The following is a 59,573-nucleotide window of genomic DNA, read 5'->3' on the forward strand; positions in this document are numbered from 1 at the left end:
TAGTATAACATATTTTAGCAGTATTTGATGTTTAGAATTACAAAGAAATAGTAAATTTACATTTGGTTCTTTCATTATTTCATACTGATATTTTCTGAAGTATCTAATAATGCAATCTAATGAACAAATGGACAGGTAACTATGCAGTTCAAAATCAAAACATGAATTTTTTTCTATCACAGTAAATAAACCAAGTACACACTATTGCATGAAAAGAATACAGATACACAAATTGAACAGATACACAACACTGAACAATTTTAGTTAAGTTTATTTTTAGAATGTATATGCACGGAATGAGACTGTACAGTAGACCAAAGGTTAACCAGAGACCAACAGAGTCATATAAAAATAATTTAAGGGAAATTTTATTGATTTATTTTAAATAAGGCAAGTGAAATGTGGGCTCAGAATTAAACAAGATTTTCAAGTAACTTTTGATCATTGTATAAAGGGAGAATATGAACATCAAATTTTTGGTTATTACTGTACAAAATGGAAAACAAATGCGTTCCAAATTGCAGTAAAATTAACTCCTCTAACACAAATACCACTAAGTCTACAAAGTCACTGACAAGTTATTTAAATCCCAGAATATTTTCTCAGTGTAAATTTTGGAACATTCTGAATACTTTTATAAACCCTCCTTCCTGTCATTGGGAAAACACTGAAATTCCAAGAAATTTCTGTTACTTTAATTATAAGAGGTCAAAACAACAAGCCAAATGTATCTTTCTAGGTTAATGTGATTCAGGTACAGTGGCACTAAAGGACAACACATAATTTTAATAAAACCAAATCTATTATAGAAAAGGCAAGTCATAAAGCTAAACAAAAATAGAAAACTACTATTAGCATCAGTTGCATAGGTTTAGTGTAAGAGTACTTATTTAAAAATTTTTACTGGAAAAAACCTTAAAGCCCACTCTTTCTCTTTCCTGGAGTTTAAGTAGTAGATCATGTTCTAAATACTCAACAATTACTAACATGGTGATTTGGTTAATTTTTATACCTGCCAATGTGTTCACGGGCTATAATAATCCTTTGAATTTGTGCTGTACCTTCATAAATCTGCAAAAAATAAGAAAATACATGTAGGTTAAATATCTTCCGTATGTAAACACCCAGTATTTTGGACAGTACCCTAAACTCCACTGCAATACCAAACTGAATCAAACCATATATAAGGTCTGAAGTCTACAGTGATTCTGAAACTTGATTTTCTGAACCCCATGAAAATACATAAATTCTCTAAAGATTACTTAAAATTGTTATAAAAACTCATTTACCAAAATTTTGGAGGACAGTCTTAAAACATCAAAAAAAAGGATATTAACATTTCAAAAAGTGTTTGGGAAATCTAAGTTCAATGTTGCTAAAATATTTTAACCAACTTTTTTGAACTGTTTTTAGCTAGTTGTCGCCTTCAGTCATTCTGTTCTTACTCTTAAACCTGATTTCTATCTCTTGTTGCCTAAGGAACACAGTTGCTAAAGAAAAAGATGCTGGAAGGATTTGTTTTTGTTCATTTAGGTAGCCCTAGTAGCCAGCCCTCACTTCCAGTTTAAACTTCTAACCATTTATTAGTTCAGATGGCAGAGAAAAGCTAAAACGTAATAATTACAAGCTCCAGGGAAGGGAGAGTATTACCAGATAAACCCGTAACTTTGGATAAGGCACAAATTCTGGTTCTCAGTTTTTTCAAGTCTAAATTGAGGGGCTGCACTGTCTAAATTTCTTTCTCTAACAGTCTATGATTCTACCTCTGGATTTCAAATGACTGGATTTGTCAAATAATTTGCTGGGGGTTGAGGAAAGCAAGGGAAGAGATATTGAGAATCATGGCTTATAATTACTTAAACTACATGTGGACATGAGCATTTATATCTTATTCACTAAATTACTCCTATCTCTAAGTTTTTCTAACCATCAATTTAATTTATAAGACAGAGTCATCTATATCACTTTCTCCTCATGTTGTTTTTTTTATCTCCCAAATATGACTTCAAGAGTTGTCAGGTAAGATTCAAAATAAAATAACTTAAATAATTTAAATGATACACATACTTTTAGGAGAGCAAAGAGTGAGTTACAATTAGCTAGGATGTTAAGAATCAAAGAAGGCTGATCCAGACATCCTGTACATGTCTGCACCATTTACTCTGTTAGCCTGTTCTCTCTCAAGGAATACATTTCAATGTAACATTCTTCCTTGTGTTAATTAGTTCCAAAAATTTAGGCTCACAGCCGTTTATTATAATGATTTATTATTACCTGTGACATAAAAATCTATAAACAATCAGAAATCTACTATGTCATTTATGAATATTATGTTCCTTAAAAATAAATAAAAATCATGTTTAACATTACCTGATAGATCTTGGCATCCCTCATTAGTTTTTCTACAGGATATTCTGTATTATATCCGTTGCCTCCGAAAATCTGAACAGCATCAGTAGCTACCTGATTTGCAATATCTCCAGCATATGCCTTTGCAATAGAGGCAAAATAGGTATTTCGGCGACCAGAATCAACCTCCCAAGCTGCTCTCTGGTAACTCAATCTAGCTAGTTCAACTTTCATTGCCATGTCAGCCAGCAAAAATGATATTCCTTGGTGCTAGAATTAAACAGAAAAAAGTTTAAGGATATTTATTGACTAAAAGTTTTTTCCCTGGAACTTTTTTTTAACTTTTAAAACTAATTTTAGACTTAAAAAGTTACATTCTGCTTCCTCCAGTGGTAACATATTACAAAACCATAGTATAATAAACATTGGTAAAATGTTGTCAGCTAAACTATATACTTTATTCAAATTTGGCCAAGTTTTCCACCAATGTCCTTTTTCTGTTGAAAGATCCCATCCAGGATTCCAACTGAATTAAACTGCTATTTCTTCCTAGTCTTTCCTTCTCTTTCATGACCATGGTGCACTTTTGAATAATACTGATTGGTTATTTTTTTGTAGAATGTCCCTCAATTTGGGTTTGCCTGATGTTTTCTCAGGAGTGGAATGAGGTTATAATTTTTGACAAAAATACCACAAAAATTATATGGATCCTTCAGAGTATCTCCTGGGACTTTTTAAAGAAAATTGCCATAGATAGTGAAAAATAATGTGGCACTGTATCAGGTGCTGATGGGAAAGTGACAAAGACAAATAAAAGATGTTTCTTATCCTCTACAGGTTCATAATTAAATAGGAGACTTAGACAAATACTTTCAAGAGGAGACAGTAAGTTTTCTATGAGTTATATGGCCAAGATATGTTATAAGATGGAAATATGTTCACCATACCTTGATATGTGAAAATTTCAAATATGTAGTATGCTTACAGCTTTGGAAAAATATATTCATGACCCCAAAAGAGCAGAACACACATTCTGTTAAAGAGCACATGGAACATTCTGCAGGATAGATAACATGTTAGGCCACAAAAAAAAGTCTCAATAAATGTAACAGGGTTGAAATCATGTCAAACATCTTTTTTGACCACAACGGTAGAGACTATAAATCAACTACAAAAACAAAAAAATCCTGCAAAAAACACAAACATGTGGAATCTAAACAACATGCTACTAAAAAAACCCAATGGTTCACTGAAGAAATCAAAGAGGAAATTTAAAAATACCTGGAGACAAATGAAAATGGAAGCACAATGTTCTAAAATCTATGGGACATAACAAAGGCAGTTCTAAGAAGTTTATAGCAATACAGGCCTTCCTCAAGAAACAAGAAAAATCTCAAATAGACAATTAACCTTACACATAAAGAAACTTAAAAAGAAAAATAAGTCCAAAGTTAATAGAACAAAGGAAATAATACAGCTCAGAGTGGAAATAAATGAAATCAAGACAAAAAAATACAAAAGAGATCAATGAAACTAAGAGCTGATTCTTTGAAAAGATTAAAAAAAATTGATAAATCTTTAGCCAGACTCATAAAAAAAAGACAGGACCCAAACAAATAAAATCAGAAACAAAAGAGGACAAGATGCAACCAATATCAGACACACAAAATATCATGAGAGATTACTACAAAAATTACATGCCAACAAATTAGACAACCTAGAAGAAATGGGTAAATTCATTTAGACATATAACCTAAGAAGACTAAATAAGGAAGAAAAAGAAATTTGAACAGACCAATTACTAGTAGTGAAATTGAATCAGTAATGAAAAACTCCCAAGAAACGAAAGTCCAGGACCAGACAGCTTCACAGGTGAATTCTACCAGACATTTAACAAAGGCTTAACACCTATCCTTCTCAAACTATTCCAAAAAATTGAGAAAGGAATGCTCCCAAACTCACTCTACAAAGACAGCATTACTCTGATACCAAAACCAAATCACTACCAAAAACAAAAAGTAAAAATACATAAAAATTACAGGCCAATATCCCAGATGAACATAGATGCTAAAATCCTCAACAAATAATAGCAAACCAAATTCATTAATATCTTAAAAAGATCATATACCATGAGATCAAAAGGGATTTATCCCAGGGATGCAAGGATGGTTAAATAGCCGCAAGTCAGTCAACGTGATAAACCACATTAACGAAATGAAGGATAAAAACCATATAAACATTTCAATAGATGCAGAAAAAGCTTTTGACAAAATTCAACACCCATTTATGATAAAAACACTCAACTAAGTGTGTGCAGAGGGAACATACCTCAACATAATTAAGGACATAAATGACAAAAACCACAGCTAACATCATACTCAATGGCAAAAAGCTGAAAGCATTTCCTCAAAGATCAGGAACAAGATAAGGATGCCCACTCCCACCACTTTTATTCAACATAGAATTGGGAGTCCTATCCACAACAATCAGACAAGAAAAAGAGGTAAAAAGCATCCACACTAGAAAGGAAGAAGTAAAACTGTCACTGTTTGTAGATGATGATATAGAAAACCCTATAGACTCCACAAAAAAGCTATCAGAATGCTGTAGCGTTTTCATACACTAATAATGATCTGTCAGAGAAAAGAAAACGATCCCATTTACAACTGCATCAAAAAGAACACCTAGGAATAAAAGTAATCAAGGAGGTAAAAGACCTGTACTCTGAAAACTGTGAGACACTGATGAAAAAAACAAAAGATGATACAAATAGAGAGTCCATGCTAATGGATTGGAAGAATTAATATTGTTAAAATACCCATACTATCCAAAGCAATCTACAGATTCATAACAATATGAATATCAAAATACCAACAGAATTTTTCACAGAACTAGAACAAATAATCCTATAATTTGTATGGAACCAAAAAGACGCTGAATAACCAAAGAAATCTTGAGAAAGAACAAAGCTGGAGGTATCATGCTTCCTGATTTCAAATTATACTACAAAGCCATAGGAATCAAAACAGTATGATACTGGCACAAAAATAGACATATAGATCAATAGAACAGAATAGAAAGCCCAGAAATAAATGCACACTTATACGATCAATTAATCTTCAACAAAGAAGGTAAGAATATACAATGGGGAAAAGACAGCCAGTTTAAAAAAAAGACAAAACACAAAACTGGACCATTTCTTTACACCATATACAAAAATAAACTCAAAATGGATTAAAGAATTAAAAGTAAGACCAAAAACCATAGAACTCCTAGAAGGAAACAGAGGCAGTATGCTTTTTTACATTGGTCTTATCAATATTTTTTGGACCTGTCTCCTCAGGCAAGGGCAACAAAAGCAAAAATAAACAAATGGGAGTAGATAAAAGTAAAAACTAAAAAGCTTTTGCACAGTGAAGGAAATCATCAACAAAATGAAAATGTAAATGATATATTTGATAAGGGTTAATATCCAAATTACATTAAAAAATGCAACTTATCAAAAAAAGAAATCCAATAAAAAATGGGCAGAGGACTTGATTAGATATTTTTCCAAAAACACAAAGATGGCCAGTAGACACACGAAAAGACCCTCAAAGTCACTAATCATCAGGAAAATGCAAATCAAAACCACAATGAAATATTGCCTCACACCTGTCAGAAAGGCTGTTATCAAAAAGACAACCAATAACAAGTGTTGGCAACAATGTGGAGAAAATGAAACCCTCGTGTACTGCTGGTGGGAATGTAAATTGGTGTGGCCACTATGGAAAACAGTATATAGGTTCCTCAAAAAATTAAAAATAGTACTATCATATGATCCAGCAATTCCACTTCTGGGTTTACCTGAAGAAAAGAAAAACACTAATTCAAAAAGATATATGCACTCCCATGTTATATAAATAAATAAGTCATAGGGATGTTATATACAGCATAAGGAATATAGTCAATAATACTACAGTAATTTAGTATGTTGAAAGATGGTTACTAGACTTATAGTGGTGATCATTTTTTTTTTCTTTTGCGGTACGCGGGCCTCTCACTGTTGCGGCCTCTCCCGCAGCGGAGCACAGGCTCTGGTCGTGCAGGCCCAGTGGCCATGGCTCACGGGCCCAGCCGCTCCGTGGCATGTGGGATCCTCCCGGACCGGGACACGAACCTGTGTCCCCTGAATCGGCAGGCGGACTCTCAACCACTGCGCCACCAGGGAAGCCCAGATGATCATTTCTTAATGTGTTTGCCTGTCAATCACTATGTTGTACACCTGAAACCACTATATTATATGTCAACTATACATCAATTAAAAAAACACAGACACATGCACTATATATACATATATATATATTTTTTTTTTGGATAAAGGGCATATAGAGCAAAATGAAAAAAATCACAGTAATTTTCTCTGGACAATGGGATTATGAATAACTTTTTTTACTTAATTTTACTTATATTGTATCACATAAATTATTCTACAATGGACGTGGAATGGAACATATCCTTTAATATACATTCAAAGAAGTCATAAAGACATTCAGAAACAAGAATACTAAGATTATTAGAAAGGTGCTTTGTGTAGTATGCAACACCAAAATGGGTTTTGAAGACTGATTGGTTATAACAAAGACCCCACACATTCTATGACTGTGTACAAACTAATAGGAACTAAAGGTCACAAAAAATAAAAGAAAAAACTGAGGTGTTCAGTTTCATATATTTACTCTATTTAGTACTTTAGAACGTGACAAGTTGCTTGAGACTGGTGTGGTAATTAAGTCTTAGAGGAGGCATTATTAACCAATGTGAATAATTCCTATGTAGGTTAAAGAAAGTAATATCTTCCCTTATTACTATCTGCCTGAATTGTGTCCATTCTTCTAAGTCAATGATTCTTTCAGTTTTTTGTTTTTGGTTTCATTTTTGAATAGGTAATACAACTACCAGTTCAAAGTTCAAATTTTCTTCCTACTTGTATCATCCCTGCCCTTCCCCACCCCATTTAATTCCCCCTCCTGGAGGTAATCAGGTTAACAGTTTGTTTTTCATTCTCTCAGAGATATTATATACCCACATAAGCAAATACATCTATTGTCTATCCGTCATTTTTTTCCCACCCCCCCATTGTCTCTCCCTTTTTTACACATATGGTAGCCTACCATGTTGATGGGCTTTCATTTTGCTTTTCTTACTTATCAATAAATCTAAGCACTGTATATATCAATACATAGAGAACTTCTTTATTCTTTTTTAGAACTGCAGGATATTCCACTGTATTGATGATCAAAATCTTGGCTGTTTCTAGTATTAGGCTGTTTCCATACAATGCTGAAATAAACAACCTATAAATATGTCATGCTGCACATAATGGGAATATATCTGAAAGATAAATATTATATAAAATATAGCTGAAGGATAACCATTGCAATGTGGGCCCAAAGGTAGGTACTTTAGATATATATTGCCAAAATGTGGTTCATAAAAGTTATACCAATTTATATTCCCATTGGCATTAGGCAAAATCACTTATTTCAATACAGCCTCAGCAACCTGGTATAACATGCCCATGCTTCTCTTGAAAGATTTTGATTTAAAAATCTAGGGTGGTACCCAGTTTACGTTTTTAATTAATACTCCCAAAGAGTCTCATGCACTTCCATTTCAGCCCATGCTTTGAGAAACTCTGTTGTAAATCCAGCTCAGATTCCCTGTAATGCATCTAGCCCAAGACAGTCTCTCTCCTTTTGGTTCTGTAACCCTGTCTGTAGCTCTCATTTTGGGACTTAATGTTATACTGCTCTATATTATTTCTTAATATTTCTTTTCTGATATGTATCTTATCTCCAAAGTCAAAGGCTCCTGAGGGCAGAGGCTATATCAAACTTCTTTTATATCTCTGGAAATAGCACATGTAGAATGTGCAAAGAGGACAGACTCTTTAATAAGTGACTACTTGGGTTCATATCTTTTTTTCTTTTCTTAAACATCATTATTGGAATATAATTGCTTCACAATGGTGTGTTAGTTTCTGCTTTATAACAAAGTGAACCAGTTACACATATGTCCCCATATCTCCTCCCTCTTGCATCTCCCTCCCACCCCCCACCCCTCTAGGGGGTCAAAAAGCAACAAGCTGATCTCCCTGTGCTATGCGGCTGCTTCCCACTAGCTATCTATTTTACATTTGGTAGTATATATTAGTGATGCCACTCTCTCACTTCCTCCCAGCTTACCCTTCCCCCTACCCTGTGTCCTCAAGTCCATTCTCTACACCTGCGTCTTTATTTCTGTCCTGCCCCTAGATTCTTCAGAACCATTAATTTTATATATTCCATATATATGTGTTAGCATACGGTATTTGTTTTTCTTTCTGACTTACTTCACTCTGTATGACAGACTCTAGGTCCATCCACCTCACTACGAATAACTCAAGTTTGTTTCTTCTTATGGATGAGTAATATTCCACTGTATATATGCGCCACATCTTCTTTATCCATTCATCTGTCAATGGACATTTAGGTTGCTTCCATGTCCTGCCTATTGTACATAAAGCTCCAATGAACATTGTGGTACATGACTCTTTTTGAATTATGGTTTTCTCAGTGTATATGCCCAGTAGTGACATTGCTGGGTTGTATGGTAGTTCTATTTTTACATTTTTAAGGAACCTCCATACTGTTCTCCATAGTGGTTATATCAATTTACATTCCCACCAACAGTGCAAGAGGGTTTCCTTTTCGCCAAACCCTCTCCAGCATTTATTGTTTGTAGATTTTTTGATGAGGGCCATTCTGACTGGTGTGAGGTGACACCTCATTGTAGTTTTGATATGCATTTCTCTAATGATTAGTGATGTTGAGCAACCTTTTAGGTGCTTGTTGGCAAACTGTATATTTTCTTTGAAGAAATGTCTATTTAGGTCTTCTGCCCATTTATGGATTGTGTTGTTTGCTTTTTTGATATTGAGCTGAATGAGCTCCTTGTATATTTTGGAGATTAATCCTTCGTCAGTTGCTCCAATTGCAAATATTTTCTCCCATTCTGAGGGTTTTCTTTTCATCTTTTTTATGGTTTCCTTTGTTGTGCAAACACATTTAAGTTCCATTAGGTCCATTTGTTTATTTTTGTTTTTATTTCCATTTCTCTAGGAGGTGGGTCAAAAAGGATCTTGCTGTGATTTATGTCATAGAGTGTACTGCCTATGTTTTCCTCTAAGAGTTTTATAGTGTCTGGATTTACATTTAGGTCTTTAATACATTTTGAGTTTATTGTTGTGTATGGTGTTAGGCAGTGTTCTAATTTCATTCTTTTACATGTAGCTGTACAGTTCTCCCAGCACCATGTATTCAAGAGGCTGTCTTTTCTCCATTGTATATTCTTGCATCCTTTATCAAAGATAAAGTGACCATATGTGTGTGGGTTTATCTCTGGGCATTCTATCCTGTTCCACTGATCTATATTTCCCTTTTTGTGCCAGTACCATAGTGTCTTGATTACTGTAGCTTTGTAGTAGACTCTGAAGTCAGTGAGCCTGATTCGTCCAACTTTGTTTGTCTTTCTCGAGATTGCTTTGGCTATTCGGGGTCTTTTGTGTCTCCATACGAATTTTAAGATGTTTTGTTCTAGTTCTGTAAAAAATTCCACTGGTAATTTGTTAGGGATTGCACTGAATTTGTAGATTGCTTTGGGTAGTAGAGTCATTTTCACAATGTTGATTCTTCCAATCCAATAACATGGTATATCTCTCCATCTGTTTGTATCATCTTTAATTTCTTTCATCAGTGTCTTATAGTTTTCTGCATACAGGTCTTTCGTCTCCTTAGGTAGGTTTATTCGTAGGTATTTTATTCCTTTTGTTGCAATGGTAAATGGGAGTGTTTCCTTAATTTCTCTTTCAGATTTTACATCATTAGTGCATAGGAATACAAGAGATTTCTGTGTATTAATTTGTATCCTGCTACTTTACCAAATTCATTGATTAGCTCTAGTAGTTTTCTGGTAGCATCTTTAGGATTCTCTGTGTATAGTATCATGTCATCTGCAAACAGTGACAGCTTTACTTCTTTTCTGATTTGTATTCCTTTTATTTCTTTTTCTTCTCTGATTGCTGTGGCTAAAACTTCCAAAACTATGTTGAATAAGAGTGGTGAGAGTGGGCAACCTTGTCTTGTTCCTGATCTTAGTGGAAATGGCTTCAGTTTTTCACCATTAAGGATGATGTTGGCTATGGGTTTGTCATATATGGCCTTTATTATGTTGAGGTAAGTTCCCTCTATGCCTACTTTCTGGAGGGTTTTTAAGATAAATGGGTATTGAATTTTGTCGAAAGCTTTTTCTGCATCTGTTGAGATGATCATATGGTTTTTCTCCTTCAATTTGTTAATATGGTGTATCACATTGATTGATTTGCATATACTGAAGAATCCTTGCATTCCTGGGATAAACCCCACTTGATCATGGTGTATGATCCTTTTAATTTGCTGTTGGATTCTGTTTACTAGTATTTTGTTGAGGATTTTTGCACCTATGTTCATCAGTGATATTGGCCTGTAGTTTTCTTTCTTTGTGACATCTTTGTCTGGTTTTGGTATCAGGGTGATGGTGGTCTCGTAGAATGAGTTTCGGAGTGTTCCTCCCTCTGCTATATTTTGGAAGAGTTTGAGAAGGACAGGTGTTAGCTCTTCTCTAAATGTTTGACAGAATTTGCCTGTGAATCTGTCTGGTCCTGGGCTTTGGTTGTTGGAAGGTTTTTAATCACAATTTCAATTTTAGTGCTTGTGATTGGTCTGTTTATATTTTCTATTTCTTCCTGGTTCAGTCTCAGAAGGTTGTGCTTTTCTAAGAATTTGTCCATTTCTTCCAGGTTGTCCATTTTATTGTAATACAGCTGCTTGTAGCAATCTCTCATGATCCTTTGTATTTCTGCAGTGTCAGTAGTTACTTCTCCTTTTTCATTTCTTATTCTATTGATGACTCTTTCTCCTTTTTTTCTTGATGAGTCTGGCTAATGGCTTATCAATTTTGTTTATCTTCTCCAAGAACCAGCTTTTAGTTTTACTGATCTTTGCTACTATTTCATTCATTTATTTTTCATTTATTTCTGAACTGATCTTTATGAGTTCTTTCCTTCTATTAACTTTGGGGGTTTTTTATTCTTCTTTCTCTAATTGCTTTAGGTGTAAGGTTAGGTTGTTTATTTGACATGTTTCTTGAGGTAGGAGTGTATTGCTATAAACTTCCCTCTTAGAACTGCTTTTGCTGCATCCCATAGGTTTTGGGTAGTTGTGTTTTCATTGTCATTTGTCTCTAGGTATTTTTTGATTTCTTATCTGATTTCTTCAGTGATCTCTTGGTTATTAAGTAGTGTATTGTTTAGCCTCCATGTATTTGTATTTTTTACAGATTTTTTCCCATGATTCATATCTAATCTCATAGCATTGTGGCAGGAAAAGATACCTGATATGATTTCAATTTTCTTAAATTTACCAAGGCTTGATTTGTGACCCAAGATATGATCTATCCTGGAGAATGTTCCATGAGTACGTGAGAAGAAAGTATATTCTGTTGTTTTTGGATGGAATGTTTTATAAATATCAGTTAAGTCCATCTTTAAATGTATCATTTAAAGCTTGTGTTTTCTTATTTATTTTCATTTTGGATGATCTGTCCATTGGTTAAAGTGGCGTGTTCAATTCCCCTACTATTATTGTGTTACTGTCAATTTCCCCTTTTATGGTTGTTAGCATTTGTGTTATGTATTGAGATGCTTCTAGGTTGGGTGCATAAATATTTACAATTGTTAAATTTTATTCTTGGATTGGTCCCTTGATCATTATGTAGTGTCTTTGTCTCTTGTAATAGTCTTTATTTTAAAGTCTATTTCGTCTGATATGAGAATTGCTACTGCAGCTTTCTTTTGATTTCCATTTGCATGGAATATCTTTTTCCATCCCCTCACTTTCAGTCCATATGTATCCCTAGGTCTGAAGTGGGTCTCTTGTATACAGCATATTTTAATGGGTCTTGTTTTTGTATCCATTCAGCCAGTCTATGTCTTTTGCTTGGAGCATTTAATCCATTTACATTTAAGGTAATTATCGATATGTTCCTATTACCATTTTCTTAATTGTTTTGGGTTTGTTAGTGTAGCTCTTTTCCTTCTCTTGTGTCTCCTGCCTAGAGAAGTTCCTTTAGCATTTGTTGTAAAGCTGGTTTGGTGGTGCTGAACTCTCTTAGCTCTTGCTTGTCTATAAATGTTTTAATTTCTCTGTCGAATCTGAATGAGATCCTTCCTGGGTAGAGTAATCTTGGTTTTAGGTTTTTCCCTTTCATCACTTTAAATATGTCCTGCCACTCCCTTCTGGCTTGCAGAGTTTCTGCTGAAAGATCAGCTGTTAACCTTATGAGGATTCCCTTGTATTTTATTTGTTGCTTTTCCCTTGTGGCTTTTAATATTTTTTCTTTGTATTTGATTTTTTTTTTTCTCGGTACACGGGCCTCTCACTGCTGTGGCCTCTCCTGTTGCGGAGCACAGGCTCCGGACGCGCAGGCTCAGCGGTCATGGCTCACGGGCCCAGCCGCTCCGCGGCATGTGGGATCTTCCTGGACTGGGCCACGAACCTGTGACCCCTGCATTGGCAGGCGGACTCCCAACCACTGCGCCACCAGGGAAGCCGTTTGTATTTGATTTTTGATAGTTTGATTAATATGTGTCTTGGTGTGTTTCTTCTTGGATTTTCCTGTATGGGACTCTCTGTGCTTTCTGGGCTTGATTAACTATTTCCTTTCCCATATTAGGGAAGTTTTCAACTATAATCTCTTCAAATATTTTCCCAGTCCCGTTCTTTTTCTCTTCTTCTTCTGGGACCCCTATAATTCAAATGTTGGTGCATTTAATGTTGTCCCAGAGGTCTCTAAGACTATCCTAAATTCTTTTCATTCTTTTCTCTTTATTCTGCTCTGCAGTAGGTATTTCCACTATTTTATCTTCCAGGTCACTTATCCGTTCTTCTGCCTCAGTTATTCTGCTCTTGATTCCTTCTAGAGAAATTTTAATTTCATTTATTGTGTTGTTCATCACTGTTTGTTTGCTCTTTAGTTCTTCTAGGTCCTTGTTAAACGTTTCTTGTTTTCTCTCCATTCTATTTCCAAGATTTTGGATCATCTTTACTATTATTACTCTGAATTCTTTTTCAGGTAGACTGCCTATTTCCTCATTTGTTTGGTCTGGTGGGTTTTTGCCTTGCTCTTTCATCTGCTGTGTGTTTCTCTGTCTTCTCATTTTGCTTAACTTACTGTGTTTGGGGTCTCCTTTTCACAGGCTGTAGGTTCGTAGTTCCTGTTGTTTGTGGTGTCTGCCCCCAGTGGCTAAGTCTGGTTCAGTGGGTTGTGTAGGCTTCCTTGTGGAGGGGACTGGTGCCTGTGTTCTGGAGGATGAGGCTGGATCTTGTCTTTCTGGTAGGCAGGACCGCATCCGGTGTGTGTTTTGGGGTGTCTGTGACCTTATTATGATTTTAGGCAGCATCTCTGCTAATGGGTGGGGTTGTGTTCCTGTCTCACTAGTTGTTTGGCATAGGGTGTCCAGCACTGCAGCTTGCTGGTTGTTAAGTGGAGCTGGGCCTTAGCGTTGAGATGGAGATCTCTGGGAGAGCTTTCGCCATTTAATATTACATGGAGCCGAGAGACCTCTGGTGGACCAATGTCCTGAACTCGGCTCTCCCACCTCAGAGGCACAGGCGTGACACCCAGCCAGAGCACCAAGACCCTGTCAGCCACACGGCTCAGAAGAAAAGGGAGAAAAAAAGAAAGAAAGAAAGAAAGAAAAAATAAAATAAAATAAAGTTATTAAAATAAAAAATTAAAATTATTAAAAATTAAAAAGTGATAAGAAACAAAGAAAGAAGAGAGCAACCAAACCAAAAAACAAATCCACTAATGATAACAGGCACTAAAAACTATACTAAAAAAAATAAATAAATAAATAAACCAGACGGACAGAACCCTAGGATAAATGGTAAAAGCGAAGTTATACAGACAAAAGCACACAAAGAAGCATACACATGCACACTCACAAAAAGAGAAAAAGTAAAAAAATATATATCGTTGCTCCCAAAGTCTACCTCCTCAATTTTGGGATTATTCATTGTCGGTTCAGGTATTCCACAGATGCAGGGTACATCAAGTTGATTGTGGAGATTTAATCCACTGCTCCAGAGGCTACTGGGAGAGATTTCCCTTTCTCTTCTTTGTTCACACAGCTCCTGGGGTTCAGCTTTGGATTTGGCCCCGCCTCCACATGTAGGTCACCTGAGAGCGTCTGTTCTTCGCTCAGACAGGAGGGGGTTAAAGTAGCAGCTGATTGGGGGCTCTGGCTCACTCAGGCCGGGGGGAGGGAGGGGTACGGAATGAGGGGCGAGCCTGCATTGGCAGAGGCCGGCATGACATTGCAACAGCGTGAGGTTTGTCATGTGTTCTCCCAGGGAAGGTGTCCCTGGATCACGGGACCCTGGCAGTGGTGGGCTGCACAGGCTCCCGGGAGGGGAGGTGTGGATAGTGACCTGTGCTTGCACACAGGCTTCTTGGTGGCGACAGCAGCAGCCTTAGCGTCTCATGCCCGTCTTGGTGTCCGCACTAATAGCCACGGCTCGTGCCCATCTCTGTAGCTCATTTAGGCAGTGCTCTGAATCTCCTCTCCTCACGCACCCCAGAATAATGGTCTCTTACCTCTTAGGCAGGTCCAGACTTTTTCCTGGACTCCCTCTCGGCTAGCTGTGGCGCACTAGCCCCCTTCAGGCTGTGTTCACTCAGCCGACCCCAATCCTCTCCCTGGGATCCGACCGAAGCCCGAGCCTCAGCTCTCAGCCTCCGCCCACGCCAGCAGGTGAGCAAACAAGCCTCTCAGGCTGGTGGGTGCTGGTCGGCACTGATGCTCTGTGCAGGAATCTCTCCGCTTTGTCCTCTGCACCCATTGCTGCACTCTCCTCCATGGCTCCGAAGCTTCCCCCGCCCGCCATGCCCTGTCTCCACCAGTGAAGGGGCTTCCTAGTGTATGGAAACCTTTCCTCCTTCACAGCTCCCTCCCAGAGGTGCAGGTCCCATCCCTATTCTTTTGTCTCTGTTTTTTCTTTTTTCTTTTGCCCCACCCAGGTACGTGGGGAGTTTCTTGCCTTTTGGAAAGTCTGAGGTCTTCTGCAAGCATTCAGGAGGTGTTCTGTAGGAGTTGTTCCACAAGTAGATGTATTTCTGATGTATTTGTGGGGAGGAAGGCAATCTCCACGTCTCACTCCTCCACCATCTTGAAGTTCCTCCCCGGGTTCAAATCTTGATTTCATCATTAACTGATGTTCTTACATACAATAAGTAAGACTACCAGTACTTACTCTATAGTATTGTGTGGATTAAATTAATTAATACACATAGAGCACTTAGGATAGTGCCTAGAACAAAGAAAGCAGCTACTTATTAATATTTTAATATAGTAGTAGTTCAATTACTACTATTTGTTGAGAAGTTCACACTACTAAATATATCATAAGTGCTAGAAATCTAAAGTTTTCCAACACAGAAATTTACTACTTTTATGGATATTACATTCTAGTGAGACAGTAAAGAAAGACAATAAACAAACACATACATGGTATAATGTTGGGCAGTGCTAAGATGAAGAAAAGAAGTGGGAATACTATATAGAATGTTGGAGGTGTTTTTTTACACAGGGTAATCAAGGGTACATTCTTTAGTGAAATGAATGAGCAAGTGGATATGTAGCGGGAAGAGTAAAGTTAAAAACAAGAACAAAAGGTCACTGTGGATGACAGATGACCATTTTAAGGACTCTGGATTTTAATCTGAGTGTGATGAGAAGATATGAAAGAATTCTGAGCATAAAATGGTTAAGTAACAGGGAGATATAAGTATATTTCTTTCTAAGTACATCTTATTTCAGTCTTAAGTCCCAAATAACATTTTCCCTCATCCATTCTCCCCTCAAGAAAAGTTACTGCTAACTAGCAATAATAATCAATACAAATGGGAGTTATTCTCAACAGATTTTTTTCATATCATACCAAACCACTCCAACTTCACCTGGATGGAGGGTTTTGACTAGACAAAGGAGTAGGCAGTTATTGCCATTAAGAGATTCTACCATCCCGTAATTTGTTATCAATGTTCCTAGTTCTACTCATTGGTTAAAAAAAGTACCATTCTCTGTTTTTGGCAGCTTTCTTTAACCACATCAAGTTAAGCACTGTGAGGGTAAGTAGTGACATAGTGTTCTCTTAAAGAGAGAAGTGATAATAACAACAATAATAAACATGGTAATGAATAGGAGAGCTGTGATTAGAGTACTACACTCTATAATGTCTCTTAAAACAAAACAAAAAAAACTATTCTTTCTTTTTGGAAATAACAGACCAAAGCTATATATAAATCAGCCCTTTAGTGTTACCTTTGTTTAGCCTAGAAAAGTAGTAAGCAAAAACAAAGATTTTTCTACACTTAACAGTAAGAGCCATGAGGAAAAAATATCAACTTCAGAGTCTGTAAGAAGTGGAACATAAAAGATTCCATATTGAGTTGAAAATAGCCAGAAGAGTTATCATCAGATACTTGGTGGGGAGGACCTGGAAATTATGTTATCTGTTTACAATTAAACTAAACTAATATTTAATAATAAATATACATTCCACTAATCTGTATACATATAGTTCTGGCAACATAAATGAGCTAATGTAGAGTCTCTTTTTGGTGACAAACACAAAGAAATACTTGATTTAAAAACAGCTCTTAGAATGCTGAAACCTCTGGACTACCTGATAAAAGTACAAAAACCAATTCCCCTGGATGCTTCCACAATGCATTGAAGGAAAATAATACCTGCTGCAGATAAACTTACAAGCAAAAATTAAGAGAGGAAATAACTGGTCATGACAGAGAGAACACATGCAACAGACCAAAAAAATAATCACCCTAATAACTTGAGATAACAGAAAAATATCAGAAAGTGACTATAACTTAAGTATTATATAATTAAGGAGATAAAAGGAGAATAAGAAGTTATGTTAAAAAAACAGGCTACCATAAAAGAAAGGGTGGAGATGAAAAAGAACCAAACATAAATTCTAGAAATGAAAAAAGTCATTAAATGGATTAAGTAGCAGATTAGACACAGGGTAAGAAAAACTGAAAAGCAAATCTGAGAAAATTATCTAGAATACAGCAAAGATAAATTACGAAATTGAGGTTAAGAGATACAGAGCAGTACTAATCCAAGTTTGATCTGTGGATCACTGCCAGTCCACAAATTGTTACTGGCCTAGTTCATGATACAGAAAGTGAGAGTAAGCATTTGCAACAATTTGATATTATTGTGACATTCTTATATTTTACAAGAATAATGGTTCACAATTGATTGGAAATTAAAAACAATCTTTCACCACAGATAGTTTGAGAACCACTGACACACAGAGGTAGAAATAGGGAGTGTTCACTGTACAACCTATAGTTAACAGGAGTTATAGGAGAGAATACAGACAATGGGGGAGCATCAACATTTGAAAAGATAAGATTAAAAATTTCCTGGGAATTACCTGACGGTCCAGTGGTTAGGACTCTGAGCTTTCACTGCCCCAAGGGCCCGGGTTCAATCCCTGGTTGGGGAACTAAGATCCTATAGGCCGTGTGGTGCAGCCAAAAAATAATAATAATAATAAAATAATAAATAGTACTAAAATTATTTGATACTCAAGAAGACATGAGAAGTAACATGAATTAAGAGCATGAAATGGAATCCTGGACCTATGACTTCTAAATTGTGTGTCCTTGGACAAGTTATTCTCTCTGAGTTGCTGTTTCCTGATCTTTAATAGAAATTATAGTACTACCAAAACAAGAGTGTAATGGGGGAAATGCACAATATATTTTAAATGTGTAGCACAGTGTCAGGTACACCACAGGCACTCAAATATTAGCTGTTCTTTTTCTTCTTAATTAACACAATCCCCAAAGTGGACAATAGTTAGTAGCAGAGTCTAAAGAAAATCTATTCTTAAAACCCACCCTGGGGATTTCCCTGGTGGCACAGTGGTTAACACTCCATGCTCCCAATACAGGGGGCCTGGGTTGGATCCCTGGTCTGGGAACTAGATCCCACATGCATGCCGCAACTAAGAGTTCGCATGCCACAGCTAAGGAGCCCACCTGCCGCAACTAAGGAGCCCGCCTGCCAGAATGAAGACCCGGCGCAACCAAATAAATAAATAAATATTTTAAATAAATAAACAAATAAATAAATTAAAACCCACCCTGACAGTTCACATTATCTTCTTGCTACCAAAGCAGAAATAAATTATTTTGTACTTAAAAGATAATTTTCAAATATTTAGATGAAAATGAATGTCTTTACATTTGAACAAAGCAAGTACAGTATTAAAATTACCTCTACAAGCAGCTTTCCAAAAGTTTTCCTCTCCAGGGCATACTTAGTAGCTTCATCCAAAGCTCTTTGTGCTAGTCCCACAGCACCAGCTGCTACCTAGTATTTTAACATTTTACAAAGCAAAAGTTCATGTTGTCTTTAAAACACACGTATAATGTCTATTTGCCTAAAATCTAAGTTAAGGATTATACAAAGAGAAGCTGACCTATACCTTAAGGCAATAAAGGGTGGGGGAGATAACAAGCATTTAAATTTATATTATTTATGAATTAAAGGTTAATGGAAGGCATTTGTAAGGCACAGGACCATAGCCTAGAGACAAGTCATTCTTTCTGTTTAACAAGGGAAAGCTTCTCGGGGGATAAATACTCCAAATGAGTGAGGGAAGAGGAATGAGTACACATCAGCAGGAATGATTAGTGTGAAATGCTTCTTTGTAAATCGAACAGCTATAGTAATTCTGTATTTACTAAAATAACTTCTGTAATAGCAAGAGTGTTGAAGAATTCTAAAACAAACAAAAAACAATATCCCTCCTTCCTTATAAAAGAAGCAGATATTAAAAAATAAATACAGACCAAGAATACAGTGTTAAAATAAAACTACTCAGTGTAATAAATGAAAAATCGTATAAAGGTTATTAAGTCATATTACTTACTAGAGGTCTGGTTTTATCAAAAGCTCCCATTGCAATTTTGAAACCAGCTCCCTCACCAATTAAAACATTTTCCTTAGGTACTCTCACATCTTCAAAGACAATTCCTCTTGTATCTGAACATCGCTGGCCCATATTTAATTCCTAATAAGGAAAACAATATATATTAAGGAACATTTTTTGAGCTAGCACGTATTCTTGCTTTAACCACTGTTTTATGACTTTTCTGCAATTGTCTTAAACAGAGGTGGACAAACTATGGCCTGCAATGCCTGTTTTGTAAAGATAGCTTTATTGGACTACAGTTGTTACTGAGTCCAAGCTCACTCTGCTCGCTGCACGACAGGCCAATGAATCAGAGACGAGGTGTTGGTAGGAATGTAAATTGGTGCAGCCACTATAGAAAACAGTATGGAGGTTCCTCAAAAAACAAAAAATAGGGTTACCATATGATCCAGCAATTCCACTCCTGGGCATATACCCAGACAAAACTATAATTCGAAAAGATACATGCACCCCTATGTTAAGAGCAGCACTATTCACAATAGCCAAGACATGGAAACAACCTAAATGTCCATTGACAGATGAATGGATAAAGGTGTGTGTGTGTGTGTGTGTGTGTGTGTGTGTGTGTATTATATATGTATATATATATATATACACACATATATACATATATAATACACACACACAATGGAATATTTCTCAGCCATAAAAAAGAATGAAATAATACCATTTTCAGTAACATGGATGGACCTAGAGATTAGCATACTAAGTGAAGTAAGTCAGAAACAGAAAGGCAAATATGATATCACTTATATGTGGAATCTAAAATATATGACAAATGAACGTATCTACAAAACAGAAACAGATTCACAGACATAGAGAACAAACCTGTGGTTGCCAAGGAGGGGGTGGAGGTGGGCGAGGGAAGGATTGGGAGTTTGGGATTAACAGATGCAAACTCATATATATATATATATATATATATATATATATATATAAAATGGATAAACAACAAGGTCCTACTGTATAGCACAGGGAACTATATTCAATATCCTGTGATAAAACATAATGGAAAAGAATATATATATGTATAACTGAAAAACCTTTCTGTACAGCAGAAATTAACACATTATAAATCAACTACACTTCAATAAAATATATATATATGAAAAAAGAAATTGCCAAGGTAGCTATATCCCCTCAACATTTCATTTAAAATATTTTCAAACCAACAGAAGAACTGCAAGAGTAGTAAAATGAATACCTCATCTTTACCTAGATTTGCCAATTTTGGCACATTTCCTTTATTTCTGTGTTTTGTGGGTGTGTATAACTATTAGCATTATTTGCTGAATTATTTGAGAGGAAGTTGCAGATACCATGACCCATCTTAACAATTTAATCTCATTTTTCATAAGCAGCGTGAGAAGCAGGGGCAATGGGAACATAGAGCTGTAAATAAATTCTTTAATTTACTTGATTTAATATTAATAATCTGCTTCCAGGCTTGAAAAAATAGTGACAGTAATATATAGTTTGACTGAGAAAAAAACCAACATCTCTTTGTCTTTATAAGTTGATAAACTCTAGTACCTTAGACCCTCACTCAGACATAATGAGAAAACACTGTTTATGAAAACAGTTTTACTCTATCCTGTTTCCCAGACTCATCCCAAACACCAGAACATTTAAAACCAAAATGCTTCCTGGACTCATCTCAAGCCATATAATTTCTAAAACACAAAACATTTTGAAAAACATCAGATTTCACAAATTTGTAAAATTCTGATAATTTCAAAAAAGACTTAAGGAGATTTAAATATATACAATATAACTATCTATCTCTCTCACTAGAAAATTAGATCCTCAAGGGCAGGATCTAATTTTTTTCTGTTTTGATCAATACCTTGAATAATGCCTAGCATATAGTATGAACTCAATAATAAATATTTATTGAATTAGAGATTTTTTTTAAGTTAGAATATGGGAAAAAGGAAAGTGAGACTAGACATAGCAAGATAAAATCAGAAATCCATTTACTATGTAATAAAATATAATCTGTCAGGACCTTTACATTTTCTAGAGACGGCCATAAATTTGGCCCTGAGTTTTCTAGCAACCATCCCTAAAAAGGAAAAACGAATAAAACATGAATAAAAACAAACCAATTGCTTGGAAGAAGCACAACAATTCTTAGTACTTCTATTTTGTTATATACAATAATCTCATTATATATTTGTAAAGTGCAGTCTACCTTTAATATCTATCTTAAAAGAAAGTATAGAATAATACAGTGTAGGAAACTGCACTAGGCAAGTTTCTAGGACACATTAGCACTGATCTCAACTCTGCCTCTTAAGTAAGTAACCTTGAGCAAATCATTTCACTTGGATTTCAGTTTCAGTGTTCAGCAAACAGACCATAAAAAATGTGTAGGATATCTTCCACTTTTAACATTCTACAGCCTAAAAGGGAAAGTACCCCTCTTACATACATTAGCAACATGCTTCCATTTTGAAGAGGCTTTGGTACAAAAGAGAGATTCTCATGGCTTTTAATAAAACATACAAATACATACGATTGGTTTAGAAGTTTGCATAACTTGGTCAACTCAAAGTAGCCTTTCCAGTTCAGGTTATGTCACCCTTAGTCTAATATCTGACAAGATAATCTGAACCTTTACCCATTTGGAAGAAAATTCATGTAACTCTTAATTAACTTCCATAATCCCTCCTTTGCCTTAGATATAGACATCATTTAGTCATTAATAGGCTTTCTTTTTTACAAATTCACTTTGAAAAAAAAGAGTTTTACATTTGTAAAACTGCATCTCCTCTTCCTTTTCTCAGAGTTATAATCTTAAATCATGCTTCCTTAGCTCTCACTAGGACTACTTTAATGACTTCATTTCTTTCCTTCTTTGATTTATTAAATTTTAAACTCTTTTCTCTTTAGTCCACTTTAAATGCTACTGCTTAATTATATCCATGCATTCAGATTACTATGGTTTTGTTTCTTTTTTTTAATATATTATTTTTATTTTGGGCTGTGTTGGGTCTTCATTGCTGCACACAGACTTTCTCCAGTTGTAGTGAGCAGGGGCTACTCTTCGTTGCGGTGCATAGGCTTCTCATTGCGGTGGCTTCTCTTGTTGCGCAGCATGGGCTCTAGGCGCACTGGCTTCAGCAGGTGCAGCACATGGGCTCAGTAGTTGCAGCACGCGGGCCCTAGAGCATGTAGGCTCAGTAGTTCCGGCACGTGGGCTCTAGAGCGCAGGCTCAGTAGTTGTGGCACACGGGCTCAGTAGTTGCTCCGTGGCACGTGGGATCTTCCTGGACCAGGGATCGAACACATGTCTCCTGCATTGGCAGGTGGATTCTTAAGCACTGCGCCACCAGGGAAGTTCCCCATATTACTATCCTTTTCAAATATGTTAAATTACCTTTTCTTGTTCAAATAAAATTTTTCTTGCCTTCTCACATTCAAGGCTCTTTGCCATTTCTACACTTTCTCAGGAACAGATTTTTCTCTTAGTGTTGTATGAACTTGGGTAATCAACTTATGTCACATTGTTTTAATCCATAAAATGGGCATAATGCCACTTATCCTACATGAAAGGTTGCTGTGAGCAAAGAAAAAGAATGGGGAAGTGTTTTGAAATATCTAAAACTCTATTACTGGGCAGGCCATACAAATGATAGTTTGATTTCTGCTTCATTATCCCTCACAGCTGTTATTGGCATTCTCCATAGACTGGCACCAAGAATGGCTACTCTTTCAAATAATTACTTGACACGACTATTCTCAACTTAAAAATCTTTTAGCAAGGACTATTTCACCCAATAATATCAAAAGCAGATTTATTTTCATTGCAACTTAATACAACCAAAATGTTTTCAATAAAGGAAACTGAAATTAGTAATTTTGAAATTTATAGTTAAAATAATATTGGAGGCCTTAATCACTGATAAATACATACTTTACCTTTCTTCCAATCTGTACTCCTGGGGTGTCTGCTTCCACAATAAATCCAGTAAAGGCTTTACTAGCAGGAGCCTTAGGATCCAGATCAGAACAAGCCAATAAAAAATACCTAATACACATATACATACATGATGATAGAGAATGGTATCAGCAGATAGCATATGGTGACTCCCATCTCAGTTAATCCTCCCAACAGTCCCAATTATTATTACCCCCATTTTATAGATGAAGAAATGAAGAATCAGAGAGGTTTAAAAGCTCACCCAGGTCACATACTTACAACATGGCAGAGCTAGTATTTCACCCTACATTTACTTCTTAACTAATCGGTATCTAACTTTTTTGTAGTTTGATTGACAAGTAAAAATTCCTTGTATCAAGAGGACATAAAATAAAGTATGTGTGTGTTGGAACTGTCACTTTTTCTTTCCCAAAACTAGTTTAAGTATTTAAGGGACAAGTTATCTGGAAAAGGAGGGTAAATGGGGCTGCCTGTGAAAAGAAATGAGATAGTGACCCCTATGTTCTGACTACTGTCCTCTTCATGCAGCAAAATCAGAGTTTGTGTTACAGCTGAATTATGAATATCTCCTGGGTTTTCTCTCCAGAAGAATTCTTCCCAGGAAGATTTAAAAATAAAACATGAGGAAAAAAGGCAAAACATCCAAATATCCATGTAACCCATGTTCTAAATAGCCTGGTATAGGAGAATTTTTTTTTAAATTTCTTAAACAACTAATTTATTTTCTATGCTTAAAAGTAATAAACTGGGCTTCCCTGGTGGCACAGTGGTTTACAGTCCGTCTGCCGATGCAGGGGACACAGATTCGTGCCCCGGTCCTGAAGGATCCCACATGCCGCTAAGCGGCTGGGCCTGTGAGCCATGGCGGCTGGGCCTGTGCGTCAGGAGCCTGTGCTCCGCAATCGGAGAGGCCACAACAGTGAGAGGCCCGCGTACCGAAAAAAAAAAAAAACAACTAATAAACTATCATCTACTCTACAGTTTCACTTAATAGTTTAAAAAATAGTAAAAATTGTTTTCTAGTTTCATATATTACCTAATTTGTCTTACTACATGATGCGCTGTACTTAATCAATTCTTAAAATTGTGAAAGCTTCTACTTGCATTGTTGGATTTCCCTCAACTTGTTACATTTTAATCGTTTCTTCACTTTTTTATTACTTGTGAAATTATGATAACTTACTTAAAGATAATGATATAGCACTCCATAATACTGGACACTCATAAAGTGATTGACATATTTAAAATAAACAGTAAACTCACTCTCAGGAATAATGCTTTTCTTGACAAAAAATAGCCGAAGAGCACACATATATAATCAGAATTTTTGCAGACAAGGAAAGATAGCCCATTTTTAGTTCATTATACCAATCACCAGAAGGTCCTTCTTCTATAAGTTTCTATTTATATACTTGTAGTGATGAGTAAATACATTTTTCCCATGACCACTTAACACACACTAGATAGAACTGTTGTTGAAATTCTTGTGTTTATGTTGAGCTATACTTTACATTTTTCTCACTTTCACACATTTATTCTAAACTGACTTTTGGAGCAAACATACAAGCCTACTCTTCCATGTATGAGACATTATTTAAAAAATTTTTTAATTCTTCCTACACAACCAAATCTAATTCCTTTACTCTTCATAGGACATGTTTTCTGTGCTCACCCTAATGAAGGACATTTACTTGCTTCTGAATTTATTTCATTTTGTCAATGCATGTCTTAAAAAGTGTTGCCCAGAAATGTTACCATTTTTTTTCCTGCTTGTTTGATGCTATACTTCTATTACTTCAGCAAGAAATTACATTCGCTTCTTAAAGGCAGATACATCACACTGTTCATTCCTATAGAACCTTTCTTCATCTTTTTTCCACAAATAATGCTATCAAATATGTTTTCCTTCAAAATTTTATATTAATACAAAGGATTTTATGATCCTTTGTTGAACTTCATGTCCTTATTTTTGGACCTATATATTTGGACCTTTTAGATTTTATTAAAGTAAAATTCTGTCCTCTCTAAACTTATTGCTCAGAAGCAGAGAAATGTGCTATACCATTGGCTTTCCTTTTTCCTCAGAATCTTAGGGGAATGGTTCCAAGGATCCTGGTATGGGCTAGGGAGAGTGGGGGTAGTAAGCCAAGTAGAGGGAACTCTAGCTTTCCTAATCAGATTCAACCAGAGCAGGTGTTTTTGTTTTATTTTATTTTACAAATTAAACTTCTGATACAATTTGAAGAAATAGTTCAGGACTTAAGAATAGTTTGTGAAAATCACTGAACTATTTATAATCCTTTATGGACCCTCCAGTTCCATGAATAAAACTTGTCTTAATTGTGGTAGTTTAATAATAAAGGAAGGAGAGAGGGGGAGATTCTGAATATAAAGCATTTAAGAATCAATACAGAGAGGTTTTAAACAACATACCAATTAGCTTTTCCTCCATTGGTTATCCACATCTTCTGACCATTAATAATATACTCATCTCCTTTTTTTTCTGCTTTGGTCTTTATAGCAGCTACATCAGAGCCTGCTCCAGGTTCTGTTACACAGTAGGCCTTGAATATATGGAAATAAGAGAAAATAATTATATGTTAATTATTAAATTATGAACATTTAGAACCAGGAGGTTATTTTATTTTTTAAGTCAGTATTTTAAATACTTTAAAATACTTAACAATAAAATGTTCTTACAGAATCAAACTACTCAAATGTAAAAACATTTAACATGTAATTTAAAACTAGATGTAGGATACCAATAAACCATATCAAAAATTACAATGTTAGGTATTAAATAAATTTCACACGAACTCATTCATCCAAACATTTATTGAGTAGTATCTACCATTTACCAGGTTATGAAGGAGGAGATGGAAGAGCCAGAGATGAAAGACATCCTGTCTTCAAGATTTTTACAATGTAGCAGTGGAGATGACTATTATATTGTAATTATATATCTAAGTATTAAAGTCACACACAATGGGCTTAAGAAACTATCTTAGCTTTAGGGTGTCAGAAAGCTTCCCAGAGGTGATGTTTAAATTAGGTCTCAAAAAGGAAAAGGAATTCTTAGGCGGTAAGGAAAAGGGGGAATGTGTATTCCGGGAAGAAGTAATACATATGCAATGATACCGACATAAGAAGCAGGGTTACTCAGTGTTTGTGATACAAAAGTACCAGATTCTATGCATTCTGTGCATGTAAGGGAATGGTAGAAATTAATCTGGAAAGAAAAGAAGGGAACAGATGACAAAGAATACTTTATATTACACTAAGAAGTTAAAATTTTATCTGATACCATAATAGGGAAGCCTCTTAAGGCTCTTCAACAGATGTGTGACAAGGGAAGGGAAGGGAAAAAGGGAAGCCTCTTAAGGCTCTTCAACAGATGTGTGACAAGATGTAAGCAGAATGGATAAAGGGAGTGGTGGAAGGCAAGCAATGGGTAGCTGAAGTTCATTCAAGTTTACTGAGTGACAGGTACTGGGAATACAAGGCCTAAAGACACAAGTTCCTTACCCTTAAGGTACTTACAGTCCAAAGAGAGAAACCTTAACAGTTAATTTTAATTCAAAGTAGTAAGGGTACATAGGGACATTAGAAATGACTACTTAGACCTGTAGAGGGTGGGAGGTGATGAGTAGTAAGGAAGATGAAAAGAAGAATAATAAGTAATACTCGTTGAAGGAGATAAGTCTTGAAGGACAAATAAGTGAGGCAAGCAGATCTAGGCATGGAAGAATGAAACAGCAGTTGTACAAGGCAAAGTACTAGCAGTTCAGTACTGGAATGTAAAGTATGAAACTGAAAGCCATGAAAACAGGCTAAAAAGGCAGCCAGGGACCTGGTCCTGGAGGCTGAGGTGTATGCCATGCTAAGGAGAGCAGACTTTTATGCACTCAACAAAAGTTTATCAAACACTTGCTATTGTGCCACAGAACCTGGGCTTCAGGGAAATCCAGAGCAGCCTAGTGCGCAAAAGTGAGGAATATACATGCATTTTTCTGAGGATGTCAGATTCTAAAACGGGTTCACAAACTAAAAAAAATATATTAGATACCACTGCTATTGATGAAATGGAAACACAATGTTTTTGTAAATGCAGGAAAGTGACAGATTTACATTTTAGATAGTTTATTATTACAGAAGTATAAAGGACAGATTTAAGGGGAGATAATAATAATAACTTTTTACTATCTTCCAGGTGCTGTTCTAAGTACTTGACTCATTTAAACCTCACAATAATCCTTATGACACAAGTACTAGGTATCTACATTTTATAAATAAGGAAACTGAGACAGTGAGGTTAAGTAATTTTCCCAAGTTCACAGATCTAGTAAGTGGCATAAATACCTACATAAGACTGGAGTTAGGGACACAAATTATGCAAGAAAGAAAGCTTAAACTAAGAAGCAAGATAAGGCAAGAAGATAAGATGAAGTTTAGAATTGTGGTGTGAAATCCACAGGACACAATGACTGAATAGGATGTTGGGGAGCTAAAGAGGATGTTATGATGACTCAATTTTTTAGTTTAGGAAGCTTCCAATTAGGGATAATCTCTAAGAGAAGCAGTACTATAGAGTGGGAAGAAAATAATTTGGTTTGGGACACACTTCGCTTAAGATATTTGAGTCTAGGGCTTCCCTGGTGGCGCAGTGGCTGAGAATCTGCCTGCCAATGCAGGGGACATGGGTTCGAGCCCTGGTCTGGGAAGATCCCACATGCCGCGGAGCAACTAGGGCCGTGAGCCACACTACTGAGCCTGTGCGTCTGGAGCTTGTGCTCCGCAACGAGAGGCCGCGACAGTGAGAGACCCGCACACCGCGATGAAGAGTGGCGCCCACTCACCGCAACTAGAGGAAGCCCTCGCATAGAAACGAAGATCCAACACAGCCAAAAATAAGTAAATAAAATAAATAAATAAATAAAAATACAAGTTGAAAAGAAAACATATTTGAGTCTAGCTAGGAAGAAATGTCTAATAGATAAGTTCATATAGGAGGGTAAAGGTCAGGGGAGAGATAAGGGCTGGAACTGGAGACTTAATAGACTACTCAGTGAATACACCGAAACTTAACACGAGACAGGGAGACTGATTTGCCAATTTAAGTCAAGAGTAAGCTTTATGTAAATCAACAGTGCTACTAATGCTATAAGCTATATTTACAAAAGAATAGTATCTACCTCTTCCTATCTTTGTGCTCTTTACACAATTCTTGGATGACACCTTTGGTCTAGAAGACCTTAATTAAGAAGAAAATACAGATTTATGGGAAAGAGACCTGGAAAATCTCAAAGAGACACACCTTTATAGCAACCCTATCTGTGAGAGAGAACAGGGCCCAGAAGGATCAGCTCCAGACTTGCTCCAACTCGAGGCTTTCAGTAACTCCCTTCTCTTCAAGCTCCCCACTCAGCCCAACATTTTAATCTTTCAGCCTTTCTCCCTCCTTCATCATCCTCTGTTTATTCACCTTTTCCATTCACCTGTCTCATTTTCTCATTCTTTCTGATTGCCCTGCTCTCTCACACTCACATCCCCTTGCAGATCATCTTTCTGTTGGAGACTATACTGATGGCCTATTTCCAAGAGCAGCAGGTTTGAATCAGCTCCAGTTTAAAATGAAGGTGGGGGGTGGGGGCAAGGCCAGGAGGGGATATTAAAAAAAAAAAAAAGTATCTAAAATAAGAGCGATGGAACCATGCTACTCTGTACTCATCAGACCATACTAGAGTACTATATGTAGCTCTATAATAATATTTTTGAGTCAATGATTACTAAGAAGGCAGTGGGACTTTACTGTGTTGTATGAAGAAAAGATGAAAAAATTGGGGCTAATTTGCTTAGAAAAAAGTAAGATCCACATGACAGCCATATTAAAATACCTGAAGGGCTATACAGCCAAGGGAGAGGATTTGAATTGATAGGAGAAAACTAGTGTGAAATTATTCAAACTTATTGAACACCTATTATGGTATCAGGTGGTGAAGTTATAAAAGGAAATGACACAATCCTTTCCCTCAGCAGCATGCAATCTAGAAGAGCTTTCTAACAGTCAGGGACACTCCCAAATGGAGCTGCTTCAGGAAGTTGAGGTTCCTAGACATGAAAACATGAGCTAGATGGCCTTTTCACAGGTGTGCTATAGAGGAGATTCAGGTGTCATGTAGGTTAACTGCATTACTCTTCTACCTAGATGTTCAAAGATGTTTTCAGCAACACAACAAAAAAAGTATTATACAAATGAACTGCCCAGAAAAGATAACTCTTTAAAGTACCAAAATTATATTTTAAGTAACTTTGGGAATTTCTTTTCCTCTGAAATATGCCATTAGACATTCTTCTGCTTTATAATAAGGCATAGTTTTTATTTTTTTTAACTTTTTCATAAATTTATTTTATTCTTACTTATTTTGGGCTGTGTTGGGTCTTTGTTGCTGCATGCGGGCTTTCTCTAGTTGCGGCAAGCGGGGGCTCCTCTTCGCTGCAGTGCGTGGGCTTCTCATTGCGGTGGCTTCTCTTGTTGCGGAGCACGGGCTCTAGGCACGAGGGCTTCAGTAGTTGTGGCTCGCAGGCTCGAGAGTGCAGGCTCAGTAGTTGCGGCGCACGGGCTTAACTGTTCCACGGCATGTGGGATCTTCCCAGACCACGGCTCAAACTCCTGTCCCCTGCGTTGGCAGGTGGATTCTTAACCAATGTGCCGAAGCCCAAGGCATAGTTTTTAGAACTTATGAAGTGTATGAGTTTGTGTGTTGCTATGCACAATGGCTGGTTCTTCAGAGTTGCTCTTGTCTTATTTGATTGTTTCCTAGTAAGTAAAATTAACTTTATAATGCTCTTCCAGCAGAAGCCATTTTTGTTTCCAGTGCAACTTGTTCTCTTAAGTCAAGTAAATTAATAACATTCTTTCATGCATAATTATTTATGAAGAATTTATTATTTACTTAATTTGCATAATTCTATGAATTCTATAATTCTATGAATAATACATTTTGGGTAAGGATCTAAGGGTCTACCAGATTGTTAACCTATGAGCAGGAACCCAGTTTTGGTGGGTTTTTTATTTATTTTTTTTTTTTGTGGGGGGGGCTGTGTTGGGTCTTCGTTGCTGTGCACGGGCTTTCTCCAGTTGCAGCGAGCGGGGGTTACTCTTTGTTGCAGTGTGTGGGCTTCTCATTGCAGTGGCTTCTCTTTCTTGTGGAGCACAGGCCCTAGGCACATGGGCTGCAGTAGTTGTGGCATGCGGGCTCAGTAGGTGTGGCTCACTGGCTCTAGAGCGCAGGCTCAGTAGTTGTGGCACACAGGCTTAGCTGCTCTGCGGCATGTGGGATCTTCCCAGACCAGGGCTCGAACCCGTGTCCCCTGCATTGGCAGGCAGATTCTTAACCACTGTGCTGCCAGGGAACTCCCAAGAGCCCAATTTTATTCATTGTTTTATTCCAAGTCCACCTGGTACACAGTATTCAAATATTTAAAATGAGTAGAACATTATACTTTTCTTTATTAGTGATGATACCACCACCTTATCTTTGTATAGTTTACTAAACAATTTTGCATTCATTCTCTACTAATTTTTTCTTTTTTGCCTTACACCCTAAAGTGACTGGAGGTAGTTCATATAATGCATGCTTTTTAAAAAATCAGGAATGAAGTGAAAATAAAGATAAACCAGAAAGAATAATATACTACAACACATGCTTCGAGGTTCAAATAATTACTAATGGAGGACTATAAAACTGGCTCTGTGCTTCCTACTTACCAAAACAAAAAAAATACTATACTGTAGTTACAAGTGTAAACTGCCTATAAGCTGAAGTCTGGCATATAGCAGGGAACTCAGATATTGAGTAAATGAATGGATGAATGAATGGCAGTTAAAGAAAAACAAAGTATCCCCTGGCCATGAGGTATGAAAGAAATTACTATATTTTTGCAAAAGGGACACTATGTGAAGATATTCTTATAAAAACATAAGCATTTTGTTTTATGTTTACTATATCTTTTTAGATGTTATACGACCAAAATAGGTGTGTATAACAATACAGAAGAAAATACAGAAGAGACTTTGAGGCTAAGTAACTATATAAGATCATATTGCTATTATATGGCTTGAAGCCAGGTCTTAGGACCCCAAGTTCAGTGTTCAGTTACATTTCAGCTACTTCTCAGTTCCACTGGAAATACATGGTTTTATGACAAGAGTTTTCTTTATCATGTTATGCTTTTTCAGACACTTATGCGTTCTTAGACCATGTTTGGACAAGTAAGTTTACTGAATGTCTTGCCCATAACAAGCTTGTCCTAGTAGTCTAATACTTGTTTCCAGTTGTCTAATACTGCATATATTTTAGGTATATACTTTTTAAAATATATACTATATTTTAGGTATATACTTTTTGAAAGATTTAATCCAATCTTTGAAAAATAAATATGGTTTCTAACTTATTATTGATATTTTAATACTATATGTGTAATATATATGCAGTAATATAATTAGTTTTGATTTTTAGAAAATGTTTTTGCACTAAGTGGTATTAAAAAATAATTATAGTATCATCCTGATTTATTTCTGTACTCACTTTCCTCAGCAAGAGTATAACTGATCACATGATCTGGTAAGAGATTAAGTCTTACGAACATGCACTAACACTGTAACTGTAAATTAACTCCAACAACTTATCATCTTTTTCTGTATCAATTTTTACCATGACATTATTATTACTATTTTTTTTTTTTATTGGGTGCTTCAGGTCTTAGTTGTGGTATGTGGGATCTTCGTTGAGGCATGCAGGATCTTTCATTATGGCACACGGGCTTCTCTCTTGTTGTGGCGTGCAGGTTTTCTCTTCTCTAGTTGTGGAGCACAGGCCCCAGGACGTCTGGGCTCTGTCGTTGAGGCACGTGGGTTCCAGGGCACATGGGCTCTGTAGTTTGCAGCACGCAGGCTCTCTAGTTGAGGCACACGAGCTCAGTAGTTATGTCGCACGGGCTCAGTTACCCTGCGGCACGTGGGATCTTAGTTCCCTGACCGGGGATCAAACCCACGTCCCCTGCATTGTAAGGTGGATTCTTTACCACTGGACCACCAGGGAAGTCCCCTACCATGACATTGTTTTTTTTTTTTAAATAAATTTATTTATTTATTTTTGGCTGCATTGGGTCTTCGTTGCTACGTGTGGGCTTTTCTCTAGTTGCGTCGAGGAGGGGCTACTCTTCGTTGCGGTGCATGGGCTTCTCATCGCAGTGGCTTCTCTTGCTGCAGAGCACGGGCTCTAGGCACATGGGCTTCAGTAGTTGTGATGCACGGGCTCAGTAGTTGGCTCGTGGGCTCTAGAGCACAGGTTCAGTAGTTGTGGCGCACGGGCTTAGCTGTACCGCAGCATGTGGAATCTTCCCAAACCAGGGCTCGAACCCATGTCCCCTGCATTGGCAGGCAGATTCCTAACCACTGCACCACGAGGGAAGTCCGACATTATTTTTAAAAGCAAAAATCTAAGGAATTTAAATATTCAACAATAGGGAATAGTGAAATAATATATAGTACATCAATTAGATAGCATATTATGTAGTCATAAATATCACAGTATTTAAAAAGAAGTAGAGCATAAGAAAATGCTCGTTATGTTAAAAAGGATGTAAAACTGCATATATAATATGACCTTAATTGTGAAAAATACATTTATATGTATTAAAAAATCTAATAGAGTATACAATAAGACAGTTATAGCAGTTAACTTCATATCTGAGGGATTACAGATGTTTTTGTTCTTCTTCATACCTTTCTAAATCTTCTATACTATTTTTACAATCTGAAAGTTTTTAAAATATTAATTCTAAAAAGTTTAAATAAAACATATTATATGTAGTATAATTTTATAAATATTATTGAGAGTTAACTGACTCTCAGTAGAAATTAATCAATATTTTTCATTAATATACCTATTGACTATTTTCATTTTCACCCTTGGCTTCATATTTTGAGTACATCAATTGCACTAGATATATATTTGAATAATATTATGCACTAGAAGGGGGAAAATGTACAGTAAACCTTTATTAATTCAGAAGTTAGAATAATTTAGGGACTAGAGTGAATGTATTTTTACATATACTGAAGATATTAATAACAAAACTGCCAAAGAAATGTTTAAAATACTTGAACTACTTTTAAAGACTCTAATATTTTAGAAATACCTATTTATAAACAGTAAGATAATTACAAATATTCATATCAGTGTATAAGTTAGGTTCTCCAAAGCATCTCTATGCTACAATTTTTTAGCCTGTTTCTAATATTATAAACATTACAAGAAAAGAATCTGGATGTTTCACACAATTCTTAGACAATATTGAGAATTAGCCTACTAAGTAACCCTCACCTGTTAAAACAAATTGACAACTAAGTAGGAAATACATATAAATGTCTTCATAAGTTTACCTGAAATTTAGGTACCTGAAATAAATTTAAAAAATTTATTTTCAAATACTACTTTCTACTCTTTCAGACCAATTCTCACAGCTCAAAATGATAACAATTTACTATATTTTGGTATCACAATCACACCCTAGACTGAAATCTGTTTGACTAATAACCAAAAGAAAGAAAAATCCTATGTAAAGTCACTTTCAGTACAGAACTGCAGCACGCATGTGTAAAGTCACTTTCAGTACAGAACTGCAGCACGCATGTGTGTAAAATGTATAAGAATATCTTTCATAAAAAAATCCAATTTAGGGACTTCCCTGGCAGTCCAGTGGTTAAGACTCTGCGCTTTTACTGCAAGGGACACAGATTTGATCCCTGGTTGGGGAACTAAGATCCCGCATGCCTCACGGCACAGCCAAAATTAATTCCAATTTAAAAATTTGTTGAGGGCTTCCCTGGTGGTGCAGTGGTTGAGAGTCCGCCTGCCGATGCAGGGGACATGGGTTCATGCCCCGGTCCGGGAAGATCCCACATGCTGCGGAGCGTCTGGGCCCGTGAGCCATGGCCGCTGAGCCTGCGCGTCCTGACCCTGTGCTCCGCAACAGGAGAGGCCACAACAGTGAGAGGCCCCCGTAGGGCAAAAAAAAAAAAAAAAAAAAAAAATTGTTGAGTAGTTCTCAGAAAATTAAATAAAATCTATAAATATCCTCCTGAAGTCACTCAGTGATTCAACAAACTATTATCTTTTCAGTCATATTAATTTCTTATTAGTTCAAAAATCTACTAGTTCAAACACCTACTGTCATGTATTCCATCTGAACTTCCTGACACAACTGCTCAGTTCTAGAGCTCTGGAGTGCTCCATTAAGTAGCTATTACTCTCCTGGAAATAAGCTAGAGGATTGTTATGATACTTTTCTGGCATCCCAGGAACATTGTAAGTAGGTATCTTTCTTCTGGAAATAAGCAAGACGATTATTTTATGACACTTTCTGGCATCCCAGAAACATCATTGTACCTAAATATGTTGCTTTTGCCTTAATGTGCTGTAGCCCAGTGTATACATACAGACTGAAAAGGAAAAAGAGCACACTTATTCACTTCTTTAAATGTGAAATAAAGCAGCAGCTACACATACTCACACACATCATTGGCTCCTCAGTCAGTCTCCCCAAATATTTCTTTTGTTGTTGATCATTTCCAGCAATAATAACAGGCATTTGCTATCAACCAAAGAAAAGTGATATTAAAAAAGCAAGGTATTTTAAAATTAGGTATGTAAATTGAAATACTTAATTCAAAACATGAGAACTATTTTTCCCCAAGGGTAAGTCCAAAGAATTGGCCTTTATTCTGCCTCTAAGTTAGAGAGCTAAAACCACAAGGATATAAATCTATTAATCCAAGTATTTTCATAAAACAAAGTTATATAGGACTTGTTGGTAATATAATATATAAAAATCTACTGTAATAAGATACACAAGTAGAGAATTAAATTTACAGATTTCCCTGGTGGCATAGTGGTTAAGAATCCGCCTGCCAATGCAGGGGACACGGGTTCGAGCCCTGGTCCAGGAAGATCTGACATGCCGCGGAGCAACTAAGCCCGTGTGCCACAACTACTGACCCTGCGCTCTAGAGCTCGTGAGTCACAACTACTGAACCCGTGCACCACAACTACTGAAGCCCACGTGCCTAGAGCCCGTGCTCCGGAACAAAAGAAGCCACGCAATGAGAAGCCTGCGCACTGCAATGAAGAGCAGCCCCCACTCACTGCAACTAGAGAAAGCCTGCACGCAGCAACGAAGACCCAATGCAGACAAAAATAAACAAACAAAAAAAGAATTAAATTTACAATAAATGACATGGTATATATGATCAGGTGTCCTAAGAATTACTCACTAAATTTCAGCATTGCCAGCAGTGGCAGCAAGCCATCCCAATCCTTCTCCTGAATGCCCTTACCTAAGAATTGCCACTGAAGCCACAGCCAAAGTGTACAGTTTCCCACAGAGACAGCTAGGACTCCAAGTACTAAATACAACAGCCAAAATGATCAACTCATGGAAAAGAACTCCAGGCTTCACTGCAGAATCTTGTGTTCCTTTTTAAAGAAAACTGTGTTCCACCAGCTAACCTAACTTAGTACTGTTTCATTAACAACAGCTCAGTTAAGCAATTCATTTTCTAGGTAACTTACCCCCAGAGAATTTCCTTCAATAGCAGTCTGAACCCCTGTACATCCATAAGCCATTTCTTCAGTAATTAGACAGCTATCAAAAGTTCCAAGTCCAAGACCTCCTACAGTATCAAAATGTTTTAAGAGCCCATTATAATATATAGCACACCTCAATAGAAATAAGGGTCAACTATTTAAATTACTTCCAATATAACCTAATTGATTTTAACAGCAAATTTGCAAAAACAGTATCTATAACACTAGAAACTAAAAGTTTTCTGGCTAGTACAGTAACAAAGTATACTTCTATAAAATCAGTTTTAAAATTTCAAAAAATTCTCTTACTATTTGTAATCTGGACCTGTCTTCCTGTTTCAGCTCGATTTTGTAAAAACTTGATTCAACTCTGCTAAAATTTTAACCTTCTGACTGACGAAAGGAGTGAAAGGAAAGTCTCAATAAAATGTAAAATCAAAGGTAGAATTAAAATGCAACAAATCAACTAACTGTAGAGATAGAAGTTACCAAGGATTAGGATCAAGTTAACATCGGAACCAGTTATAAAGAAGGAAGAATGCCTCTAAGCGTTGAGTACAAGGCTTCTAAAAGCTGACAAATACTGAAGTCTGAACAGTGGCACAAAGGTAGAAAGCCATTTAATGGCAACAAATATCTGAAAGAATGACTGAATAGAATTTCAAAATTCTTCTTGTACATAGGCATTCTAGAATTAAAAATGTAAAGAAAGCTTACCACAACTTTCTGGAATGTGTGTATTCAATAAACCAAGTTCCCAGGCTCTTTTAATTAGTGGGACAGGGTACTGAAAGAAAATAATAATAATAAAGATAAAAGCCAGTTATATTTAAAATCTATTTATATTTAAAATCTTGTAAAATATGTCAAAGACTTTTCTCTCCTTAAAATGCATAAACCTACCTCGCCAGTCTTATCGTATTCTGCAGCAACTGGGATTATTTCCTCCCTGGCAAATTTACGAGCAGTAGCTTGAAATTCTTTCTGCTGTTCAGTGAACGCTAAGGGAAAGTTATTTAAAAAACATTAAAATAGGACAATGAGTTGAGGGAAATGAAGTATGTGGAAATTTATATTTATAATGGAGACTTTAAACCAGGAGAACAAGAAAGTCAGACTACAATGTGCCTTCAGACTAATCAAGATTTCACTGTGCTATATGAATAAATCTATATCGATACTCATGCCAAAAAAGTAGGTAAGATTTCTAGCTTTTACAAATGAGTAACAGATATAAACTTGAGTTTTCCTCTTCCAAGTGTTAAGGTAAAAACAATTTTTCTTACTTATTATTAGTTCCAAAGCAGACTCATCAAACTTTGACTAACACTGAAATAAAACTAATACATATGACAATGCCCTGATCTCAAAAATCAATCAATTAGGGAGATAAGATATGACCAGTGACCATAAACCAATAAAACTTGTTCCAAAATATCATATACTAATATCATAATTTCAATTTTACTCCTCCTTTAAACTCAGATAATTTAAGCTTATAAATTAGCACAAAGCAACTGGCAAAAGTGGTGGGAAAGCTTCTCAAATTAATGAAGTGAATAGGGTGACTGGACCGAGGACAGAAGCCAATTACCACCATACTTTTAAAAATCCATACTATCAAAGGATAGGTAAAATTTTAAAAAGATATAGGGTATTTCAGGTAAGAAGAATGAGAAAAAAGGCAGAAAGGCAAGAATGAGCAAGAATGTTTAGGAGTATAGTAATCATTTCTATAGGGGTGTATGAAATAAAATGTAAAAGACATTAGAAATTTGGTGTTGAATCTCTCATTGTATAAATAAGGAAACAAAAGCCCAGACTAAGGAAACGATAGCTCCAGAGTCTTACAATGAATTAGCAATAAAAGTATACTTAGCATTTCAGTCTAGTGTTCTTTACATCACAGCTTTACTTCTAAAATTGGGGCCAATTCGTATCAAAATTGTGAGTGGGTAAAGGGGAGGGAAGGCAAGGATGTATTACGTATTATTTGAGAACCTACTTTGATCCAGTTACTATGTGCTAGGACTTCACATATGTCATATAATTTAATCTTCAAATAAATCCTCTGTTGTAGATATTATCCCCATTTTATAGCTAAACAACCAGGTGCAACTGGTCATAGGTGTTATCCCTATTCCTTTTCTTGAGCTCCACAATCTCCCTCCTAAACACTTGTATCTATCTCATCTTCTGTCAGTCAGCGAACCACCATAGATTTCTCCTGCTAGTCTCTTACTATTGAGTATGAATCTGTACGTGACAAACTGAAACTAAGGAGCAACCATACCAAACCTATGCTAACATCTCAATAAGAAAATAAGATCCAGTGTCCCAAACTGCTATCCTCATGCTGTTTCAAAATTTTCACTTAATTCTGTTAAAAAAAAAAAAACTTTATAAAGATGTTAACAATCTTAAAAAATAAAATAAAAACCAAAAATGATAACCCTAGGGAGTTTTGAGTTTGTTATTTCTACCTGGGTGTGAGTTAATTATCTCAGCTGCCTTTTAACTATTTTCTGAGACCAAGTGAACTGAGAAAATGGGTTTTCAACTAGAGGAAAGGTAATAATTTTGAAGCAAAAAGCACTTTAGGGGGCAAAGGATGCTGAAGAAAGGGATTATTTTTCAAATTTTTTGCCTGGGTGGGGCTCTTCATTTTAGAGAGAAAAGGGAAGCAAAATCTTATTCCTTTTCCCTCCGACACCACATGGCTCCCTGATCCCCAAACTGAGAACCATATGTACTGGCATCAAACTGCAGTTCAGATATATTATGGACAAACCAGGCTCTGGCTTATTAGCAGGCACCTAGCACTTTGTAACTAATAAGTGTTTAAGAAGTATTTGTTGCATTCATTTCTAAGTTGAAGACTAGTCATATGTAGCAGTGAATTTGTTATTTATTTGGGGATATATACTTAAGAAAAATGGCAGAAATATATATGTATGCTGCTAATACAGATTTATGTATAGGGTATTATGATGGAGAAGAAAACAAGATCAGGAAGAATGGGTATGACTAACTGTGAACAACCTGTGGATGGTGATTGGTTCTATTCACTTACAGACATTACTAAGTTTGTTTACAAACGTGTTTCAGATAAATACATATAGAAAGCTGCATACATACAACAAACAAAAGTTTAAAATCAAAACACAGAACAAAACACATACCAAAACTAAATCCTGATCCAGGTTCACGGTGTTGGACAGCTTTCGTATGTTGTGATCTCCAGTCAAAGCGAGAAAGACTTCTCAGTACCTACAAAGAACAATTTTATTACAATAAATTTGATAAATTAAACATGAGTCAAATAGAATACTGACAACACAAGTGAGTAGAACAGCTTCTTTGACCATATTCAAGAAAACAGTTTAAGTCATTACTTAAACGCCCTCAACCATAATCTGACTTCTGTATTAAGCCAATTATCAGATATTTGAACACCTATCATAAAGGAAATTCTTTTTTAAAAAAATGCAATGTGGAGAGATTGATTCAAGATGGCGGAGTAGAAGGATGTGCGCTTACTCCCTCTTGTGAGAGCACCAGAATCACAACTGCTGAACAATCATCAACAGAAAGACACTGGAACTCACCAAAAAAGATAGCCCACTACCAAAGACAAAGGACAAGCCACAATAAGATGGGAGGAGGGGCGCAAGCACAATAAAATCAAATCCCATAACCACTGGGTGGGTGACTCACAAACTGGAGAACAATTATACCTCAGAAGTCCACCCACTGGAGTGAAGGTTCTGAGCCCCATGTCAGGCTTCCCAACCTGGGAGTCCAGCAATGGGAGGAGGAATTCCCAGAGAATCAGGCTTTGAAGGCTAGTGGGATTTGACTGCAAGATTTCAACAGGACTGGGTGAAACAGACTCCACTCTTGGAGGGCACAAAGTAGTGTGCACATCAGGACCTGGTGAAGGAGCAGTGACCCTGTAGCAGACTGAACCAGACCTACCTGCTAGTGTTGGAGGGTCTCCTGCAGAGGTGGGGGGTGGTTGTGGCTCACCACGGGGACAAGGACACTGGCAGCAGTTCTGGGAAGTACACCTTGGTGTGAGCCCTCCTGGAGTCCTCATTAGCCCCACCAAAGAGCCGGGTAGGTGCAAGTGCTGAGTTACCTCAGGCCAAACACCCAACAGGGAGGGAACTCAGCCACACCCATCAGCAGACAAGTGGATTAAAGTTTTACTGAGCTCTGCCCACCAGAGCAACAGCCAGCTCTACCCACCATCAGTCCCTCCCATCAGAAAGCTGGCACAAGCCTCTTAGATAGACTCATCCATCAGAGGGTAGACAGGAGAAGCAAGAAAAACTACAATTCTGTAGCCTGTGAAACAAAAACCACATTCACAGAAAGACAGACAAAATGAAAAGGCAGAAGACTATGTACCAGATGAAGGAACAAGACAAAACCCCAGAAAAACAACTAAATGAAGTGGAGATAGGCAACCTTCCAGAAAAAGAATTCAGAATAATGATAGTGAAGATGATCTAGGACCTCGGAAAAATAATGGCAGCAAAGATCAAGAAGATGCAAGAAATGTTTAGCAAAGACCTAGAAGAATTAAAAAACAAACACCTAGGAGAATTAAAGAACAAACAAACAGAGATGAACAATACAATAACTGAAATGAGAACTACACTAGAAGGAATCAATAGCAGAATAACTGAGGCAGAAGAACGGATAAGTGACCTGAAAAACAGAATGGTGGAATTCACTGCAGCGGAAAGAATTAAAAAAAAGAATGAAAAGAAATTAAGACAGCCTTAGAGACCTCTAGGACAACATTAAACGCAACAACATTCATATTATAGGGGTACGAGAAGGAGAAGAGAGAGAGAAAGGACCCGAGAAAATATTTGAAGAGATTATAGTCGAAAACTTCCCTAACATGGGAAAGGAAATAGCCACCCAAGTCCAAGAAGCCACCCAAGTCCAGGAAATAGCCACCCAAGTCCAGGGAACACCCAAGTCCCAGGCAGGATAAACCTAAGGAGAAACACGCCAAGACACACAGTAATCAAACTAACAAAAATTAAAGACAAAGAAAAATTATTAAAAGGAACAAGGGAAAAAGGACAAACAATATACAAGGGAACTCCCGTAAGCTTAACAGCTGATTTCTTAGCATAAACTCTACAAGCCAAAAGAGAGTAGCATGATATATTTAAAGTGATGAAAGGGAAGCACCTATAACCAAGATTACTCTACCCAGCAAGGATCTCATTCAGATTCAATGGAGAAAACAAAAGCTTCAGACAAGCAAAAGCTAAGAGAATTCAGCAGCACCAAACCAGCTCTACAACAAATGCAAAAGGAACTTCTCTAAGTGGGAAACACACAAAAGAAAAGGTCCTACAAAAACAAACTCAAAACAATTAAGAAAATGGTGATAGGAACATACATTTCAATAATCACCTTAAATGTGAATGGATTTAATGCTCCAACCAAAAGACACAGGCTTGTTGAATGGATACAAAAACAAGGCCCATGTATATGCTGTCTGCAAGAGACCCAGTTCAGAACTAGGGATGCATACAGACTGAAAGTGAGGGGATGGAAAAAGATATTCCATGCAAATGGAAATCAAAAGAAAGCTGGAGTAGCAACAATCATATCACATAAAATAGACTTTAAAATAAAGAATGTTACAAGAGACAAGGAAGGACACTACATAATGATCAAGGGATCAATCCAAGAAGAAGATATAACAATTATAAATATATATGCACCCAACATAGGAGCACCTCAACACATAAGGCAAATGCTAACACCTATAAAAGAGAAAATCCACAGTAACACAATAATAGGAGACTTTAGCACCTCACTTACACCAATGGACAGATCATCCAGAAAATTAATAAGGAAACACAAGATTTAAAAGACACCATAGACCAGATAGATTCAATTGATATTTACAGGACCATCTGAAAACAACAGATTACACTTTCTTCTCAAGTGCACATGAAACATTCTCCAGGACAGATCACATCTTGGGTCACAAATCAAGCCTCGGTAAATTTAAGAAAACTGAAATCATATCAAGCATCTTTTCCGACCACAACACTATGAGATTAGAAATAAATTACAGGGGAAAAAAAAAGTAAAAAACACAAACACATGGAGGCTAAACAATACATTACTAAATAACCAAGAGATCACTGAAGAAATCAAATAGGAAATCAAAAAACACCTAGGGACAAATGACGATGAACACATGACGAACCAAAACCTATGGGATGCAGCAAAAGCAGTTCTAAGAGGGAAGTTTATAGCAATACAACCCTGCCTCAAGAAACAAGAAAAATTTCAAATAAACAATCTAACCTTACACCTAAAGAAACTAGAGAAAGAAGAACAAAGAAAACCCAAAGTTAATAGAAGGAAAGAAATCATAAAGATCAGAGCAGAAATAAATAAAAGAAAAACAAAGAAAACAATAGAAAAGATCAATAAAACTAAAAGCTGGTTCTTTGAGAAGATAAACAAAATTGATAAACCTTTAGCCAGACTCATCAAGAAAAAGAGCGAGGAGTCAAATCAATAAAATTAGAAATGAAAAAGGAGAAGTTACAACAGACACCACAGAAATACAAAGCAACATAAGAGACTACTACAAGAAACTCTATGCCAATAAAATGGACAATCTGGAAGAAATGGACAAATTGTTAGAAAGGTATAACCTTCTAAGACTGAACCAGGAAGAAATAGAAAATATGAACAGACCAATCACAAGTAATGAAATTGAAACTGTGATTAAAAATCTTCCAACAGGGCTTCCCTGGTGGCGCAGTGGTTGAGAGTCCGCCTGCTGATGCAGGGGACACAGGTTCGTGCCCCGGTCTGGAAAGATCCCACATGCTGCGGAGCGGCCGGGCCCGTGAGCCATGGCCACTGAGCCTGCGCATCCGGAGCCTGTGCTCCGCAACAGGAGAGGCCACAACAGTGAGAGGCCCGCGTACCACAAAAAAAAAAAAAAAAAAAAAAAATCTTCCAACAAACAAAAGTCCAGGACCACATGGCGTCACAGGTGAATTCTATTAAACATTTAGAGAAGAGCTAACACCTATCCTTCTCAAACTCCTCCACAAAAGTGCAGAGGAAGGAACACTCCCAAACTCATTCTATGAGGCCACCATCACCCTGATACCAAAACCAGACAAAGATACTACAAAAAAAGAAAATTGCAGACCAATATCACTAATGAATATAGATGCAAAAATCCTCAACAAAATACTAGCAAACAGAGTCCAAAAACACATTAAAAGAATCATACACCATGATCAAGTGGGATTTTTCCGAGAGATGCAAAGATTCTTCAATATATGCAAATCAATCAATGTGATATACCATATTAACAAACCGAAGAATGAAAACCATATGATCATCTCCATAGATGCAGAAAAAGCTTTTGACAAAATTCAACACACATTTACAACAAAAACTCTCCAGAAAGCGGGCACAGAGGGAAACTACCTCAACAAAATAAAGGCCATATATGACAAACCCACAGCAAACATCATTCTCAATGGTGAAAAACTGAAAGCATTTCCTCTAAGATCAGGAACAAGACAAGGATATCCACTCTCTCCACTCTTATTCAACATAGTTTTGGCAGTCCTAGCCACAGCAATCAGAGAAGAAAAAGAAATAAAAGGAATACAAATCAGAAAAGAAGTAAAACTGTCACTGTTTGCAGATGACATGATACTATAAATAGATAATCCTAAAAATGCCACCAGAAAACTACTAGAGCTAATCAATGAATTCAGTAAAGTTGCAGGATATAAAATTAATACACAGAAATCTCTTGCATTCCTATATACTAACAACGAAAGATCAGAAAGAGAAATTAAGGAAAGAATCCCATTAACCATTGCAACAAAAAGAATAAAATACCTAAGAATAAACCTACCTAAGGAGGTAAAAGACCTGTACTTGGAAAACTATAAGACACTGATGAAAGAAATCAAAGATGACACAAACAGATGGAGAGATATACCATGTTCTTAGATTGGAAGAATCAATATTGTGAAAATAACTCTACTACCCAAAGGAATCTACAGATTCAATGCAATCCCTATCAAATTACCAATGGCATTTTTTACAGAACTAGAACAAAAATCGTAAAATTTGTATGGAGACACAAAAGACCCCCAATAGCCAAAGTACTCTTGAGGGAAAAAAATTGGAGCTGGAGGAATCAGACTCCCTGACTTCAGACTATACTACAAAGCTCCAGTAATCAAGACAGTATGATACTGGCACAAAAACAGAAATACAGATCAATGGAACAGGATACAAAGCCCAGAGATAGACACACAAATATGGTCAACTAATCTATGACAATGGAGGCAAGGATATACAATGGAGAAAAGACAGTCTCTTCAGTAAGTGGTGCTGGGAAGACTGGACAGCTACATGTAGCAGAATGAAATTAGAACACTCCCTAACACCATACATAAAAATAAACTCAAATGGATTAAAGACCTAAATGTAAGACCGAACACTATAAAACTCTTAGAGGAAAACATAGGAAGAACACTCTGACATAAATCACAGCAAGATGTTTTTTGACCCTCCTCCTAGAGTAATGGAAATAAAAACAAAAATAAACAAATGAGACCTAATGAAACTTAAAAGCTTTTGCACAGCAAAGGAAACTATAAACAAGACAAAAAGACAACCCTCAGAATGGGAGAAAATATTTGCAAATGAATCAATAGGCAAAGGATTAATCTCCAAAATATATAAACGCTCATGCAGCTCAATATTAAAAAAACAAACAACCCAATCCAAAAATGGGCAGAAGATCTAAATAGACATTTCTCCAAAGAAGACATACAGATGGCCAAGAGGCACATGAAAAGCTGCTTAACATCACTAATTATTAGAGAAATGCAAATCAAAACTACAATGAGGTATCACCTCACACCTGTTAGAATGGGCATCATCTGAAAATCTACAAACAACAAATGCTGGAGAGGGTGTGGAGAAAAGGGAACCCTCTTGCACTGCTGGTGGGAATGCAAATTGATACAGCCACTATGGAGAGCAGTATGGAGGTTCCTTAAAAAAACTAAAAATAGAATTACTACATGACCCAGCAACCCCACTGCTGGGCACACAGCCAGAGAAAACAATTCAAAAAGACACACGCACCCCAGTGTTCACTGCAGCACTATTTACAATAGCCAGGTCATGGAAGCAACCTAGAAGAAGATGTGGTACATATATACAATGGAATATTACTCAGCCATAAAAAGGAACAAAATTGGGTCATTTGTAGAGACATGGATGGACCTAGAGACTGTCATACAGAGTGAAGTAATTCAGAAAGAGAAAAACAAATATCGTATATTAACACATATATGGAGAATCTAGAAAAATGGTACAGATGAACCATTTGCAAGGCAGAAATAGAGACACAGACGTAGAGAACAAACGTATGGACACCAAGGGGGGGAATGCTGTGGGGGGGGGGATGAATTGGGAGATTGGGATTGACATGTATACACTAATATGTATGAAATAGATAACTAATAAGAACCTGCTGTATAAAAAATAAATAAATAAAATAAAATTTTTTAAAAATGTAATGCAGGGCTTCCCTGGTGGCGCAGTGGTTGAGAGTCCGCTTGCCGATGCGGGGGACGCGGGTTTGTGCCCCGGTCCAGGAAGATCCCACATGCCGTGGAGTGGCTGGGCCCGTGAGCCATGGCCGCTGAGCCTGCACGTCTGGAGGCTGTGCTCCATAACCGGAGAGGCCACAACAGTGAGAGGCCCGCGTACCGCAAAAAAAAAAAAAGAAAAGAAAATGCAATGCAACTAAAACTGATTAGTAGTATTTGCACTACTAACATGGAGTGTTTCCAAGACAAATACCAATCAGGGGTAGTGGTAGACTTAGAACCACTATTTGAGAAATCTCATCTACAAGTTCTAGAACATTTGTGATTGGGGAGTTGGAACGGGGGTGGGGGTGGGGCAACAATAGGATGGTACCATACATTCAAGAGTTGCCTAGTCCATCAACTTTGATACCCTGTCTCTGGAAAGCCTCCCAGCAATGCCTCTGGGAATCTTCCCCTTGGAGGATCCCATTTTCTACGATACCTCACTTTATTTAATAAAACAAATTAGCCTAAAACAATTTTCTATATTTTCTGCTGTTGTCTGTAAGTATTCTTAGAATATTCTAAGCCAAGGGTAAGCACACTATGGTACCCATCAGTTTTGTAAATAAAATTCTGTTGGAACACAGCCATACCATATTGTCTATTGCTGCTTTCACAGCAGAGTTGTGAAACCATATGGTCCACAAAGCCAAAAATATTTACTGTCTCTTTACAGTTTGTCAACCCTATTCTAAACCATTAATATACTACTTGTCTTAATACCTGAAATACATGCATATTTCTTCAAAAAATATATATAAAAAATATAAGCAGATATTATTCCTTTGCAATTCATTTTTATACTCACAACAGTTCAATGTACACTAAAAGTAACCACTCGCATTTATTAAAGTTATCAAACTGGAAATCATACTGGAACTCCTAAGTAAATGTTTGAGGACAGCCAAAATTACACAATTTATACTTCAAGGAATTTGATGGAACTAAATTCTAGTAAGCTAGACATTGAAAGAAAAGAGCAACTCAACAATATACTAAAAGATCAAGAACTGAACTTGCTTATGTTTTTCAAAATCTGTGAAAAGAAAGTGTCCACTTTGTAGATGACAACTTGAACTTGTAAACAGAATTATCTACATTTAAAGTGACAATGAAGACTGTCAAATATCTTAATTTAAATAACCCTTTCAAAGTGATAACATACTTTATACTACAATTTTGAAAAAAAAAGAGTACAAAAATTCATATCTTCTTTGCAATTTTCATTAATTTTATTTTGGAAGTAAAACATGGTTTCTCTGATACTCATTGTCCAGTCATCATAGACCAAACCTATTCTTCTTTAGTCACATTCCACGTATTAATGCACTGAATCTTTCAGTCAATCCTAAGATTAAGGAACTATTTTTATTCTTATTTTGCATATGTAGAAACTGAGGCTCAGAAAAGTCAAGTAAAATTGGCCAAGGTCACTCTACTTACTATTAGGAACCAGGATTATTATTCTAACATTTACTATCATGAACTCATGCCATCAACCACCTTGCTATACTGCTCTTTCAATTGAAGTATCCTAATTGGTTATTAGATTCCAAAAAACAAACAAACAAACAAAATCCCACAAAAATCAGACCAAAAAACTTGACCCTTCTAAATGTGTGTTTTGACAGCATTGCACAAAATTAGACCTCACAATACAGGTAAAATGGTCTGCTGGGAGACTTTAAATAGGGAATTATTAGTGTATCTAAAATAATTTACAAAAAGTTTACATATGATTTTTCAGGAAAACATGTTATGTAAAACAAAGTACAAAGGTAGCTACAGCCAGGGAACAATGCCCAAAGCCCTGTTAATTAACTTTTCAAACCTGGAAAATGAAGCTAATCTTACTGGGTAATTGCAGAGATGATTAAAATAATATCTTGGAAGCGTAATGCTATATAAATATTGGTTACTACTGTGAGCTCTCTGATCAGAACAATGGAATTCCAAACCTCCAAAAGGCAGCAACTTTAATGAAGCATTAACTCTGCAATAACAGCACAGATATAATTAAAGACTTTTGCATATTTCTTAGGAATTAGTCTTAGTTTTATGGGAGTGTCAAAGAAGAGATACAGGGGTATAAGTTTTCTGGATAGGTTTTTCTATTTCCTTTTTTTTGCAAGATTGAGAAATCCCTCTTTTTTTCTGGTGTCAGAGTTTAAAATCATTTTTTAAATCCCCCAATCTCTGCCTTCAGAGTCCATTAACCTGCATAACAATGACAAATATTGGGCAAAAATCCATTAGAATTACTCTAAATTCTAAATCTGCTACTATTTTGGTACAGGGCATAACGTTCTTAATTATAAATGACATTTAAATGGCAGTCTTGTGTGACTATATAAATAATAAAGCTAGCAAAATATATCTAGTGACTGAGACAATTTAAAATCTGTGAGACAACACTAGAATATACAAACAAGCTTCAAAGAAAATTGTGCCGTATGATTTACTTTCCTCTTTTTTTAACGTACACAACGTGGAGGCGTCTCCCTCCATATTACGAAAACAAAAGCATATTAAACTTTTTAAGTATCCTAATGAGCAGCTGCTCCGTTTTCCTTTTCCCCGTGACTTGGCAGGCTGCAATTTGTAGTACAGGGGTCCTCAACCCCCGGGGCCGCAGGATACCAGGCCGCAGCCTGTTACGAACCAAGACACACAACAGGAGGTGCGTGGTGGGCTAGCGAGCGAATCTTCACCTGGGCTCCGCATCGCTCGCATTACCTCCTGAACCATCCCCCCACCCCCATGGAAAAAATTCGTCTTCCATGAAACCGGTCCCTTGTGCGAAAAAAAGTTGGGGACCGCTGTTGTAGTATACATCAATTGCAGAATAAAATTTACTTTATGACTTTCTTCTTAGGCTGGGGATAGAAAGCCAGTAGAGAGTTTTCCCCAAGACATACTAGTTCAGCAAAAACTAGTTAGTTCAGGGTTGTAATTCTGAGGCACCGGCCAATTCAGAGATGGATTTACTTCGAGATAGGATGGGATTCCTCCGGAAAACCTTTGGAAGGGTCTCGGGCCAGAGAAAGATAAGCGATATTCTCAAAAGTGGACGCCGCCTATATCGGAGGCAGTTGCCGAGGGGATAGAGGAAAGTGAAAACGCAGGAAGCATTCCGTCCCACAAGGAGAGGAGGGGGTGGGCGTGAAAGTCAGGGTCCGGAATCCAGGCTATTGCCAGAGGTGGGGTAAGGAGGGCTAAGGCGCCCCGAAGCGGACTCCTTCCTTATCACCGCTTCCCACACCGCCCCCCCCCGCCACACCTATTTCCGGTCCAGGTCCCCCTCGCCAAACACCACAAGCTCCATTTCCCACCCGCGCCGAGCCCTGCTCTTCCTCTCACCCCGCAGCTTCGCCTAAACAGCGCTGCCATGTTGACTCTCCGTCCGGCTACTCAGTCTCTAATCTACCAATTTGTGCCAAGACCGCTGACACGCAGGACGCTGCACCCGTCTGGCCCCGCCCATGTCTGGCACAGACCACCCTCCAGGGTGTAGGCAGGGCCCAGGGGGCGGGGCCTCCGAACGCTCGCTAGGTGACCTAGCCTGCGCCTTCAGCGCCATCTTGGCGGCCTTGGTGCCTGAAGAGCCGCGAGTGGTGGTCCCTGAAAAGGGTTCGCTTCCCGCTTGTCCTTTGAGTTTAGACGATGCGCCCTCTTGGGGGGAAGCTGAGGCTGACAGCTGTGCGGAGAAGGAACCGGGAGGGCGGCAATGGCGAGGGAGGCGGGAACTGGGCGGGCTGCTGGCGCCAAGCGGGGAACTGGCGGGGCACCGGGCTGGCGGAGAATCTGGGTGAGAGGGCGAGGTGAGGAGCCTGGCGAAAAGACGTCTCCCTGGCTTTCGACCTTGACTTTTAACCCGGAGAAACCTATCAAACCCAAATCATTTCTGCCTTGACGATTCAAAGTATACTTTACTCTCAAACGCTGGACACAAAGCTAAACGATGTTTTGTGTTGAAGAAAATTTAAACAAAGGGAATTTAATCAACGAAGCAAATTTGATCTTCCGGCATATTTCCAAGGCTACTTATTACTGTACACGTGTGTAGAAATAAGGGTGCAAGGTGAGCCTATCTAAAGCTTCTGACTCAGCGAATTAATGTTGGAAGTCAATGTCTGCCTGAAGAATTATATTTAAAGTCACCCTTTCCAGTTAGACCCTGAGTTCTGAGATAACTGTGGTGTTTCAAAGCCAGGGGATTTTTAAAGCTGTCAAGGTTTGGTGGCTCTTTGTGAAAGCTAGTAAAAGCCCAGTGCAAGTCGAGAGTATAAATGTTTCCCGTAATTCCCAGGACTTTTCATTTTTATTGTACCATCCTAATTTTAGGCCCTCAGCACTCACCCCTAAATCTTGTCACTAACTTAACTTTTCTTGCCTAGTAGAGGCTGACCATAATCTAATTCTAAGTCAATTGTTTACCTTCTATATCCTGTTACTGTACTCCCTTACAAGAACCTTCCACTTTGTCTTCTGGAAATTTAAGATGTATTTATTGCAGACTGAGTACAAGACAGAACATTAATTAAGAGCTAAATTAAAAGTACCAGGGAAATTCAGTAAAGGGAGAATGCAGTTTGTCCTGGAATCAGCAAGGAAGCTCTCGAAGAGGTAGGTAAAACACAAAATGGACTGTTAAAGATGGGTAGGATTTGACTTCTTTTTTCCAATTTCTTATTGTGAGCATTTTAAACACAGAAAAGATGAACAAAAAATACAAAATCACACATATGCCCATCACTAAATTTAAAAATTGTTATTATATGTCACATTTTATGTATATGTTTGTATGTACATATATGTGTCTGTGTGTTTGTGTTTGCTGGTTGTTTTTGTTTTTGTGAGAACCATAAGCTGTAGACATTAAGGCACTTCACCTCTGAATATTTTTGCTATATATCTTCTATGAGGACATTGTCCTACATAACCACAAAACCTTTATCACGTGGAAGAAAATTAATAGTTATTCTCTAAGTTAATATCCAGTTAATATTTAGATTTCCCTGGTTGTCTGCAAAATGACTTTTGTATGCTGTTTGTTTTTGAACTAAGATCATATCAGTGATTGCCTGTTGCAGTTAGGTTTTAACTTTCTTTGATTTCTTTTAACCAAAAACTTGTAATCCAGTAATTTTGATTTTTTCCTTAAGAAACCAACCAGTTGTCTTGAAGAATGGCCTAATTCTGAGTTGTCTGATTGTACTTATTTTTGCTTCTAGACCTTGTATTTCCTATAAACTGCTAGTTATGAGAAGCTCGAGTAGTTAAGGTTAAATATATTTGGCAAGGATACTTTTTGTCATACTGTGTAATTCATGTTGTATCACATTAGGAGGTGTTTAATGTTAGGTTTGTCCCATTATTTGTGATGGTAAGTTTGACTGATTAACGTGCTGACCAATTAAGGTCATTTCTTTCTATGGTAAAGGTATATTTTTCCCTTTGTAATTAAGAAGCAATCTATAGGGTGATGTTATTGAACCCAAGTTCATGTGCCCAAGACACAGTGAGGCCAAACAAACCAAAACGTCATCATAGTTTGGAACAGAGAAAGGCTCATTGCAGGGCTGAGCAAGGAAAATGGGTGGCTCGTGCTCAAAAGGCCTGAACTCCCCAATGGTTTTTGGGGAAGAGTTTTTATAGGCAAAGTTTGAGGGGAGGTCTGCACTATGTGTGATCTTCCTCTGATTGGTTGGTGGTGAGGTAACAGGGTGGTGTTCCAGGAATCTCAATTATCAGCCTTTTGGTTTCAGCCAGTCTGGGGTCCATGTGCTTGTGCTAAGCATGAGGTTACCATCTTCCACCTGGGCGAGGGCACTTAGTTCCCCTAGAAGAACTCAGAGTTTGTATCAGATTGCTATGTATATCCCTTGAACAGGAACCAGGACCCTGCTCCATCTCTGCAGTGTTTCTTAACTGCCTTTCTTTTGTTTCTGCATTCTCTCACTCTTCTAATTAGTAACTGTTTGAATCTGCCTTTTGGAATTCAGGGAAGGGCTAGGAGCTGAAACCTTTTTCCTACAAACAGGAAATGGGGGACATGGAAAGGCTTTTGTATCAGAGTCCTCCGTTTCAGTGATATGTGGTGTTATGCTAAACAATCTTTCTACTAAATTTTGCCCCTTGGTAGACATGGAATTGAAACAGGAGGGAAGGGGCAGGGCACAACCTTTAAAAGAATGACATAGCCCGAGGACATGACATAAACTGATTAGAACCAAATATGTCCAAGATGACAGACTAATCGACTTCCACTAGACCTTGAGCCTCAGTATAACACATCAGCAAGCTAAATGACACACCCACAGGCACCATGAGAGTTCCAAGGCCAACTATAAAAGTCAAAAAGTGGACAGTGGCCCAGTTCCTGGAAATCCCCACCCCTTCCCCAAAATAGCTGGAATACTCCTCCCACTCATTAGCCTATGAAACTACCCACCCCTATAAAAACTGACAACCCCATACCCAGAGGCCCACTCTTGCCTTCTGAGATGGCCCACACTCTGTCTGTGGAGTGTGGTTCTCTAGATAAATCCACTTCTTGCTTATCACTTTGTCTGTCACTGAAGTCCTCTCTGTGATGAGACATCAAGAACCTGAGCTTCGGGCTTCCCTGGTGGCACAGTAGTTGAGAGTCTGCCTGCTGATGCAGGCGACACGGGTTCATGCCCCGGTCCGGGAAGATCCCACATGCCACGGAGCGGCTGGGCCCGTGAGCCATGGCCGCTGAGCCTGCGCGTCCAGAGCCTGTGCTCTGCAACGGGAGAGGCCACAACAGTGAGAGGCCTGTGTACCACACACAAAAAAAAGAACCTGAGCTTCATTAAGTCCTGAGACCAGGTGTGTGATCTCAATTAAAAGACTGTGGGTTCAAGTCCCATTCTGGGTTTTGGCTGGGTTTGAGTCCCAGCACATGGGTTCAAGTCCCAATCTGGGTTGTGTGGTTCCAGAATCGGCTCTTAATAAATACCTTTGTATTAATTGGGCACTGTTCCACAAACCTTTTACTGCATTTTTAGGTACAACAGTTCAAATAGCTCTCCCCAGTGTTCCTTTGTTCCCTGCCATCTCCCCCTAACTCATGGGAATATGACATAAATGACAGGCCATTCTTTAGGTTAGTGGTTCTTAACCTGGGGCCCTTGAATAAGCTGAAGGTAGACCAGAGATTCCTTTGGAGTTGAGAGAAAAAATTTTATATTCCTTCATACATTTCTGAGGAAAAGATACTCACACAGGTAAGAAAGTAAGAGTATGTAAGTTCAGGTGCTGATAATTTGGTAGATGTGATGGAGGGAATAGTTGGAGATTTTCTGCTGATTGTTTCTATTTCCCAATGAAATGGGAAGTAAGATTATCAACAGAGAGTGAGGGGATATTGGAAATTTGAGAAAAGAATGAAAAATTATTTTGTAAGTATGTTACCCCAAAACTGGGGTTCGCCTTTTGGTGGGTGTTGAGCCAAAAGACACAACCAAGCCAAAGCTCAGGAGAAGGAAGGATTTCTTACCTGCAGCAAGTAGGGGAACACCAGGGATCTTTCCCACAGCAGTGTCTCCCCAAACAGCAAAATTGGGGAATTTTTAAGCTAAGAGTACATGCATATACATGAAGGGGATTGGGTGGTCGACAGAGTCCAAGCTTTCGTTGGTTAAAGTCACAGGAGTCAGAAAAGGTCAACATCATCCTCCCTTAGGTTCCAGTTGATCTGTTGTTGAGCTCTTCAGGCTAATCTTTACCACTGAAACAGAAATGGGAGTCTTTGCAACTGATATATTATCTTTGCTATGGTTACTTCTTTTGCCCAGTAAGTCATTTGCTTCTGCATTCTTTTGTCCCCTTAAGATCATTAATTACTGAGATCTGTTCAAGGATAAGTATTGTAATCAGGCTTAGGTCACAAAATGGCTTAGGCCAAAAATGGCTTCTCTATGTCAAGAAAGCCATGCCTGGTTCTCTTTCTCCAGGAATCCCCTACCCTATCTCTTACAAGTATAGAATATTTTCTTTCTTTCTTTCTTTTTTAATATTTATTTATTTGGTCTTAGTTGTGGCAGGCAGGCCCCTTAGTTGTGGCATGCGGACTCTTAGTTGTGACATGCATGTGGGATCTAGTTCCCTGACCAGGGATCGAACCCAGGGCCCCTGTGTTGGGAGCGTGGAGTCTTAACCACTGCACCACCAGGGAAGAACATAGACTATTTTCTTTTTTCTCAAACTTCCTGGGAGTGAGATTGTGAAGGTATGAGGGACCCTGCAGAGGTACTCGTTCTAATGGGTTGGCATATCTAGTGAGTTTGAAAAATTAATGGAACTAGAATATTGGAAAGAATGAGCCAAAAAGAGAGTAGTAGTCAGGTGGAAGAATGCAGGAAAATAAAGACAAGCTCTAGGGCATCATCGTGGGAATAAGCACTTGAAGCAGAATGGAAAACAATATTATTGTGGGGAAGGAAGACAAAGACTGAGAGGCCAGGTTAATGGAAGGATCATTTCTGTGGATATTGAGGTTACTAAGAATCATGACCATAGTTTGAGATAAAGTAACTTTGAGTCAAGTTCAAAACTCTTGGTAGCATCCATATTTTTCTCTCAGTTAAATAGGGGAAAAAATGATGATAGAATTATAATTTTAAGCTGATAAATTTGGTACAAAACAACATTAATCTTTTTGGTACCTGATTTTTTTTTCTTCCATTCCTTTTTCAAATAGTACTCTAGTTCTATCTTCTCTAGCATTAGTAATAGAGCCAGGAATACTACATTACATTATTATGAAAAATGATTCATAGAAAATGATTTTATGAAACCTAAATTTACACCTCAAGGAGCTGGAAAAAGAACAAATGAAGCCCAAAATCATAGAAGGAAGGAAATAACAAAAATGAGTGGAGAAATAAGTGAAATGAAGACTAAAAAGACAACAGAAGAGGTCAGGAAAACTCAGAACTGGTTCTCTGAAAAGATAAACAAGATTGGCAAATCTTTAGCTAGACTTACCAAGAAAAAAACAGGACTCAACTAAATAAAATCATAAATGAAAGAACCATAAACAAGACGAAAAGACAGCCCTCAGAATGGGAGAAAATATTTGCAAATGAAGCAACTGACAAAGGATTAATCTCCAAAATATACAAGCAGCTCATGCAGCTCAAAATCAAAAAAGCAACAACCCAATTCAAAAATGGGCAGAAGACCTAAATAGACATTTCTCCAGAGAAGATATACAGATTGCCAACAAACACATGAAAGAATGCTCAACATCACTAATCATTAGAGAAATGCAAATCAAAACTGCAATGAGGTATCACCTCACACCAGTCAGAATGGCCATCATCAAAAAATCTACAAACAATAAATGCTGGAGAGGGTGTGGAGAAAAGGGAACCCTCCTACACTATTGGTGGGAATGTAAATTGATACAGCCACTATGGAGAACAGTATGGGGGTTCCTTATAAAAATAAAAATAAAACTACTAAATGACCCAGCAATCCCCCTACTGGGCATATACCCTGAGAAAACCATAATTCAAAAAGAGTCATGTACTGCAATGTTCATTGCAGCACTATTTACAATAGCCAGGACATGGAAGCAACGTAAGTGTCCATCAACAGATGAATGGATAAAGAAGATGTGGCACATATATACAATGGATTATTACTCAGCCATAAAGAGAAGCGAAACTGAGTTGTTTGTAGTGAGGTGGATGGACCTAGAGTCTGTCATACAGAGTGAAGTAAGTCAGACAGAGAAAAGCAAATACCGTATGCTAACACATATATATGGACTCTAAAAAAAAAAAAAGGTTCTGAAGAACCTAGGGGCAGGACAAGAATAAAGACACAGATGTAGAGAATGGACTTGAGGACATGGGGAGGGGGAAGGGTAAGCTGAGACGAAGTGAGACAGTGACATTGACATGTATACACTACCAAATGTAAAATAGATAGCTAGTGGGAAGCAGTCGCATAGAACAGGGAGATCAGCTCTGTGCTTTGTGACCACCTAGAAGGGTGGATACGGAGGGTGGGAGGGAGACGCAAGAGGGAGGGGATATGGGGATATATGTATACATATAGCTGATTCACGTTGTTGTACATCGGAAGCTAACACAACACTGTAAAGCAATTATACTCCCATAAAGATGCTAAAAAATATAAGACCACACTATATGCTGCCTACAAGGGGTTCACTTCAGCTTTAAGGACACATGTACATTGAAAGTGAAGGGATGGAATAAGATATTCTATACAAATAGAACCAAAAGAAAGCAGGGATAGCTATACTTATATCAGACAACATAATTTTAAACCAAAGACTGTAATGAGACAAATAAGGTCATTATATAATGATAAAGTAGTCAATTCATCAAGAGGATATATCATTTGTAAATATTTATGCGTACGACATAGGAGCACCCAAAAATATAAAGCAAATAAAACTTCTGAATGGAGAAATAGACAGCAATATAATAATAGCTGGATAATTCAATACTCACTTTCAACAATGGATAGATCATCCAGGCAGAAAATCAATAAGAAAGCATTCAACTTAAACTACATGTTAGATCAGATGGAATTAACAGACTTAATAGACTTTTACAGAACATTGCATACAACAGCAAGAATATACATTCTTCTCAAGTGCACATGGAACATTCTCCAGGGTTGATCACATGCTGGGCCACAAAAATTTTGGTAAATTTAAGAAGATTAAAATATCAAGCATCTTTTCCAACTATTACAATGGTATAAAACTAGAAATTAATCACAAGAAGAAAACTGGAAAATTCACAAATATGTGGATATTAAATAACATGCTACTGAACAACCAATGGGTCAAAGAAGAAATCAAAAGAGAAAAATATCTTGATATAAATGACAATGGAAACACAACATACCAAAACTTACGGAATGCAACATAAGCAGTTGTAAGAGGGAAGTTCACAGCAATAAATACCTACATTAAGAAAAAATGAAGATCTCAACCTGACTTTACACCTCGAGGGAAAGAAAATGAAAAACCTAAGCCTGAAGTCAGAAAAGGGAAGAAAAAAACCAAGACCAGGGTGAAAATAAATGAAATATATACTAAAAAGACAATTTTTAAAACTGAGAAAGAGGACTCAAAATTATAAATGAAAGAAGAGGAGATATCACAACTGATACCACAGAAATTCATGGGATCATAAGAAATAACTGTGAACAATTATATGCCAATAATTTGGACAACCTAGAAGAAATGGATACTTTTCTAGAAACATGCAACATGCCAAGACTGAATCATGAAGACAGAAAATCTGAACAGACCAATTACTTGTAAGGAGACTGCATCAGTATCAAAAGCCTCCTAACAAAATTCCAAGACCAGATGGCTTCACTGGTGAATTCTAAAAACATTTAAAAGAGAATTAATACCTATTTTTCTCAAACTCTCCCAAAAGATAAAGAGGAGGGGACACTTCCATGATCATTTTACAAATCCAGCATTACCTTGATACCAAAACCAGGCAAGGAGTCTTCAAGAAGAGAAAATTACAGGCCAATATCCCTGATTAACATAGGTGCAAAAATCCTCAACAAAATATTAGCAAACTGAATTCAATAGTATGCTAAAAGGCTCATGTACTGTGATCAAGCAGGATTTATCCCTGATATGTATGAATGGTTCACCATCTGTAAACCAATGTAATATACCACATAGCAAAATGAAAGATAAAAATCATGTGATTATTGCAATAGGTGCAGAAAACGCATTTGACTAAATTCGACATCTTTTCATGATAAAATCTCTCAACAAACTGTGTGTAGAGGGAATGTACCTCATCATAAAGGCCTTGTTTACCTTTCTAAAATGAAAATCTGATTATATCTCATTTTAACACATTCCCTGGCTTATTATTTATAGGATAAAGTTAAAACTTCATTGCATAATAGAAAAGAACTTTTACTTCCTTGCCCCGTGCAATTTCTCCACCTCATTTCCCTCATATTTCTCTGCTATGCTATGCTTTTTCACATGAACTGATCCCTCAGCACATAATACCCTGCCTCTTGGATCTCCATCTGATTTTTATTTGTCCTATGAGAGGCAGCTCAAATGTCACCTTTGGTGAAATTCCTGAAGCTATCTGTCAAATCAAGTAATTTTTCTTGAGTGTTCTTTGTACAAACCTCTTTTATAATATAATGTTAATAAAGCGTTAGGCCCTACATGGCCCAGTCTCTACAGAGTTGTATACACATAGTATAAAAATAAAAGTATTAAATAAAAGGAATTGTAATCTTTTACTATCCCTCCAGAAAAACTGTAGACATTCAATTTATAATCCATGGTTGTGGTCTATTAAATCCCTTTCTCTTTGTTCTATTGATTTATTATCTTCTATTCCAAAACCACAACCAAATCTCTCTCTATCCCCTCCTTTATTCTTCATTTCTTATTGAGGAGAAAACCGACAACAGCAGCTCTTGCTTTTCTCATTTTTTCATCTTCTTTCCTCTCCTCTTTTCGACACTACCTTCCTCTCTTCCATTCCCTTTCTTCCCCTACCCTTCTCTCTCTTTCTTTTTTTTTCTTTGTGGCTTCACTGAGGTATAATTCATACACGTTAAAATTCACACTTTTAAAGTGCACAACGTAATGGTTTTCTAGTATACTCACAGGATTATGTGACAGTCACAACCACCTAATGTTAAAGCATTTCAACATCCCTGAAAGAAACCCCATACCCATTAGCAGTCATTCCACATTTCCACCTTCTCCCATTTACCTTCTGTTTCCAAAGATTTCCCTAATCTAGAGATTTCATATAAATGGAATCGGAATACGTGGTCTTTTGTGACTGGTTTCTTTCACTTAGCATCATGTTTTCAAGGTTTACCCACGTTGCATGTGTCAGTACTTCATTGTTCTTTACAGCTGAATAATATTCCATTGTGTGGTTGTATATCACATTTTACTTATGCATTCATCAGTTGATGGACATTTCAGTTTTTTCCACTTTTTTGGCTATTAGGAATAATGCTGCTATGAACATTTATGTACACATTTATGTACATGTGGATGTATGTGTTTATTTCTCTTGGGTATATAACTAGGAGTGGAATTGTTGGATCATATGGTAACTCTATGTTTAGCATCTGAGGAGCTGTCAAACTGTTGTCCAAAAAACCTGCATCATTTTACATTCCCACCAGCAACGTATGAAGGTTCCAATTTCTTTATATCATCCTCAACATTTATTATCTGTCCTTTTGATTACAGCCATTCTAGGGGATGTGAAATGGCATTTCACTGTGGTTTTGATTTGCATTTCCCTGGTGTCTAAGGTTATCCAGCACCTGTTCATGTGCTTACTGATCATTTGTATATCTTCTTTGGAGAAATGGCAACTCAAATCCTTTGCTCAGTTTAAAATTTGGTTATCTTTTTATTATTGATTTGAAAGAATTTATATATAAATCCCACGTTAGATATATTATTTACAAATATTTTCTCCCATTCTGTGGGCTATTTTTTCTCTTTATGGATGGGTGTCTTTTTTTTTTTTTTTTTTTTGCATTACGCGGGCCTCTCTGTTGTGGCCTCTCCCGCGGCAGAGCACAGGCTCCGGATGCGCAGGCTCAGCGGCCATGGCTCATGGGCCCAGCCGCTCCGCAGCATGTGAGATCCTCCCGGACCGGGGCACGAACCCATGTACCCTGCATCGGCAGGCGGACTCTCAACCACTGCACCACCAGGGAAGCCCAGATGGGT

At 37.2% G+C, this 59,573-nt stretch overlaps 1 protein-coding gene across 3 annotated transcripts; it reads right to left on the reverse strand.

Annotated features, from left to right (window-relative positions):
- Nucleotides 1-251: 251 nt before the first annotated feature.
- On the reverse strand, nt 252-49,274 carry ACADM (acyl-CoA dehydrogenase medium chain). 3 transcript variants are annotated; one of them, XM_060139739.1, is made up of 12 exons: nt 49,160-49,274; nt 39,281-39,368; nt 37,002-37,099; nt 36,816-36,885; nt 36,084-36,184; nt 35,026-35,106; nt 25,882-26,012; nt 23,427-23,535; nt 19,440-19,580; nt 18,782-18,877; nt 2,371-2,619; nt 252-1,071 (listed from the first exon to the last, which is right to left on the reverse strand). In XM_060139739.1, exons 1-12 carry the CDS (start codon nt 49,187-49,189, stop codon nt 1,000-1,002), a joined length of 1,266 nt encoding a protein of 421 aa, XP_059995722.1. In that variant the 5' UTR covers nt 49,190-49,274; the 3' UTR covers nt 252-999. The 3 variants fall into 3 exon arrangements, with proteins under 3 accessions (XP_059995722.1, XP_059995724.1, XP_059995725.1); XM_060139741.1 differs by lacking the exons at nt 36,084-36,184; nt 39,281-39,368; nt 49,160-49,274 and having other exon boundaries at nt 37,002-37,044; XM_060139742.1 differs by lacking the exons at nt 35,026-35,106; nt 36,084-36,184; nt 36,816-36,885; ... (1 more) ...; nt 39,281-39,368; nt 49,160-49,274 and adding an exon at nt 28,641-28,659.
- Nucleotides 49,275-59,573: the final 10,299 nt, after the last annotated feature.

Source organism: Lagenorhynchus albirostris, chromosome 2 (genome assembly GCF_949774975.1).
Source record: "Lagenorhynchus albirostris chromosome 2, mLagAlb1.1, whole genome shotgun sequence".
NCBI lineage: Eukaryota > Metazoa > Chordata > Mammalia > Artiodactyla > Delphinidae > Lagenorhynchus > Lagenorhynchus albirostris.

Bases quoted from the DNA above. Each gene is read 5' to 3' on its own strand.
- ACADM (XM_060139739.1), bottom strand. From the start codon at position 49,189: ATGGCAGCGCTGTTTAGGCGAAGCTGCGGG. The intron at 23,536-25,881 runs GTATGTTGTTTA...TATGTGTATTAG, and splicing joins AATGGAGGAAAAGCTAATTG to GTATTTTTTATTGGCTTGTT. The intron at 2,620-18,781 runs GTAATTTTAATA...GTTTAATTCTAG, and splicing joins TTGGAAAGCTGCTTGTAGAG to CACCAAGGAATATCATTTTT.